The sequence below is a fragment of the Schistocerca piceifrons genome, chromosome 4, assembly GCF_021461385.2.
Source record: "Schistocerca piceifrons isolate TAMUIC-IGC-003096 chromosome 4, iqSchPice1.1, whole genome shotgun sequence".
Lineage (NCBI taxonomy): Eukaryota > Metazoa > Arthropoda > Insecta > Orthoptera > Acrididae > Schistocerca > Schistocerca piceifrons.
In genome coordinates this window covers 515933039-516005127 of record NC_060141.1, presented here as the reverse complement: position 1 = coordinate 516005127, position 72089 = coordinate 515933039, and the positions used below count along the sequence as shown (strand labels likewise).

The 72089-nt window shown below is 42.7% G+C and overlaps 1 protein-coding gene across 1 annotated transcript; it reads right to left on the bottom strand.

The window, feature by feature from the left end:
- Positions 1-25639: 25639 nt before the first annotated feature.
- Positions 25640-45417, bottom strand: LOC124795960. Its single transcript, XM_047260041.1, has 3 exons — positions 44597-45417; positions 36440-36539; positions 25640-25756 (listed from the first exon to the last, which is right to left on the bottom strand). Exons 1-3 carry the CDS (start codon positions 45415-45417, stop codon positions 25640-25642), a joined length of 1038 nt encoding a protein of 345 aa, XP_047115997.1.
- Between the last annotated feature and the right edge of the window lie 26672 nt (positions 45418-72089).

Genomic DNA, 72089 nt, shown 5'->3' with positions numbered 1-72089 from the left:
TTTTATTTCGTCTTTACAGCTGTATTTCCATTTAAGAGAGGATTCTAGAACGGTTAGGAGATTTTTTGAAGAGCATATTGGTTCCTATGGAAACATTTTAGTCTCTATATCTATGAATCTTAATCTCATTCGTGAGGGTTTTGACCTCGTTTTTTCAGCAGTTATGTTTTTTATTACCCGTTTCTTTTTCAAAGGAGACGGTGTAATGATTTGGTAACTATTTCTTGTCAGCCCGCCTGAAGGTCTGGGCTTGCGATCAGTGATGAATTCTTGCTTGGGACCTTTCTAGTGGTTAAGAAGATGGATGATTACTGCGTTAGTCCGTTGGTGCATCTGCACTTCGAGGTACAAACGTTCGTTCAACCGTCAATCTCTATGTTTACCCGTACAAATCAGTTTTCTGATACATTGATTTGTCCGTCCGCCGACTGGAGCATAGACACAAATGAGCGTGATTTCTGAGGTACATACAGCTTTTTCGCTTTGAGGCTCTACCTCAAAATGAATTGTTTCCGAAACAGTTCACGTAAGCTCCGTGAGTATTAGCGTGTTGTTCGATTAAGATGTAATGCACAGTCAGTATTTCCACGGTTTCCGTGTCCCTTGTCTGATGTACCACAGGCACCTGAAGCAGCACATAACGTTGAGTATGTTCGATCTCAACGCGTATAAAACTTGCAGTTACATGTTAGGGCGATGTGACAGGACCGTATATATATCCTATTTTTTACAGTAATTTAAGTTTATATATATATATATATATATATATATATATATATATATATATATATTCTAATTTACACTTATTATAAATCATTTAAAAATACTGTTGTACAGGACTGAGTAGACAGTAGACATTCTGGCGAAGTCGAGGTTTTCGCTATGTATACTAACAATCCCGACATCGCACTAACATCGTTGGTATGGAAAAGCGCCCACACATAATGTTGCAAATTGACAATTGGGGAGACTGGACATGGGTTATGGCGAAAGGGCATAAAGTTTCGTGTGTGAACGTCGTGGTGACAAAATATTGGGCAAGGAAATGTAAAGATAACGTGCAATAGTAAGAGCCACATTACAGAAGCTATTTGGGAAGAGTTTCAGAACTATTAATAAAAGAAGAGTGCCATGTGGTCAGACACACTCCATTCTGTTCGTAAATAGAAGGAGGAGTCTGCTGCCTGACAACTTCTGTCACCACATCGTCACCCGCTCCCGCAGCAACTCCACATCAAAGTAAGACTGTACCATTTAAGAAACGTAGAAATGTAAACGATTTGCCAACGTATTATAATTAAGAACTGAACATTACGAACATTACTGATATTTTGTTAACTTCAAAATTATTCAGTGTTAATAATTACCCCAAAATAATCACTACCAACGGTGGAATGCTGTTCCCGTACCGTCATCGTAATAACCGAATATCACATAAATGAAAATCATTGTATTTTAAATTTGTATAAGATTCGGCAAGAAAATCATAAATTTTGTTCGTTTTACAGTTTAACTGACAGTGTTGATTAACTTTAGGAAATTTAACTACTTTCATTGTCTTTTTGACATCAGTTTGTCTAGAACGTAAATTTATGTATTTATCCGTGTGTTTTGTGGTTCTTGGCTTTCGTACTTTCGCCATTGACTACTCCCATTGCTGCTAATTATGACGTATTCCATGTTCATTTATAGCATTTCTAACAATGAGGTGTGTTTACTGAAAAGGAATTGGTTAATGAAGCCGGCCGCGGTGGTCTCGCGGTTAAGGCGCTCAGTCCAGAACCGCGCGACTGCTACGGTCGCAGTTTGAATCCTGCCTCGGGCATGGATGTGTGTGATGTCCTTAGGTTAGTTAGGTTTAAGTAGTTCTAAGTTCTAGGCGACTGATGACCACAGATGTTAAGTCCCATAGTGCTCAGAGCCATTTGAACCATTTTTTTGGTTAATGAAACATACAGATTGTTGTGTCTAGACAAGACAGCCTAGACACAATGAGAGGAAGCCGAAAGGCACGCGCTAAGTTAAAGAAGGATGGCGTGAGGTCTGAAACATGATACGTAATGAATGCTATAAAGAAAAGTACGTAGCTTCTGTAATACTTAACTTTAATCCATCCTTGGTACATCTGGAGATTGTGGCGATACAAGTGAGACTCTTTAGATACATGCAATGTTACTAATGGCGCCTTGCTAGGTCGTAGCCATTGACTTAGCTGAAGGCTATTCTAACTATCGGCTCGGCAAAGGAGCGAGGCTTCGTCAGTATAGTCGCTAGCTACGTCGTCCGTACAACTGAGGCGAGTGCTATCCCGTATCTCGAGACCTGCCTTGTGGTGGCGCTCGGTCTGCGATCACACAGTGGCGACACGCGGGTCCGACACGTACTAATGGACCGCGGCCGATTTAAAACTACCACCTAGCAAGTGTGGTGTCTGGCGGTGACACCACACAGATAGCAAGCATCATAGTGAACTAACGTTTCTCTATCGTTATTGCGTTATGTGTCACAATTAACGAATAACTTTTGTTTTATTTATTTATTCAATCTGATCTGATTAGAAGTATTAGGCTCCTCTTACGTGCGATCAGTGTTTCACACATGCGTTACCTTTTTTATATCAAAGTTTCCTAAGAAATAACGATTTTAATATGACAAATAGTATTAAAATGATCAGAGTGTCTGTAGTGACAAAGCGATCAAATAGTACTGTCTATGAACTAATAAAGTTAATAGTGACAGTACTTCAGTTACTACTGCTGCTCCTGCGACTGCTGCTGCAACTAATAATGATAATAATAATAATAATAATAATAATAATAATAATGACAATAATAACGTTAAGGACAGTGGCAGATTTATATATAGAATTTATTGGTGTAAAAAACAGATGTTTCTGGTATAAAGAGTTAGGGTGAAAGGAAATTTGAGGAGACTGCGTCCAGCTAAGAATACTGGGCAACGAGGAAGATCTGATTGGAAAGAGGGATGTACAAGAGTAACGAGAGAGTACAGAGAGAATGGTAATCATTATTGTTTTTTTAGCAGATATGTGATTAACTGTCTTCTGAAACTGGTTATGTACTCAGTTCTCCAACAGAACGCTGGAGATAATTCCAAAGACGAGTTCCTGCTACTGTGGAGGACTCAGAGGCTGAACGATGGAGTGGGACAGAAAGGATTTTGCTCTGATGGAAACGGGTATTTCTGCCATGTTGTTCAAACATAAGCGTTAAGGACGAGGAGGGACATGAGGGGCAATGTAGTGTATGTTAATAAGACGTAGAGAGGACAAAGGGCATGGACATCTCTACACTCGTCTGCAAGCGACCAGGATACCTGTGCATATGATAGTGAAATACGATTAAAGAGTCGAACATAACAGATATAATGAACACAGGCTTTCATAAGAAGTTTCAGGCACCACGACCTTCTCTGAGAAAAACCTTGCACGATAACATCGCGGTAATCAACACATGAAAGTTAAGGGTTGAGTATCTTTTTAAGGTAAAGAGGCAAGAGCTTTTTATATTTCTGTAGTGTATGGAGAAGTGCTGATAGCTTCTTGTCCATTGCAGTTATATGCCCAGTCCAGTTTAGATTTTCATCTATTATTACTCCTAGACTCTTTGCTGGAGGAGATAAGTTGATATATGTCCCATTTAGGTTTAAAAATTGTTGGCGTTTCCGATATTTCAGGCTAATGAGCCTAGAATGACCAGCCAATAACACTTGGGTTTTGAGTGCGTTGAGCTTCAAGCTTGCGCCCACTTTGGTAGAGCAAACAGGTCGGTGTTGAGATTCTCTACAGATTTCTTCACGTTTAGTGGTTCTGTACTTAAATATAACTGGAGATTACCAGCACACATGTGGTATTTTCTGTACGGCAAAATTGATGACACATCTTTGAGATACAATGAACAGAATATAGGACCTAATACCGGGACCGGGGGTACTCCTGATACTACCGGTCTCGATTCTTAATTGATGGTGACAAAGATGACGCAGTGCTGGCGAGACGTCAGGTATGAGCGAAACCACTGCACTGCCCTTTGCGAGAAATTTAGGCTGCTATGTTTGGCAAGCAAAATACGGATGTCAAAGCCTTTGTTGAAGTCTAAGAAGTGCATAATAGTCGCCTCTTGTGCATCCACGGCAAGATTCAGGTCATTTTTTATTATTATTAAGGCAGATGTTGTGCTATGATGTTTACGGAAACCTGATTGATATTCGTCTAGTAGGTTGTTACTTGGTTAGCTGGTAGTGGGCTATATATAATCTGAGGCCTTGGACAGTGCAGAAGGAATGCAAATATGCGAGTAATCAGAGGGTTCTGTGGCAACGTGCTTTGCAGGTAGTGACTTAAATAGTCCTCCCTGTTTGCAGGCCTCTGGGAAAACACTTGTTATTAAGGTGTGATTGAAGATATCTGCTATAGTGGACAGTAGTGGGTCCATAACAAGCTTCATCTCTGGACTGTGATGCCTTCGTGTCCAGTAGATACTGATATGATAAGAATGGTGGCTTTTTTTGACGGTATTGCAAGTAATGTTCTTTCGGTAGAGGTTTCCATGGCTACAGTCGTTTACCACCACGAAGGAATCAATAAGTCTTTGTTTCGTCTGCGGTTCAGTTGTGGCTGTAGGTAATGTGAAGTACCGGTTCATTTCTTCAGTTGGGACAATGGGATCAGCTGCAGCTTGTACCTTGCCTATAGCAAGACCACATAGGTTTTTCCATAGGATAGATGGCGTATTTCTCTTGTCGGTTAATGTATGGGCATCCCTGAGTTTTGCATATCTCGCAGCTTGACTGACTTTGTTCATCTTCTGATTGTAAATAATATGATTTTCACGCGTGGGGAGCAGTTTGTATACCCGATGTGCAACGTTTCTGAGATACGTGAAGTGTTTTAATTCTTCATATGACCAAGGTGGCTGTTCCCTTCTTATTGTTTTGGTCTTTAGAGGGGCATATTTCTCATATAGTAAAGTAAGATTGTTAGTAAATCCATAAAGGTTCTCGTTGATGTCCGAGGAAGGAGTGGAAGACGTCGCTCAAACTATTTCTTGATCCTCAGTTGCAAATTCAGATTAATAAGTCTCGGAATGTAGTCTGTTCTGGTTACTTTGTGGAACGTTGTACCCAGTTCGTCATGATAATTATGTCATGAGCAGACAAGCCAGGTGCAAATACATGAGACGTGCGAACCACTCTGTGTGGTGATTTTGTTGTAAATATATATATTAGAGTGTGACTACTGTTCGTATGATTGGTACGGACAAGCTGAAGCAGCGTCACGTTCGGAGAAAAAAGCATCCGCTTAAATTTCACACTGGAAGGGCTATTGTGTGCAAAATTTATGTTAATGTCACCAGCTGCAATTACATGATCGAATGTCGATTTGAGACTTGAAGGGGCGGTTTCGAAGCAGGCAAACCCGACGGTTTGTAGACGACACACAACAGGCACTTTCTGTTAAGGTATTAGATCTCTATGAACGTATATTTCAGTTGTTTAAGTTCATTATTGAAGGATGTACGTACCACAGTAGGTGATATATCACAGGGATTGTATGCCCCTAGTCCACTCCCTCGTGTGTTACATGTCTTGTGTCTTAGAAAGATGTAGTCATCTAGATTTATCGAACTTGAAGAAATATTTTGGTTGAGCCAGGTCTCTCACAGAAGTATTACATGGATGTCTATGACTCGTAATATACAACGGAACTCAGGTGAGCTGGAAAAAATTGAACATTTGCAATTGCAACATGGAGGTTGGTGCGTTGAGATGCAGCGCGCGCGAGGATGTTTGGTGCTGGACAATTGTCACACCGAGTAAGCGCTGGCGAGAGAACAAAACATAACGAAAGTTGGGAGGGGGATGTAAGAAAGGTAGATATCTTGAGGCTGGAGGGATGTTTTGTGGCCAAAGCCAGCTGGATTTGTAGCAGTAGTTAAACAGCCGACTGGTGACAGACGGAATAAAAACTGAGTGCACTATTATGAGTACAGCAATATGATATTAAATGATGGTAAATAGAAACTGAAATAAGGCTAAGTTGGTACAGTAATTGACAAAGTAAGTAAGGACAGGGGTAAATAATGAAGTATGGTTAACTAAAACCTGCAATAACAGAATAAACGCACAAACTAGCAGCATCAACGGTTGACATGTTCTTACCTCCTAAATCATAAGATTTCTAGTTCATTTGCACTACAAACTGAGCTTTTTCCACTTTTCGGTCTTCGCCATTGTTCTTCCATCCTTTGTAATCAAAATCTCGAAATCGCGTTGTACAAAATGTTTAATGATTCACAGGTGAGATCTTCTCGTATCATCGGACCTGACATCGCGGGTGTCTTCTTCACTCAGAAGATTTCAGATTTTTCCCTGTACGACATGAACTACACCATTATTGGTCTCGGTTCTGTAGATCCTGGCGTCCTACGTCCACTCTATGCCTTCCACCACTGTCATTTAGTGTCACCTGCAAGCCTAGCTTCTCGCGGACAAGACTCGACACTAATTCTTCTGTACTCTCAGTGCTATTCTCTGGAATCCCGAACAGTCTGAGATTATGACGTCTCTGACACTCTTCAGGTTCGTAAGAGTTCTCTACCAGTTTCTGTTAGAGCAGCTGTGCCCTTTCCTCAGTTTCTTTTAACGATTTGTTCAGAGCACGGATCTTGCTCGCAATCCCCTCCAGAGTCTGCTGTATTTCGTGCGACATTGCTGCAGTGACTGCGTCAGTGATGGTCTAGACAAAAAACCCAAGTATATCCTGTGCTTGTAGAGCGCCACAAACCTCAGCCTTGATGGATGCGGCAACGTCAGCGATGCCGGGCCAAGTGGCCGCAGTTCTCAGGGAGGGCTCGGACCCAGCGCTCTCGGCAGCCTGGACGTTAACGGTGCTGCACGTTGTTCGTCGGTTTTCGATTTTAAGAACAGATTCACGTAATATATACTTAAAATGAGTTGATAATGTGACACTAGGCACTAGTCACGCTAATCTTGAACAACCTAACTGCTTAGTAACGCCTCCAAATCTCAGGTAAACTTCTGAGTCAAACTAGCACATGTCACTCACTCGCCGCCATCTTAGAAATTGATTTTGGATTACTGCAAAGTGTTCAGTATGATGGTAATTAACTTTCAAACATGTTATAGTACCTTTTATTTTCAAGCGAGCAACCCCCCCCCCCCCCCTTTCGCGTGCATTGACCATCAACGTTCAAAGAAATTTCAGTAATTATTACGTAAATTCATTACTTCACTCGGCATCATCAGTTTAATAATTTTTCCTCAGACACGAGATGGCGTCCGTATTATTTTATAAGACAACCTCAGTTTTGCTCAATTTCATTCAAAATTAGAAACATTCTCGACAACTACTGATGACGAGTTAATACAATTACACATTTAACTAGCTTCGATTTTAATTAGTGCAACGTATTTTCCTGGCATAATAATTTTCAATAGTACACTTATTCGCATTTTACTTGTACTGTATACTTTGGAATACGCTCTAAGACAAAAAAAATAAGGCCCACCACCAAGAATTTATACATTGAGGCGGAAATTAATAGATATGATTTACATGTACAGAGAAATAAATAATTACAATTTCAGAAAAATAAAGCGGATGATTTATTCAAGACAAGGAGGGTCACAAATTGAGCAAGTCAGTAGCGCGTTTGTCCACTTCTACTCTCATGCAGGAACTTATTCTGCTTCGCATTGATTGATAGAGTTGTTGGATGCCCTCGCGAGAGATGTCTTCCCAAATTCTGTCCAATTGGCGCGTTAGATTTTCAAAATGCTGAGTCGGTTGGAGGGCCCTGTCCATAACGCTCCAAGCATTCTCAATTGGGAAGAGATCCAACGACCTTGCTGGCCATGGTGGGGCTTCGGAAGCACGAAGACAAGCAATAGAAACCCTCGCCGTGAGCAAGCGGGCATTGTATTGCTGAAATGTAAGACCAGCACGGCTTGTCATGAAGGGCAACAAATGGTTCAAATGGCTCTGAGCACTATGGAACTTAACATCTGAGGTCATCAGTCCCCTAGACTTGAAACTACTTAAACCTAACTAACCTAAGGACATCACACACATCCATGCCCGAGGCAGGATTCGAACCTGCGACCGTAGCAGCAGCGCGGTTCCGGACTGAAGCGCCTAGAACCGCTCGGCCACAATGGCCGGCGAAAGGCAACAAAACTGGGCGTAGAATACCTTCGACGTACCGCTGTACTGTAAGGATACGACGGGTTGCTGTCCTATCACTGTCTGGGGCGTCTACAGCAGGTCTTCTCTGGTCATCGATGATCAGTTCAACGTGGGCCTCATCATTTAAGGCATCCAATGAGATGGTCGTCACCCGCTGTATCCACACAGAGCAGCGGTACGTCGACGATATTCTCGCCCCGTTTTGTTGCCCTTCGTGGCAAGTGGTGTTGGGGTTACATTTCAGCTATATAATGCCCGCTCCCACTTTGACAAGGAAATAAAATGTGTTGTGGCGAGGGTAAATAAAACTGAGTTCCCATTTTTCTACTGTTGGACACAATTTGACACCCCATCCCTCACGAGGACATCCAGCGGCTGTATCAATCAAATGGCTCTGATCCCTATGGGACTTAACATCTGAGGTCATCGATCCCCTAACTAACCTAAGGAAATCATACACATCCATGCCTGAGGCAGGATTCGAACCTGCGATCGTAGGAGTCACGCGGTTCCAGACTGAAGCGCCTAGAAACGCTCGGCCACACCGGCCGGCGGCTATATCAATCAATGAGAACCAGAATAACAGCTTTAATAAGGGACAGAGCCGGACCAATGCGTTATTGACTTGCTCAAATTATGAAACTCTTTTCTCTTGAATAAATCATCCAATTTTTCTGAAATTGTAACCATTTGTTTGTCTGTACTTGATTATCACGGCTGTCGATGATTTCCGTCCCATTCAGATAATCTCTTCTCGTTACGCCTATTTTTTGTCTTGTTAGTTATATGCCTGTCCTGAAAATTACGGTACTTAGGGTTACACGTGTCATTTAATTATGGGAGGGTGTGGATAGGTTACAAGTTGACAGATATCACATAACACAGTGAGCTCCATTCGAAAACTAGATCGCCGCGCCCTCCCCGCACTGTGTGAGTCTACAGAGCCAACCATGTGGACAGCCCTCTCTCTGTTTGCCTGTGCTTAAAGCCGACGGCACACTGACCGTGCTGTCGAACATTAACGTTGAGCGTGCCAAGTTCAACGTGCTGCTGAACGCTCAGGAACGATGCGACTCGCGCATACGGTACGAGGGCCCCAACGTGGTATACGCGATCGCAATGCACTCCAGCGGCAGTTGAGGGATGTTTATAGTTCGTAAATCACACTGTTTACTCAACGGGCGCGCGTAAAACTCCCACGTTAGTAGCTCTATTAAAACGCACATTTCCTCCATCGACCACGAAAGGGAAAGTACCATGACCAATCAAAAAGGACACAGGCTTATGAAAGTTCCATTAGAAACAGTGCGGTACAAATTTGGAATACTTCTCTGCATAAGATAAACATTATTTCCTCATTCCCACATTTTAGTAAAACCCCAAGGTGAGTCTTACTTGATCACTGTTTCTACGCGGTAGCAGAATCTTTGCAACATATGAATTACGAAGCGTAAAAGAAAAAGGAGCAAAATATCTTTATACAAGTAGCGCAAGCTGTCCTGTAGATTAAGCCAATCGAACAGTCACCCCTCAAAAAAAGGTGAACTTATATTTACATAACATCAAATATTATAGTATATACTGTACTTACATTAAACCAATAAGAAAGTAACAGAACCTAATAAAAACGCGAATGTTAGGGAAAAAAACATAGAAGTGGCAAGACGCGAGCCAGCACCCCAACATACAACTCAACTGCAGACAGTGACGCTAGTCATTACTCTACACCAACAACATGCCCCTGAAAACCTTAATCTTACACATGTTACTAATTGAAATTTAACTATAACAAATTGTACCAAGAACAATGCGTTTTGGGTGGATCTTCAGTGTGTCGCTGCCTTCAAATAGCCTACTCACATAATACGCAAGTTACAATAATTCTTTTGCCACGAATATGATGTTCCTCATATTTTATTGGAACGAATGACACAGTTAACAACGGGTTTTCCAGTGATTCTCAATTTGCTGGTGCTCAGAAACGGCATATACACATATAGGCTTGAAATGAATGCCAATATGGCGCCTCACAACTCTGTACTGAAGGCAGACGGCTTGCCTGTGACGTAAGTGGCGTTGTGCCATCTCATTGGTCAACGCTCAGACGCACGCTCAGAATATCTGACATGCCAGATATTGCTCCGCACGTTCGGAAAGACTCCTCAACGTGCTATTCCACGCTATGACGTCATAAACTCGGCACGCTCAACGCTCAACGTTCGGATGCTTGGTCCGTGTGCCGACGGCTTAAGGAAGGAAGGTTGCCTTTTGACACAGTGCTTCGGCAGAGGACTTAGGCAAGGAAATGAAATGTGTTGTGGTGGAGGTATATAAAACTCAAGTTACCATTTAGTTGTACGGCTTTTGGCTAACATTAAGGAGCAGGTAGATAGCGGCACTCACCGAGAGGAAGGTGGCCCTCTGTATGGGGTAGATGCCGCCGGCGGTCAGCGCTAGAGGGCGCTGCGCGCGCCGCATCACCAGCAGCAGCGCTCGCCGGCAGCAGCCGGGGGCGTCCGGCCAGCCGCAGCTGTACGCCGCCAGCGACACCGACTCGCCCTGAAAGCTGCACTCGTATCAGTACCTTGCAACGGCGAGTATACTCACTACACGAGGTACGTTCAAGTCCCCAGGTCTTTGACGTTGTTTCCACAGGACTGGGAGCGAATAGGAATATCCTGTTAGGCTCTTCGACCATAGATACTAGTAGACTGGCCTTGCTGTGCAGAAGCTATAGGGCTGGTGTGGCTCCAACATAAACCACGTGACTGTTGGCAAAACGTGGCGGGATTTGAAATCAGCGGTCTGCCATCCTATGTTTGTATCGTATTCTACCCACATTTCTCAATTGACTGCCAAACGCTACCAACAAAAATTCCTTTTTTATTTGCTAAAAATTATGTCAGCACTACATTTGACCTGGATTTGTTCACAGTACCGTTTATAAAATCTAACAAATACATCGACAGCCCCTCTGGTGGGCAGTGGGACGAAATTACTATAAACTATCAATTAAAGTAAAATGTCGTTAAAATTCTTTTAATCAGTAAGAGTGGGCTTGTGACAAAACTTTAAATATTGGATTCGCCGCGTATTGAGCTTTAGTCACTTATAAAAGAAAATGGAATATGGGAATTATGTCAACTATAGGTGCCAAAATTGTCGACTTTATGAGCAGGTTCATTTTAGAGTATCAATTTTGGGTGCACTTCAAAGGTTCAGTTCCTACTATTTTTACAAAAGTTTAAACTATCAGTTTAAAAAAAAAATGATATTTTCATGAAAGGTGAGACTTTGAAGTTTCAGAAAATCATTTTGGAGCCTACATTTATTTAATAGTATTAGAAGATAGAAAAAAATTCTCCTCATGTGTCGACAATAGGTGCTCTTACCTTATTATAATCTCACTTGTACATACAAAAAGGCGCGTATGTGCAGATGGCTTGAAGTTTTTCCGTTTCAGGGCCTGTAACCAAAGCTGCCTTCGGTTTTCATCCTTAGGAAACCTGTGAGTAGGAACGAGAAACAGTTATACTTACTTCTGTAACCGAATTATCACAGATAATTTCCCAAATTTAATATGAGTCTGGCTTTACAGGCATCACTTTCAACACTTTAATTTACGTGATACTCTATTTCAAGTGTAAAAAACATATAAAAGTCACTTCAGCAGATTTCAATAAACGCATCTGCACTATCATAGTAACACACGTGAAATGTAACGCCATTTCCCCCGATAAAACAGTGAGTACAGCCATAAGCGCAACACGAAACAACCATGTTTTGCCAACATTCACGTGACTTTAGCCCAGAGGTGTTGGAGCCACAAAAATGACGTCAGGGCCAGTGTATTATATTTATGGTCGAAGGTTAAGGCTTCAAATATGCAAGCACTATTTATGTATGCGTGGTACAGATGGCAGCACTGAACAGAACACACAACTCTAGCGGCAACTACGATTGTGAGGCAGTCATTTATTGTCAGATTCAATGTTATGGATAGAAACCTAGCAGCACTACACTGAGGTGACACATGTCAGGCGATAGCTCCTAATATCGTGTCGGGTCTCCTTTTGCCTTGCTTAGCCCAGCAACTCGACATTTCAATAAGTCGCTGGAAGTCTCCTGCAGAAATACTGGGTCATGCTGCATCTACAGCCATCCATAATTGCGGAATTGTTGCCGGTGCACGATTTTTTGCACCAACTCGGCTACGTCCAATAAATGTTCAATAGGATTCATGTCGGACGGTCTGGGTGACCAAATCATTCGCTAGAACTGTCCAGAATGGACCCCAAATCAATCTTGAACGATTATGGCCCTGTGACATGGCGCATTCTCATCCTTCGTTGTTTGGCTACAAAAGATACATGATTGGCTGAAAACAGTCTCCAACTAGCCGAACATAATCATTTCCAGTCAATGATCGCTTCAGTTGGACCCACACTATTATGCGGTCACCACTAACGTGCACTGTACCTTATTGACAACTTGGTTCTATGGCTTCGTGGTGTCTGCGCCACACTCAAAACGTACCATCAGCTCTTGTAATCGAGACTCAGCCGTCTAGGAGAGATGCTGCAGGAGATGTGTTGACAGTAAAGGCACTCACGTCGGCCGTCTGCTGCCACAGCCTATTAATGCTACCTTTCGCTGTACTGTCGTAACGGATGCGTCCGTCATAAGTACCACATTGATTTCTGCGATTATTTCCCGGAGTGTTGCCTGTCTGTTAGCACTGACAACTCTACGCAGACGCTGGTGCTCTCCTTCGTTGAGTGAAGGCTGCCGTCCAAAGCCTTATCCGTGGTGGGAGTTAATGCCTGAAAATTGGTATTATTGACACACTCTTGACACTGTGGACAACGGGATATTGAGTTCCCTAACAGTTTCCGAAATGTAATGTCCCATGCGTCTAGCTCGAACTACTACTGTGCGTTCAGAGCCTGTTAAATCCTATCATCCAGCCATAATCACGTCAGAAACCTTTTCACGTGAATCACCTGAATACAAATGACAGCTCCGGCAATGCACTGCCCTTTTATAACTTGTGTACGGGATACTACCGCTATCAATAAACGTGCATATCACTATCCCTTGTCTTTCCTCGCCTCACTGTATTTATTTCATGAATATACTGCTGTGGAATAATCCATTAAGCTGCTTTGTTAATGGTATTTTATTCACATGATCGACTTCGAAGGTATACAGTTCGTTTGTGCCATGAGCATAAAATAAAACAATAGGAAAAATGAACTCATTTCAATGCAACCATACATGAAGCATCATCACGAATACGTGTAGCCAAAAAAGTTTGTGTACTTATATATCTCAGTTATACAGGATTCTAAATGTATAACACTGCGCTCCCCTCTTTTGTGAACGAGTAAGAAACCGACTAAACTGAAAGAACGTTGGTTTGTCAAAGATAATTTACCAAAACACAATTACTTTGTTATAGAACATATCAACAGAGATTCTCATCATCTGTTTCATGTCTATACAAGGTGATTCTTATAACCGTTTAAAAAACCCCGAAGCGATACAAATAACTCTCAGAAAATCATTTAGAATAAGACCCTTGGGGCCGCAAACGTTGGGAAACACACCGAAAGCGGGCGACAAGTATTAGACATGTGACACCACTGGAAGACTTACCTGGCAGCACGTACAACGATTGAGCTTGCCAATCCTACCCTCATCCGTAGGGGGCAGTCCTACATTTCGCTCCGCTATGCTAACCTCTTTTCGAACACCTTTTGTAAATGTGATCTGTTGTTAAGTTAGAAACTTACCGTCCTCGCTGTAACCAAGCAAATGCTTATTTTGGGTTTCTTCAGTTTTGTCCCTTCTTTTTGGCTTCCACACTCTTTTACGAAAAACACAGATCACTTCCTGGTAGCAATGATACTTATTTACTTGTGATGTAATATGGTAGGTTTTTTTGTACTGTATTTTGCAGTTAACCAGCGGAAACAGTGACACCGGTAAATAAAGTAATGAATATTACCTCAATGTAAATACATAACTGTCTAAAGCAATGCAAAAAAATACTGCCTGCCAGTTTCAAGATACGAACCCTGATCCCCAAATGTTACAGTCTCCCACTTAGGCCGGGAGCGACACCGAATACGTTACTTCGGTTGGTATAATCAATTGTGACCCACCAATAAGTTCCACCGCTGCACGAGTGGCGATGTACGTCATCTGGTGCCGTCACATGTTCAACATTTTTCATCCACTTTTCGGGTACTTGTCGATATTTGCGGTACCATGTGTCTTACATTAAATACTTCCCTTTTCGTCATCTACGTCGCTTCGGGAGGTTTTAAACGTTGATAGAATCAACCTGTACAGCTACGGTTATGAGTACCAATAATGGCAGTAAAGCAAGAGTGAGTAGCAAACGTTCTGACGTAAAATGTACTAGGGAATATTTAAATTTGTCCACCATCGTCAGTTATCGATATGGCATTACGCCATGTGTTAAAAGAAGAAGAAGCACAAGCAGCTGATATACTATCAAGTACAGATACCCAAAGATAAGAAATAACAACACCTCTTGGCTCTTCATTGCAGGCATCGCATATCATCATCAAAATAGTTCTTCAACGTCTAAAGTACTGCCCACAATGAACAGCCCATACGCATGGTTATTTCTGGACGTTCGGTACTTCTGGGATTTTCTGTTTCAATTCTCTGATTGGCTCTATCTGGCTCATCACTTCTTCCTCTCTTGCGCCAACTTTTTCATCTCAGAGTAGCATTTACGTCCAAATTCGTCAATTACTTGTCGAACGTATACCAATGCCTGTCTTTCCTAACAGATTTCGGCCTGTCCAGATCCTCTAGTAGTATGGAAGGTATTGCCTGATGTCTTATCACATGTCCTGTCATCCTGTCCCTTCTTCTAATGTTTTCCACATATTCATTTCCTCGCAGATTCTAGACGGAATCATTTCATTCTTTGTCTTATCAATCGATCTACTTTTCAGCACCTTTCTCTGGCACCACATATCGAACTCTTTCATTCTCTTCTTTTTCAAGTTTTCCCTCAGTCTGTGTTTCACTTCCATACAATGCTGTTCTCCATACTTACTTTGTTAGAAAATTCTTCCCCGGATTAAAGCCGACGTTTGACACTATAAGACTTCTATTGACCAGAAATTTCCTCTCTACCTGTTCTAGTCTTCTTTTTATAAACTCGTTCCATCCCCATCATGGTGGTTTTTTTTCTTTTACTTTTCTATGTGGTAATATTTGTAGTCCTTGGACTTATTATCTTTCTTCACCATATGACGTTGTGATATATAAATAGATGATTGAAAAACCAGGATGATTCCGTAATTTGATGGTACGTTTTACGCCGCTACTTTAGCTTCACATTCTTGACTTACTGCCATAACTGAAGCACATGTCTGTTACTATATAGACGCCAATCAGATGATGAAAACCTCTTTCCTTCATTTTATGGGAGACACTAATGTTTTGATTACATTATCGTTGACAGGCAATTTAGTTTTAGTTTGATCGATTTCTTGGTAGTCGACATAACGAGCAGACCATAATGTCATACGGCTACACTCCAGTGTTTCATCTACAAATACTCTTGCCTTTGTTGCCCTTGAACTTCGCGTCTCACTTTATCCTTACGTTCGTTCACTTTCCAGAAATTCAAATAATATTTATGTTGTAAATGTTGTAACTACACATATTTGTGATGACACTTCGTGTGTTGGTGCATTGTCCCGAGTTCATTATCGCCATTCTTATATGTTTTCCTGAACATCAAATTGTATAATTTCATAATCGATCGTGTGAATAAAATACTATCAATGAAGGAGCTGACTGGATTGTACAGTGAAAGTATATTAAGAAATGTTTTCAACACTAGAGATGGCTAAGTTTTCATTAAAAGAACAGTGGGCAGTCATTCTTTTGCCCCACTTGGTTTATGTAATACCCGTTAAAATTTACCGCTTGTTGTATGAGAAGTGTGATGATTCTGTCTTGAATCTGAAGAATGTTCGCCGGTGCGACAGTTCAATGAAAGCTGCCCGTCCTGTGAAAACGGACCCGAAGCCTCGCCTCAGCACCATCCGGGCAGACAACATGGCCACTCGAGTGGGAGAGTTGTTTTGGTGGTTTACCAAAGGGCATTAAGTGATGGGTGTGAGCTAACAAGATGTTTTAAAAAAGAAAGTCCTTGTAACGCTGAGAGAAAGCTGTCTGAAAAAAGTACGACTTAGGCTCTTTCACCAAGAGATTACACCATCGAAACGGGCGAACGATATGCAGGAGGTTTTCTTTTTTTATGAAAAGAATTTTGAAATGGTATTTTCGGCTATTTCTAACAATGAAAGACACACCACGTCATCGCACATCCTCCAATCGTGCCGCTTTTACATCAGGTGTTTTCAGTGGTTGAATCAGCTCCTAAATTAATACTGGCAGCGACCATGGAATGACAGTGTGTTTACAGATAGATTACATTGAGAAATGAAACAGTTTTCAATTTTTTCTGGCTGAATATTCTGTAAAAAATAAATTCAGCGATCTCAGAACTCGAATGCGTCTTGCACCAAACGTCCACTGTACTTGCAGTACAAATGACACTACATTAACCTCACAGTCATTCCTGAGTCCCTGCTTGCTTAGTTGCCTGCATCATACCTCTCATACCTCCCCCTTCTAAACCTCCTCCTACCCGTCTTCCTCCCCCTCTCCCCGTCTTTTTTTTCTCTCTGTCTGTCTCTCTCTCTCTCTCTCTCTCTCTCTCTCTCTTTGTGTGTGTGTGTGTGTGTGTGTTACTGTATAAAGAGTGTTCGAAAACGTTTAAACTGGACCCCTTCAAAGATAAAAGTGGTTAAAAACCGCAAAAGTGAAAATTTATAGAATGCAGACTCCGAAAATGAGAGTGACTGCGTATTTAGCTCTAGAATTAGTCTTGTGACCAGAAACTGCAGTCATCGTTCTTGTCCTAAAAGACAGGCCTTTCATCATCATCGTCATCATTTCCACTCAAGTATTATGCCTTAGCCCTCTACCGACTGGCCGACTGCTGCCTATGAGGTAGTGCGAGGAGCGATCTGTGATTGTGGGTCATGGGATCAGTACGTCGCCAGTCCCTACAGCATGCATCAGCTATAGCCGTTAAATGGCTTCTGGTGATGCCGCTGGTGAACTGTGACGAGATGGTATACTGTCTTGCATAATCTTTATTACGTTGTTCATATAATCACTCAAAAATAAAGTTGTATCACGTCTGTTAGAGATTAAACTTGGAAACACAATTGTGTTAGATCTTACGGCCATTGCTAGGGGCTCCGCACATCGTTAAGGGGGATTTGCAGAGCCTATGCAGTCAATGTTACATGAGATAAATTTATATATCTTCATCTTTGGAACTAATGAAGATAACAATCTAAAATTCTTACAGGTAACTTATCCATGTTATTTGCATCTACTAAAGCAGAAGCAGGAGAATGCAAAAGAGCTAGAGGTATATTTTTATTGTGAATATTTGTACACGCAAGCCTACAGATTCATACCTACTCCAATCACTACCATGATTGTGCTTCGGTAGGAACAATATGTCAGAATAATAGCAACGTGTAGCTATCATGATACAGAGGATGTTCGGAAATTCCCGTAACAAACTTTAGGACTTGTAAAGAGGAGTGAATACATAATAATTTGCATTAGAACCCAAGTCCAGAAGCATACCGTTTCCGCGTACAACCATTTGAAAACATGTTCGATGAGATTTCGGGATAGCAGCCGGATCATGTTGACTTCTTGTCACGATATTTCGGCTGGCAGTTGTCCAGCCATCTCCAAGTGAGCGTCCGTCACTGGAGGCTGCGTGTTTTTTTTTTTTTCTTTATTACGATTTTGATACCCGTACAACAACAGGTAGGCTGGAGCAGCACATTACGCCACTCTTCAGCCCAAGAGTTAACAATGATAAAACATAGAAGATACATGAGTGTGAACAATCAGCGAGTAAAAAAAAAACAGTAGACACAGTAACATAAAAAACATGAAGCCGTTCACACTCGATGATAATCCACACGACAAACTGTTGACACGACGCACAAACACTGATGATAGCGATGCCACGTGTGAACGATGGAGCGTGACGGTGAACACTAAACACAAAACACGACGGCACACACGAGAAACGGATGGCGATGACCTCCGGCGCGCGAATGTCCACGTAACGTGTGCGAGTCCGGGGACCTGCCAAGAGGGGAAGAAGGGTGAGGGGGAGGGAGAGGGGAGAGCAAAGATGTCAATGGCAGAGGAGATGGGAGGAGGAGTAGAGGGATGGGGGTAGGGGAAGCCTGGGGGTGGAGAGGGGAGAAAGGGAGGAGGGAGGGAAGGGGGAGAGGAGGGAGGGAGGGTGCCCAAAGGAACAAACACAGGAAGATGGAGGGAGGATCAAAGTTGGTAGGAGGGGTAGATGGAGGGGAGGAGGGCATCATCAGGGAGGGGGAGCTGGCGGAAGCCACCTTGGGAGAGGGTAAGGAGGGTGGAGAGATGGAGAGCAGGTGGGATGTGGGAATACAGGCACGGCAGTGGGTGGGGGTGGGAGAGGATGGGTGAGACAAGTCGGTGAGGAGGATCGAGTATACAGGAGGTGTAGAGGATCCGTATCCATTTGAGGAAACGGAGGAGGTGGGGGAACGGAATTAGGTCGTACAGGATCTGCATGGGGGAGGGGAGACAGATGCGATAGGCGAGGCGGAGAGCATGGGATTTGTAAAAGCTAGGGGGGGCGGATATCCAGGCAGGATGGGCGTAACAGAGGATAGGGCGGATGAGGGATTAATAGGTGTGGAGTATGGTGGAGGGGTCCAGACCCCACGTACAGCCAGAAAGGAGCTTGAGGAGACGGAGTTGGGAGTGTGCCTTGCCTTGGATTGTCCAGAGATGCGGGGCCCAGGAGAGGCGACAGTCGAGGGTGACGCCAAGGTACTTAAGGGTGGGGGTGAGGGCGATAGGACGGCCATAAATGGTTAGGTAGAAATCGAGGAGGTGGAAGGAAGGGGTGGTTTTGCCTGCAATGATCGCCTGGGTTCTGGAGGGATGGACCTTAAGCAACCACTGGTTGCACCAACCGGTGAACCGGTCAAGATGGGATTGGAGAAGGTGTTGGGAATGCTGCAGGGTGGGGCAAGGGCAAGGAAAGCGGTGTCATCGGCAAACTGGAGAAGGTGGACGAGGGGTGATGGCGGCGGCATGTCCGCCGTATACAAAAGGTACAGAAGGGGGGAGAGGATGGAGCCTTGGGGCACACTGGCAGAGGGAAAAAAGGTGTAGGAATCCGTGTTATGGATGGTGACGTAGGAAGGACGTTAGGAGAGAAAGGAGCCGATCAGACAGACGTAATTAATAGGAAGGGCGAAGGTTTGGAGCTTGAAGAGGAGACCAGAATGCCATATGTGGTCATAGGCACGTTCAAGGCCCTGGGAGAGGAAGACAGCGGAGTGACAGGAATTAAGCTGTTCGGAAAGGAGATGAGTGAGGTGAAGGAGAAGGTCATCGGAAGAGAAGGACGGCCGAAAGCCACACTGGGTAACGGGAAGGAGGTGGTGCTGGTGGAGATGCTGGTGGATGCAGAGGGTGAGGATGGATCCCAGGACCTTGCTGAAGACTGAGGTAAGGCTGATGGGACGGTGGGAGGAGATGGAGGATGGCAGTTTACCGGGTTTAAGGAACATCAGGATATGGGAGGTTTTTCACAGGTCAGGGTAGTAGCCGGCGGACAGGACTACATTGTAGAGCCAGGCCAGTGTGGAGAGGAAAGAAACAGGAGCTTCACAAAGGTGGCGGTAGGTGACACGATCGTGACCAGGAGCGGTGTTGCGTTTTGTGTGGAGTGTAGCAATGAGATCCTGTGTAGTGATAGGGGCATTGAGGCATTGAGTTCTGTGCGTGCCATGTTGTCCAAGAACTGGAAACCAGGTGCGAGGGGGGGGGGGGGGGGAACAGAGGTGTCAGTTCAATTGCAGACATCCGGGAAGAGGGAGTAATCGAACTGGGGATCGTCGGGGATGGAAAAGACATCGGAGAGGTAGGAGGCAAAGTGATCGGCCTTACTAAGGGTGTCAGGGAAGGGGTGATCATCATGGAGAAGAGGATAGTAGGGGGAGGGTTTAGTTCCGGTAAGACAACGGAAGGCTGACTAGAACTTGGACGAGTTTATAGGAAGAGTAGCATTTAAATGGGTGCATGCCTGTCGCCAGTCCCGGCGTTTCTTAGCCGCAAGCAAGTTTTGGATGTGTCGCTGGAGTTGCTGGTGGCGTCATAGTGTGTCCGGGTCACGCATGTGGAGGAAGGCACGGTAGAGACGGCGGGATTCGTGGAGGAGGAGGATGGCCTGTGGGAGTAAGGTAGGATGGTGGGGTGAATGGCGACAGTAGGGATGTGGGCCTTCACGGCCTCAGACAAGGTCTGCTGGAGAAAGGAGGCAGCATGGGTAATATCATCAGTGTGGTGGTAGGTGAAGGGGTGGCCATCGACCCGGTTGGAGAGCGTATCCCAGTAGGCATTCCAGTCGGCACGGGAATAATCATGGACATACTTCGGGGGAGGGTCATGATGGGGGTCGGGGTGGGGGTGACGACTGTCTGAAACAGTGAGGAGGGCAGGGAGATGGTTACTACCAATGGGGTCCAGGACATCCACCATTATGCGGCCAAGGAGGTTAGGGGAGGAGAGGATGACATCAGGAGTGGTTGGATTCAGGGGGGGTGTGCTGGGGAATGGGGACAAGGTCACCTTGGAGGGAGGAGAGGAACCAATGCCACTGGCATAACTGGGCTGTGGAACGACTATGGATGTTGAGGTTGGCGGCGATCACGTAGGATGAGAAGGTACAGTCAATGTGGGAGAGGAAGTCAAAAGGAATAGGAGTGTTATGGCGGACATAGATGGTGGCGCAGGTGATGGTAAGGCCAGGGAAGAAGAGACTAAGGATCAGGTGTTCAGTGGGTCGGGAAGGAGAGGTTGGAGCCGAACTGGGATCTGGCGATGGTGACTAATGGCAACTTCGCCATGTGCTATCGGGAAGGTATGGTCGGAGCAGTGAAGGAGGTAGGGCGAGGTGTGAACGGTGTGGTGGGGCTGAAGAAAGGTTTCATTAAGAAGGAAGGCATCCACGCGGTGGTTGGCGAGGGTATGCATGAAGAGGTTCTTGTTGGCAGGAAGGAAACGGATGTTGTTGAACAGGATACGGTGCTGTCGCACCATGACAGGGATTTAGACAAGGGCGTCGAGACGGGAGAAGGTGAAATGGGCCTGATTGTGGGAATAGGTGGCATACATTTTTAGGTGGAAGACGGAACAGGCAGCGAGGAGGATCTGTTGGAGGGTGTGAGCGCACTGGAAAGGGTGGACGTTTTGCAGAACAATGGTGAGGAACCTGATGATGTCCTCAGCGGTGGTGTGGGGGGGGGGGGGTACGAAGGGAACTGCCAGGAGGGATAGGGGCGTCCAGAGGGCGGACAGGGGCGGTGAGTTCAGGAGTAGTCGGAGAGGGTCGGGCTTTACATTTTTGGGAGTAGCTGGGATGCAGGAGATTGCAGGTATTACAGGAGGGAGGGGACTGAAGGTTAGGGCACTGCTGGAGGAAGTGCGCTTGCATGCAATGTGGACAGGTGGGGGACTCGCGGCACTCAGCTGTTGTGTGTGCGTTGTAGGGCAGATACCTCTGGCAGTGGAGGGATTGAGGAGGGGAATGGGAGAGGTCGACCTTGTAGCGCTGGTTGAAGAGGAGGGCACCCTCCTTCAGCAGGTGGTCAATGGAGGGAGCGTCCTCTGAGAAAACCCGATAAGGCGGGTGGGGCCGGTGGAGTTAAAAATGTGGTGGACCTCCCGCACCTCCAGCAAGGGATGCGCCTTGAGCTCAGCCAACACCTCCTCCTCCATGATCGTCGGACTAAGCCGAGTAATCACGGCAGTTAGGGTCGGCAGACGATGCGGGGGTTGGGGTTGGTGAGAGGGAGGTGGGGAAGGGGCAGGAGTGAGGGAGGCATTGGGGCCAAATCGGGTGATGGGTATGCGGGAGAGGAGGTCAGTATGGAGGGTGGGGCTGGGGGAGGAGATGAGAACTGAGTCTCTTCTGGGAGTGAGGAGGGAGATGTGGGCTCCAGGAAAGTGTTGGCGGAGAAGGAGGGAGAGGTTCCGGGCCTCGAGGAGGGAAGGATCAGGACGAGAGAGGACGTATTTGTAGGAAGAGGGAGGGGAGGAAGAGGAGGAGGAGGAGGCAGAGGGAGCAGGGCCAGGCGGGGAGACATCCATGGCATCCCGGGGAGGGGGGAAAGGAGGACAAGGTGGGGCCTTTTTGGGAGCGGAGGAGTTGGCGGTGCCGCTAGGGCGTTTAAGGGCGTAGGAAGGGTGATATGAGGGATGGGAGCTACAGGGAGGTGGTGGGAAGTCGCAGCTCCCGACGTGCATGCAGTAGTCAGCGCAGGAGATAGTGATGGTGAAGGCGATGGCGTCGGCGATGGCGGTGGCGGTGATGGCGAAGGCTAAGGCGATGGGGAGAGCTGGGCATGGGCAGTGGCCCATTGGGCCACCACCCGAGCTGGTGCTGCAGTGACAGGCTGGGGGAGTGGGGGGAAGGGATCAGAGGTAGAGGTGCGGGAGGAAGAAGCTGGGGAGGGGGCGACGAAGAGTGTGGGAGAAGGGAGAGTTAGAAGAGGAGGGATGGAAAGAGGGGGGTGGGGGCGACTCGGCACACCATTTAATGGTGGTAGTGGCGGCGGAGGGCGAAGTATAAACTATGGCAGTGGTGGTAGTAGTGGCAGTGGTGGTGGGAGCTGACATGACGACAGGTAGAAACCAAGACACTATTGGACGGAAAACGAGAGAGGAAAAACAGGGACGGACGAAGACGGACGAAGACGGACACCGAAGTCCCACGCTGCTGGCGCTGGCGACTGCTGGCTGGAACGCCGCAGCTGCCGCTGCCGCTGGCTGGACCGCTGCTGGCCGGCCGGGACCGCTGCTGGTGCTGCTGCAGCTGGCTGGACCGCTGCTGGCTGGCTGGCTGGCTGGCTGGTTGGCACCTGCAACCCTAACGCTTCGATTAGTGCACGAAATCACAGATCGAAGGGCGGTACTCGTAGCGAGGTACCGCCGGAGATGACTGGAAGTTCCCGGGGTCACCTTTACCGCAAAAAATTGGTGCGATAACGCATGCGCATTGGGCTCCGTCACAGGAGCGTCCTCTGTCGAAATCCACGCCCTCTGGAGCTACTGTTCTATCTGTGGAACGGAGGCGCATGCGTAAAGGTGAAAACTACATGTCCGCCCTCTGTCGGAATGCGCGCCCGCGTCGCTAAAAACAGACGTCAGATGTCGCCAGACGTGTCATTATTAATGAACTGCCTTGTCTCAGAGGAAATTACAGAGATCACCGGGTCCCAAGCATTGTCCAGCTGAAAACCGCCATCACGATTTATAAGATTTTGCGCTAGGCGTAACTCCACAGATCCTTTAATTACTGAATCCCAGAAAGTTTTCGCTGGGGCCAAGAATTTCGTGCCAGAAAAATCCATAGAATGTCATCTGGTAATATAGTGCTCAGCTACGGCCGACTTACTGGGCTGCGAAAGGTGAGTGTGGAGCTCGTGTTCAGCGCCCCACACATTAATAGCTAAAGAAATTGCTCGTGTACTCACTGACGGTTCTCTCCAACGTGCTGAAGTACGGCCTCTTCCAAACCAGGTGTGCGGCATCTCCTTGGAGCACCACAGTCACGCCCACTTTCTCGAGGCCGTTGCCTAATTATAGTGAGAAGAGTATTCGATTGAGTCCGATGTTCTGGAGGACGATCAGAATAAAGGCGACGAGCAACTCTTCCACTATCGCCATTCAGAAGGACCATGTCGATGTAATCTGCAGACTGGTACTCAACGATGTTGCTCAAACACTCACAAACACATGAACGAGGCTCGAAGGTCAGAGAGGTAAGAGAGACATCAAGTGACATCAGTCGATCCGACGTAACCCTCCCTCAGCATTTCTACCCTGTTGCATATTTACCTAGCAAACGCGTTTTCAAACGGCTGTAGAACGGAAACGGTACGTTTCCGGACATGCGCTACTTTTAAAAATGTTGTGTACTCACTCCCCTCTACAAGTCCTAGAAGTTTGTAGTGGGAATTTCCGAACACACTGAATATATATATAAAGTATGAAACAGTCGTCTTCATAAAATCGTGTTTAAAGCTTAACATGACAAAAAATTCAGTCATATTTTCAAACTGAGGCTGAAAACCACCCAGCAACATAATCAGCATCGTCGTCATTGATACCCACCTTCTGTAAATGTTTCTTCCTTCTGTTTGACCTCACTTCCTTAGTGGTGAACTCTGCTGCACGCTGAGCCTCGGAATGTCTCTCTAAAGCATGACAGCCTGGCGTGATGTTAAGATGGGCTAGAACTCTTATTCTTGCCATGTATCTTATCGAGATAATATTGTTGAAAGACTCATTGGGATTTTGAGTTCGCCCATGTAAACACACTCCGAAGAGATCTGCGTGAGCTAGGCTCCTACAAATTCTCTTCATGGGTTCCATAAAAGCTTCAGAAATAGAATTCTTGTGTTGAAAACACACTCCTGGAACTTCACCTTTCCATAATTTAAACCAGGATTCAGGTCCAAGTGTGAAAAGTGAATGCATTGCTTTTTTGTCAGTTGAGAGTTTGTGGACTTATGAGGCCAAGACTGCTTTCTTCATACTTTCTAAATAATTCCCGTTATTCCTGATGGCCATTCCGTAATAATGTCGAAGCTGATCTATTGTTTTATCGGCCAGTCAACAGCTTCCCATTTCACAGTCTTGTGCTGCGAGGAATTTATTTTAATTTTCGGAAGCGTGTAACCATACATTTCTATGTGTGTGTGTGTGTGTGTGTGTGTGTGTGTGTGTGTGTGTACATTGCGTTCCAGTTTCTTTATCTCCACCACTTAACACTGATCTGATTCAACAACACACTTATAAGCAGTAGAATCGCATATAAAGAAACTCATGTCCGAAATTAGGTAATTTCGGAATACAGAAGTAGTACTTGCAAATGGCACACAAAGGTAAGCTATACACCATTTTATGCAGGGAAAATTTGAAGAACATTGTAGGATTTATTTTATAAAATAGCAAAAATTTTAATTTTTTGCCTGCGAATTCCCCTTAAACCAGACCTGGCATAGGGTGTAGTGTATCCAGCTCCAGTGTGGGGACCATGTAAGAACTAAGGACACATGTAACATGGTTCGCTTTGCATCGTACGGGTGTGTATGTACGTTACGCCACAGTGTGTTTGAAGGTACTAGAACCAGACTTGCTTAATTCTTCACGTAGCTCTACAAGTGATAGTAAACACGTGCACCAGAAGGATTAGGAGCTGCTGACCTGCTCCCGCACGCTGTGAGCCCCCAGGCAGTAGAGCAGCAGCTGCGTGCTGATGGTGGGCACGGCTGCCAGGCACTTCACCAGGGCGTCGCTCTCTGCGCTCTGCCGACACACACAGCAACCAACCAGCTGACAGCCAGAACGTCACAGAACACAGTAAAACACTCAACGAAAACACCAAAATATCTGTTGGATGATTCAGATAGGTTCAGAAATAAACAATATTACTCATTTAAGTTCAAAAAATGGTTCAAATGGCTCTGAGCACTATGGGACTCAACTGCTGAGGTCATTAGTCCCCTAGAGCTTAGAACTAGTTAAACCTAACTAACCTAAGGACATCACAAACATCCATGCCCGAGGCAGGATTCGAACCTGCGACCGCAGCGGTCTTGCGGTTCCAGACTTCAGCGCCATTAACCGCACGGCCACTTCGGCCGGCACTCATTTAAGTGTTAAATACTCTGTTCACTGCATGCTTTATTCTAAGCTTTGTGGATTAACATGCGTTTCGAACCTCGCCTCATCGTCAGGCTATTATTCAAGATAAACGATGCGTATTTTAACAAAACAAGAGAACCACTTGCATGCATATCAACAGCTCAGATATAAACCCAGTTCTAAGCAAAGAAGGGAAAGCAGAAAGGTGGAAGGAGTAGATAGAGGGTCTATATAAGGGCAATGTACTCGAGGACAATGTTATGGAAATGGAAGAGGATGTAGATGAAGATGAAATGGAAGATATGATACTGCGTGAAGAGTTTGACAGAGCACTGAAAGACCTAACTCGAAACAAGGCCCCGGGAGTAGACAACATTCCATTACAACTACTGACAGCCTTGGGAGAGCTAGCCCTGACGAAACCCTACCATCAGGTGACCAAGATGTATGAAACAGGCGAAATACCCTCAGACTTCAAGAAGAATATAATAATTCCAATCCCAAAGAAAGCAGGTGTTGACAGATGTGAAAATTGCCGAACTATCAGTTTAATAAGTCACGGCTGCAAAATACCAACGCGAATTCTTTACAGACGAATAGAAAAACTGTTAGAAGCCGACCTCGAGGATGATAAATTTGGATTCCGTAGAAATGTTAAAACAAGAAGACAATACTGACCCTACGACTTATGTCAGAAGATAAAGATAGATTAAGGAAAGGGAAACCTACGTTTCTAGCATTGTTAGACTTACAGAAAGCTTTTTTCACAATGCTGTCCGGAATAGTCTCTTTCAAATCCTGAAGGTGGTCGGGGTAAAATACAGGGAGCGAAAGTCTATTTACAATTGGTACAGAAACCAGATGGCAGTTATAAGAGTCGAGGGGCATGAAAGGGAAGCAGTGGTTGAGAAGGCTGTGAGACAGGGATATAGCCTATCCCCGACGTTATTCAATCTGTGTATTGAGCAAGCAGTGAAAGAAACAAAAGAAATATTTGGAATAGAAATTAAAATCAACGGAGAAGAAATAAAGCCTTGACGTTCGCCGACGGCATTATAATTCTGTCGTAAGACAGCAAAGGACCTTCAAGAGCAGTTGAACGGAATGGACAGTGTCTTGAAGGGAGGATATAAGATGAACATCAACAAAATCAAAACGAGGATAATGGAATGTAGTCCAATCAAGTAGGGTGATGCTGAGGGAATTAGATCAAGAAGTGAGTCACTTAAAGTACTAGATGAGTTTTGCTATTTGGGGAGCAAAATAACTGATCATGTTCGAAGTAGAGGGGATATAGAACGTACACTGGCAATGGCAAGGAAAGCGTTTCTGAAGAAGAGAAATTTGTTAACTCGAGTATAGATTTACAAGGTCAGGAAGTCGTTTCTGAAAGTATTTGTATGGAGTGTAGCCGTGTATGGAAGTGAAACATGGACGATAAATAGTTTAGACAAGAAGACAAAAGAAGCTTTCGAAATGTGGTACTACAGAAGAATATTGAAGATTAGATTGGTAGATCACATAACTAATGAGGAGGTTGAGTATAATTGGGGAGAAGAGAAATTTGTGGCACAACGTGGGAGATTGGACAGGTTTGCGCTACCTTGTTGCGATGATGACAGTCACCTCCCCCACGATTCACCGTGATCTTGTTCACCGCCAGTTTTCCATAGACATTTTGCAAGCGCCTATGAATATACACATAGCTCAGGTTTTCCGGCAAAAGAAACTCAATTACAGGTCTTTATTTGGAACGCACCTCCGTTACAGACAAAGTTTTGAAGGCTGCGTACATCGCCACCACCTATTGAAACTTCCTGAAGCAACAGTGGCTGAAGGGGGAATTTCCACCATGTCCCGTAACAAATTACGCATTTACTGAAATTAGCCGAGAAAAAATAGTGTTGTGGTACTTACTGAACGCTCCTCTTGAGTCTCAGATTCTTCGGTAACATCCATTCTTTCCTTTGTCTGTTACCCAGTTTTTATTTTCCTTTATTTTGAATGGTTCAGATGTTTCGTCTATACGTGTCCCTATCGTTGATTTCTCTAGATCATTAAATCTGAAGCGATCTATGCAGCCGGCCGGAGTGGCCGAGTGGTTCTAGGCGCTTCAGTCCGGAACCGCGCTGCTGCTACGGTCGCAGTTTCGAATCCTGCCTCGGGCATGGATGTGTGTGATGTCGTTAGTTTAGTTAGGTATAAGTAGTTCTAAGTTCTAGGGGACTGATGACCTCAGAAGTTAAGTCCCTTAGTGCTCAGAGCCATTTGAACCATTTGATCCATGCAGTCTTTGTTTCAAAAGGCCAGTCTGTTTGGCTACATATAATTTTTGGCGACACTTACATTATATCTTTTATATTCCAGTTACATGGTATGTCTTCACGGATATTTAGTTGGTGAACTATCTTGCTACTTAGAATAGTTCCCAATGAAATTTTGATGTTACTTTTCTTGAGAAGATTAGCAATTTTCTTGGATGCATTTTTTAAGTGTAGAAAGTAACCAAATGAGAGACATTTTTGGCTAACATCAGATGTATGTATTGTTGTGAATTTCTTGGTCTTTGTTTTTGTTTAACCAGTGTTGAAGCCAATGTCCTCGATAATGCTCAGTTCATTTATTGTACTGTTATCTTGCAGAGCCACTTCTGTCATTCTGTGAAGTATAGCTCTCAACGTAGCATCTTTCAAATGGCATAGGTGGATTGTTATGGGACGCTTGTCACATACATACTGCTCATTCATGACCTCTTACCGCCTGGCATTGCTGCCTACTCTTCAAATAGCCTTGTACCACCTGTATAATTTCAAAACATAAATTTTGGGACACGCAACATAAAATTCTTGAATTTTTAGTGGGTTGATGTAGTAGAGAGGTGCTACATATGACATTCACTCCCATCATCTTCGTCAATAGATCACTTCAAATTGGTCTTTCTTCTGAATTTTTCTGTTGGAACGAAGGTTCAGTTAATGTTCACTGTATCCACGTACGCCCACTTGATTGGCGCATTGTGTAAAGTGGGCATTATTCCGTATGATGCTCTTATCTCGGTATAGAGTACACAAATAATATTTTGTTTCGTGATTATTAGCAAAAGAAGATCTACATATTAACATGTATGTTTTTCTCGCCTATCGTTGTTGTTGTTATTATGGTCTTCAGTCCAAAGAACGAAGTTACGCAGCCCTCCACGCCAGTCTACCCTGTACACCTCTTTTCATCTGTGGTTAACTATTGCAAAGTACACCCACTTGAACCTGTCTAGTGTAATCAAGCGTTGGTCTACACTTATTAGTGTTACCTCCCACACTACTCTTCATTTCCTAATTAACCACCCTATTACTAGGATTTTTTGTCACAAAGACACAGGGGTTATAAAGACCCCAAGTAACTTACGCGAGATTTATTGGCATTATTTTAATAAACTAAAATAAAAATTATATATGACAGCTATTCAACGTAGTCATAATTCTGGTTTTATTAATGGTACGTGCAAGGGGGTCATACTAACCACGGCGAAAAGAAAACCATCAATAATTTTAACGTGTCGTAAATATAAAACTGAATGCAACCTCATTGGACACATTTGACTCAGAGGGAGAAAGTTGTATATTTTGAAAATAAGAGGTCTGAAAACAAGAGAGATTAATATTTCCAACGTGTTTGTGGGGTTTCATTGACAGCAGTCGTACTAGCGAGGGTACAACAGCCGAGACAAGAAACACTAACAGTAGGACAAAAATAAGTGGGTAAAATAATTCCATTGCTAAAGGATTCCCGAACAACAACTGCTCGAAGTAACAGTCATTATGCTATTTTCATAAATGTTACATTAAAAAAAACAATCAAACAATTTCATTTATGGTCTTTGACGGGAACGTACTCAGTGAAAAAAGTGTAAGTAAATGTCAGTGTATTGTAAACATAAAAATGAAAAAAAATTGTGCAGAGCTGGATACAATTGACTTAGACGGAAAAGGTCATATATTGCAAACGTAATAGTTTTGAAAACATGAGTGATATCTATTTTTAATGTGCTTATGGAGTCATATTGACAACAATGGTGCTCGGAGGATTAATTATGCCTCCATGCCTCAGGATACGTCCTGTCAACCGTATCACATGTTGTCAAGTTGTGCGTAGAGATGCATTCTCCAAATTCGATTCAGTACCTTTTCTTTAATGATCTGTTCTGCCTCTCTTCAGCATTCTTCAGTAATTTTCTTGTCTAAGCAGTTTATCGTTTCCGTTTCTCTTCTGTACAAAGGTAACCTCCTGATAAGTATTTTCTGAAGAGAAGTCTTAGAACCTAAAATTTTACTAGATTTTAACATACTTTTCTGTAATAACTTTTCTTTCTATTTTAAATCTGTATTTTATATCCTTTTTACATTTACCATCGTTAGTATTTTTGCCCTCTAAATATCAATACTCGTCTATTACTTCTCAGAATCATTTCATTTATTTATTTTACATTACATTACTCTTATTTCACTCCAATAGGTGTTCATCTTATAACTACCTATTCCGCTCAGCTGATCCTTCAAGTCCTTTGTTGTCGCTGTCTTTGGTAAACCTCAAAATATTTCTCTCTTCTCTCTGAACTATAGTTACCTTTCCGCAATTTTCCTTGGTTTACTCAAGCTGCAGACAGAATAACATCGGCGATAGGCGACAATTACCTCACTCCCTTCTCACCCGCTGTTTCTTGTCCATATTCTTCGACTTTTATAAATGTAGTGTGCAGTGTGGATAACGTTTCGTTCCCTGTTTTTTACTCATAACCTCGAAAGTTCGTAATATATGTTCCAGTAAAAATTGTCGAAATCACTACCTAAATGCACAAATGCTGTAGATGTAGATTTGAGTTTCTCATTCTGTCTCACAATTCGTATTGTCAATGTTGCTTCGCCGGTTCTTATATTTCTCTGAAACTCAAACTGATCATTCCTCAGGTCGGCTTCCATTCTTCTGTTGATAATACCGTAAGGATTTTGTAAATTGATGGTTCGGTAATATTCACTTCTATCAGCACCTGACTTTATTATTCCGATTATTGCGTTCTTCTTGATTTCTGAGGGCATTTCGCCTGTCTCGTATATCCTACATGCTAGGCGAAATACTTTTATCATAATTAGCGTTGTGTACTAAAGTCGTCTTAAATGTCTTTATTTATTCTCCTCTTGCTTTTCGAATGACTTCTCTGTTAGTCCATCAACACGAATATTGAAAGTGGTTGATGACCAACAACATACTTGTCTAACACCTCTTTCGGTATTTGTCCCATCTGTTTCTTCATCTTGAACCCTATCTGTTTTTGTCTTGTGTACAGATTATTTAGTCTTTTGTCCTTCGAATCAACACGAATATCTTTCAATGCCTTTGGTAAGATACTCGAGTTAACTTTGTCAAACGCCTTTTACCAATCGTCAAATAATATGTCCATGTCGCTGTTAGAAACTATCATTACTTTTACTTTCATACTCAAACATGCAGTAGCATCGAATATTCACTTTCCTTCCTTGAATACAAACTGATCCTTAACGATGTTTTCCTGATTTTTTTTCTTTTTATTCTCCTGAGTACTGAGTTACCCACAGCCCCTGTAATTTGCCATATAAAATTACTTTTTATAATCATTACATTTTTGTATTTTTTGATAAAAACTCTACAACAGTTTTAACTAAATCTTCAGTTCAGTCCAAATGCTCTCGTGATATATCCTATAGATGAGGTTGGTTAGTCTAAATATTTTTCCATTTCCAAAGGTCTCTAATGCTTTGGCTAGCTTTTTTATCACAGCCTATTGCTTTCGTCTTTATCAGACCCCGAATGGTCTACAGCTCACAATATCTTTGGCCCACGCTCCATTTCGTCACTTTCAAGTTCTACTCCAGTCTTAGTTGTGTGTGATATCATTACGCTTCAAGTAATTATTCAATATACTCCTCCCATACCTATTTGTTTTCTTCTGAACACGTTATCGTCTTTCGATTTTGATTGAGTGTGCCATGTTCGATGACTTTTCTTGGGTCTTTGTTCGTTAAGGACTGCACTGTTACATTTCTTGTAGCCTGGTCAGCTAATCATCTTAGTTCATATTCATCTGACTATACTGGTTTTATCCTTTTATACAATGTTCATTCTTTCATTTCTTATGTTGACCCGTTTTACCTAATGCTCTTCGTGTAATAAATTCTTTCCTACACTTTTGCCACTATAGTTTTTCAAGCCCATCTTGTAAGTCTTTCAGAATTTTACTTCTAATGATTTTTTGATACATTCGTACCTTCTGTTATATTTCAAGTTTTTACTGAATTATTTGAGTGGAGACCAAAATCCTTCAGTGGGAAGTTTGTCCACAACCATATTCCTTACCAGTTTTCTTATTTTAACATTCTTAAGTATTTTCATGTTTGCCGCCATCGAGCTATGACCTATATCAACATCTATCCCCAGATTGTTGACGTCTTTTTGATAGTTATAGAATCTTCGGTCAGTTATAGTAAAATCTGTCTGGTATCCTGCACTATCACATAGAGTTTTCTATACACAGAGTCGTCAATTTTGTTTCATAAACCAAGTATTAAGAATGGAAAGTTAAAAGCGGTTAAGGAAAGCTATCGTTTCTTTTCAGAAGTTTATATTCTCCAACTACAATTTCTGTTTACTTTTCCCTAGTGTGTGTGCTACCTAAGACTCTCACCATTATACTTTATGCCTGCCCCTTTCCATTTTATTTATAGATTTCCTCTACTTCTCATATTCCTCATCCACCTTATATCGTCTTCACCTGTACCATATTTAGAAATGTAAACTTGAACGATCACTATTCAGAGGAATGTTCAGTCTCGGTCAGTTATAGTAAAATCTGTCTGGTATCCTGCACTATCACATAGAGTTTTCTATACACAGAGTCGTCAATTTTGTTTCATAAACCAAGTATTAAGAATGGAAAGTTAAAAGCGGTTAAGGAAAGCTATCGTTTCTTTTCAGAAGTTTATATTCTCCAACTACAATTTCTGTTTACTTTTCCCTAGTGTGTGTGCTACCTAAGACTCTCACCATTATACTTTATGCCTGCCCCTTTCCATTTTATTTATAGATTTCCTCTACTTCTCATATTCCTCATCCACCTTATATCGTCTTCACCTGTACCATATTTAGAAATGTAAACTTGAACGATCACTATTCAGAGGAATGTTCAGTCTCCATATTCTATTTCTCCCTCTTCGTCCCACCTGACTTCATTTAGTTATGAAATATCGTTGTTGAATCTATTCAACTCTCTTCTCATAACTTCCACTTTATATCCTGCATGATTTTTCTGAGATATTTTCTGTCGATTCAATGCACTATATGTCACCTTACCCCACCATTCAATTATCTGCAACGCACCTCTGGCACAAGCAAATTTTAATAACATTAGTTTCAACGCAATAGCTATTATTATTTCTGTAGCAGCATCAACATGAATTTTATGTCAATTTTTTAATTTTTTCCAAGGTATTGTTGGTTTTGTAACTGAACCTAATTTATGAAAACTAATGTATTTGTTTTAGAGATCCATTCAGGTTCGTATGAATGGCACGTGAGAATGGACAACCGCTCTCTGGTACTATAGGAAATAAGATGCTGTAAATACCACTAACGCCACTAGCGTGCAAAGGTTTTTCTTAATGAGTCAAAATTATGTCTGATAGAAAAAACTACATTAATGTTCAATTACAAAGAAAAGATTCTCGGATGGTAGTGAAGGCAATTATCTTTCAGGTGAAATCCTTTACGTGAAACATATAGGTGTCAAAGATGTGATTTTGTTACACTTTGCCGGCCGGGATGGCCGAGTGGTTCTAGGCGCTACAGTCTGGAACCGCGCGATCGCTACGGTCGCAGGTTCGAATCCTGCCTCGGGCATGGATGTGTGTGATGTCCTTAAGTTAGTTAGGTTTAAGTAGTTCTAAGTTCTAGAGGACTGATGAGCTCAGAAGTTAAGTCCTGTAGTGCTCAGAGCCATTTGAACCATTTGTTACACTTTGTAAGAAACTCGACATTAGGCTGATATTCCAGGATTATACTGTCTGTTAAGAAACACGAGAAACGAAGAACCTACAAAATAAAGCATAGGCTGAAAACTATGTCGTTGACCATTGAGTCAGGTGAGAGGTTGTGCTTTTATTTTTTACTTAACATTCATCAGTTCTTTTTATCATTTATATGTCAGTTAACTGATGGTCTGGAGACGTCTCTGCACCAACGATCAGTTTCAGCCTCCCTCTATCTTCCTTCCTGCCCTCTTCCACCTGTCACAAGGAAATTGGGGCCGTAATACTTCAATTTGTCAGTTATAAGTACATAAATACGGAGTGAATTTTGAACGTCTTAGGAATTTAGCATTTTCAGCTGTGGAATCTAACACTATCAGCTGGAATAACTTGGGCGTTACACGTTTTTCGTTCTAACCATAGAGTAAATATCTCTGGAGTGAGCATTCACATGCCCAGAACAGATTTTGTGTTGTCAACATACATTGCCGGCCTGGTCACGTGTTCTCGGGACGTCGTGTGTTTGTCCGTATAGCGCCCTGTCTATTTCACTACATCCCTAGTACAGACGGACTCTTTTCGTACGTGTCGTTGATTATTCATATATGTTGTGCAGACATTTTAACAGTATTCATTTGATACCGGAAATAAACCACCTACGTAAGTTTTAAGGGCAAGTGATATTACATTCTGCTTCTTTGCGATACGTGTCACAGTTCAGATGCACTCGATTTTTGGTATTTTTCGGTATGATACGGCACTTTACAGTATTACAGAGCCTGACGTACATTTTTTTCAGTGATAGTCTTGCAAATCGACTTGACAGTATGCAAGTACTTTTGCAAGTGTCCGAAAAACAGCGAATTTGCCACACATTAGCTATTATATCCCTGCTAATTCGTCCTTTTTTTCTGCTATTTCTGCGTATTTATTTTCTAGTTTTTGCGACCTAAAGCTCAATTTTTCTTACTGATGACACTTTGAAGTATTAATTTATTGCATTTTACGTACTTACTCCCAGTTTATTAAATAAATAGTAGATTGAATAATCCATATATATAATCGACAAGTCACTTATAAATGCATGGAGAACAGTATTTGCTGAAACAACTAACCATTATCTTTCCTGTTTCACTACCAAATTTACGAGAGGAAGCGATTGTTTGTAAGCTTTTGTACGAGCCGTAATACCTATTATATAGTCATAAAATCGTAGAAAAATAGGTCTACAGAATCAAGCCTTAATTATAATGCGTCTCGAAATTTTTAAACATATACAGTGTGTCTTACTAATATGATAACTATAATTAGAGCTACATGATATGTACCCATGAAAAGTTACTATCCCTCCTTTCACATATTTTTCTTTGCATCCGTAGCAACAACAGTAATTCACCATCGCTATTACACTATTAACAAACGGTGAAACACAACAAAAACTCTTGATATTATAAACTTCAAACGCTGCAGAAAGCACACACGCACAGCGAAGTCCCGAGAACACGTGACAATTCTGGTTTAATGTTGACAACATGCGCAGAACGCAATGCTCACTCCAGAGATATTTACTGTATGGTTCTAACCATACAAAAAGTGAAATATCCTTCTAGGATAGGATTTCAGTTCCACATTTGGTCATTATCATAGTAATCAAATATACATGACCGCCCTGCATTATCTCTGGAGACTATGAACACATTTTAATGGCGTTTTATCAGAACTATATTGTAGCTTTAATCAGTGGAAACACGAAATATCTAGTCGTCTTCCAGAGAACGTACATTAATCTGTGACACCACCGATATACGTTTATAGTCAAATACGATTAAGGCAAAGAAGTCTTACGTTAAAAAAAAAACAAAAGACAGATGTAGTGCATCCAACTTAAAAACAGATAACTATGAATTTTGTAACCTGAAACGAGTAAGGAACAAAGTAAATTAGGTTGGAGCATGAAGCAGTCAACTCACGATGTCTGCTTTCAAGGCCGTACTGCAATGTCGCGGTGATCCGTTTGCGCGGAAGATTTTTTAACAAACCCTATCTTATATCCTCCAGTACACTCTTGCACCAAAATCACGTCACATACAGTAATTCTGTGGTCTCTGGAAGCGTTTTTATATCAACATGTGATTAGTAGAGTTTAAGCTGGACAGATAAAAGTATACATCAAAATCGCCAACCACGCTTTACAAGTGAAATACGTATTTTAGGCAAGGTAGCGATTCCAATAGATGGACTGTGTTAACATTTAGACATTCGTAATACGTAAATACTGTAGAGCGAGTCTTACATATGCCGCCGGAAATATTAGCATGCACCCGTTGAAAACTCCAAGACCCAGCTGCATCATTGCGATGGGACTCATTATGCGGTCCAGGTGACGGACGAACCTGTAACAGAAAATCTCATTGAATTACTGAGCAAGTATACGAAGGATCGTTGTAAAAGTTTTTGTTGTGTGAAAGAAAATAAACACTGCCGATGAGGCTTCCTTTACACCAGTTGCACCGGTGTACTAAAGCTTTAAAAATCGTGAGTTTAATTGTTAATCTGTAACGTATTACAACAATATTTGTTACCGTTTTAAGAAATAAATGAAAATGAATGCTCTGATGTTTTCAAGAAAGCATTATCTCTACAGTGTCTTCACTGCGTCGAGACGTAGATACAGACAAAGATTACCAAAAAAAATTTCTATACGACGAAAGGCATGACTGTGTCTCACACATCTGTTCTACCAGCACATTCATTATTTGGACATTTAACAGATGTCTCGTATGAACTAAGTCTTACATGGCACATTACAGGAGAAACAGCAGAGTTGGGTGTGGTGAACGTGCTGACAGAACATAAATATAGACAGATCGAAGCCATGTGCTGATTTCGAGACGGTTCAAATCTCCGTCCAGCCATCCAGATTAAGATTTTTCCATGATTGTCCTAAATCTCTAAGGGTGAAAACCGGGATGGTTCCTTTCAAGGGATATGGCCGATGTCATTATCTTCCCGTCCCAGTCCTAGCGTATGCTCTCTATCTAATGATCTTATCCTCAGCGGAGCATTAAACCCAAATCCTCCTTCTTTCTTCAAAATACAGGATACTACCCATTAGTTGGAAGTGTGGAAGACTATATTGGCCACTTAAATCACCTTTCACGACGTATGACGCATTTCACCTTCCAAGCGATTTATTATTTGGTTGCTGGGAGCCCTTTCTGCAGACACAGTCGTCAGTTAAACTTACGGAGGGAATTCCGTGCATAACCTCTCTGTGACTCAAATAAATTGTGTTCTATGTGCTATCATATTTTAAGTGCTTGTGCATCATGATTTATGAAGCGGATATTGGTGAGGGGCCCATCATGCAGAACAACCTGAAAACGTTATGTTGTTGACCGGTGTACCGCATGATTAGTCGTCTCGAAAACTAAAGTGTTGCGCATATATGCACTCATGCTCATAAATTAAGGATAATTGCGCAGAATGTTGTGCCACACAACGTGGCACTACACAAAATTGACGCTGATAGCATAGGCACATAGGGAACACACGACACAAATCTGTACGTCCACGGTATCGGAGATAAGTTAAAAAACCGTTCCGAAACACATGTGCTACAAAACGCCACTGTTTCCTGCGCATGTACCCCGACATCAGTGTGGGATATGATCATCATGCACACGTACACAGGCCTCACAACGGGTTGGCATACTCTGGATCAGGTGGTCGAGCACCTTCTGGGGTATAGCCTCCCATTCTTGCACCAGTGGCAGTCGGAGCTCCTGAAGTGTCGTAGGGGTTCGAAGACGTGCTGCGATACGTCGACCGAGAGCATCCCAGACGTGCTCGATGGGGTTTAGGTCTGGTGAATAGGCAGGCCACTCCATTCGTCTAATATCTTTTGTTTCAAGGTACTCCTCCGCGATGGCAGCTCGGTGGGGCTATCAGGAGGAAGGTCGGACCCACTGCACCCCCTAAAAGGCTGACATACTGGTGCAAAATGACATCCCGATACACCTGACCTGTTACAGTTCCACTGTTCAAAGACCTGCAGAGGTATGCGTGCAGCCGGCCGCGGTGGCCGTGCGGTTCTGGCGCTGCAGTCCGGAACCGCGAGGCTGCTACGGTCGCAGGTTCGAATCCTGCCTCGGGCATGGGTGTGTGTGATGTCCTTAGGTTAGTTAGGTTTAAGTAGTTCTAAGTTCTAGGGGACTGATGACCTGAGAAGTTAAGTCCCATAGTGCTCAGAGCCATTTTTTTTTTTTTTTTGTATGCGTGCGCCAATCACAATCCCACCCCACACCATCAAAACACGACCTCCATACAGGTCCCTTTCAAGATCATTAAGGGGTTGGTATCTGCTTCCTCGTTCATGCCAGATGAAAACCCGGCGAGAATCACTGTTCAGACTACACCTGGACTCGTTCGTGAACATAACCTGGGACCACTGTTCCAATGACCATGTACTGTGTTCTTGACAGCGGGCTTCACGGGCTCTCCTGTGACCAGGGGTCATTGGAATGCACCTTGCAGGTCTCCAGGCGAATAAACCATGTCTGTTCAGTCGTCTGTAGACTGTGTGTCTGCAAACAACTGTTCCAGTGGCTGCAGTAAGGTCCCGAGCAAGGCTAATCTGCAGTACGCTGTGACCGTCTGCGGGCACTGATGGTGAGATATCGGTCTTCTTATGGTGTTGTACACTGTGGACGTCCCGTACTGTAGCGCCTGGACACGTTCCCTGTCTGCTGAAATCGTTACCATAATCTTGAGATCACACTTTGTAACACACAGGGAGCCCGTGCTACGCCTTGCTGTAATTGATGAGCCTCCAGTCGCCCTAGTATTCATAACGTCATCGATATGTGTTCTTTGAGCCATTTTCAACACGTCTGAAAACGTCTGCACACTTACTCGCTGCACCGTACTCTGACATGCGCCAACACACCTCTGCGTATGTGGACTGCTGCCAGTGCCACCGTGCGACGACCACAGGTCAAATGCACAGCATGGTCATACCCCGAGGTGATTTAAACGCGCAAACCGCCCACCAGAGCGTTGTTTCACCATGTATCAGCATTATCCTTAATTTATTAGCATGAGTGTACTATCTGGTCAACGGTATCAAATGGTTGAAATGGCTCTGAGCACTAAGGAACTTCTGAGATCATCAGTCCTCTAGAACTCAGAACTACTTAAACCTAACTAACCTAGGAACAACACCCGAGGTAGGATTCGAACCTGCCAACGTACCGGTCGCGCGGTTCCAGACTGTAGCGATTAGAACCGCTCGGCCACTCCGGCCGTCGCAACTGTATCCACACAACTATTAGTGCATGTTAATACGGGGTGCTTTATAACGGCTTGACCTCTGCTAGTGACCCTTTCAATGAGATGTCTGTGTGTGTGTGTGTGTGTGTGCGTGTGTGTGTGTGTGTGTGGAGAGGTGGCTCATTCTTACTAAACTGCTGAAACGAGAGAAGGTGGGGATACTGGATGCTGGGACTATTAGGTCTTCGGCGCGACTCAGGCAGGACATCTCATGTAAAATATGTTAATGCCCACAAACCATTGGGTCACAGGTGTTGCTTTACGACAAGATATATTCTCATGCTGATACAGTCATCGTCTCGGGGTTATTACCCTACCACACACAGTAAAAGATGGTGTAAATTATGTTCGTGTCTTTCCGTATTCGGTGTTTTCTTAAACACAATACGGGGACCGCACACTAATCAAGAAAATTACTTCACCGTTAGCACTAAACATGGTAGCAGGTAACGTTCTCTAGGCTACCGAGAAGCTGCTCGATCGCTGTATCCCATTCTTTTTATCTCCCTACTCACAATTATTGTGCCATATGGACTGCTGGTAGCGCATTGGAGTTCACGAGTCTTTCTTGACGCTGATTTCATGCGATTTTGTACAACCAGTGCTCGACAATCCGTGCCTGTCAATACATGCATGACGTCTGCTGGTCTTGATTTAGTCGTGGTTGCTCCTGCGAGATCCCACTTGACAATGAGTCACCAACAGTCAACTTAGGTAGCTTTAGAACGGTTGAAATTTCCTTGGTGAATTTCTTACTCAGTTCATGTTCAAAGTTACTGAGCTCTCCTGACAAACCCATTCTGCTGTAAATGCTTCTCCACTTACTCGTCAATACTCCTCATCTCTTTTTACGCTTACGGGTACATCTCTCTTTGCATCTAGTAGTCAGTTCCGTATTGTATCAGAATGTCCAGATACTTTTGATGTGATGGTGTGAGTAAGTGAGCGGCAACTGGAAATGAGAACGTAGTGGATAACGTACACTGTCTGATCAAAAATATCTGTAAATCCCCTATACAATGCGTAATTTACTACTAGAAATCATGAGAAGCGAACCCACTGGAATAAAAGGAGGTGGGTAGTTTGGTGTTGTACTGCATACGGTAGAGGAACAGTTCGAAAACGATGATTCATTGTGTCAGCATGACAACGCACTCTGTCTAGGAGCAGTGTCTGTGACATAATTACTTATGTACAATAACTTCCTGAAGTGGACTGGTCTGCCACGAGGCCTGACTTGAACTAGATGGATGAGTTAGAATGTCGACTTTAGACGCCAGAGTCCAACATCACGTCCTCCTCAGGTTTCAGCTCCTGAAGAAGATTGGGCTGAGATTCCCCACAGACATTCAGACACCTCACTGAAAGTCTCCCCATCAGAGCTCAAACCGTCATAACGGCAAAGTGTGGACACAACTCTTACCAGTCTTCACTAATAAGTGTCTGGATACTTTTCATCAGTTTATGTTCGAAAAGTTCACGAAAAAGGATTTCCTGGGGGGGAAGGGTTAGCGAAATTTAAGTTATTATTATGTGTACAAAATAACCATAAATCACATGTTCATCATTTCCAAACGTGAACTCTGCCATATCTGTAAGACGAGAAACTTTGAGTTAAATAAGACGTATAATCCTCGACGCATTCGCGCCGAGATATAAGCTGTTGCCCGTTTGGATTCATTATGAGGAACAGATAGCTAGGTTTATAATTAACCCATTATCACGCTTTTAGAAATAACCACCTAGTTCTAATTTCTCTCTCCAACAGCTTATGATCAGGGAAATGTTGACAGTAAGTGCCTAGGCTCCGCAAAAATTCAGGACGATATGCGACTGTTTTGAAAACGACCTGACGAATAATTTTCTAATTGATGAATGTTCCTCTTCCAATACAAGCATAAAAATGATGATGTAACGCACCTTCAGCAAATGAATCTATGTTGGTAATCCGCTTATTCATACTATTGTTTGCCGATGATGCAAACATTGCAAATCAAATGTAGTCTTAGAATGATCGGCTAATAATATATTTGTGGACATTAATCACTGGTTCCTAGAAAATTCTTTGTCACTAAACTTTGAAGAATCCCACTACACGCAGTTCAGAACTTGTAAGGGGTGTCCCACGAGTATACGCCTAACATTCGATGACAAGCAGATAGAAGAAGCGGATAGTGTTCAATTCTTGGGATTAGAACTTGATTATAAATTCAACTGGGAGGAGCACACCACAGAACTGCTGAAGCGTCTTAACAAATCTCTATTTGCAATGTGAATTGTGTCAGACACAGGGGATATAAAAATGAAAAAGCTGGCATACTATGCTTACTTTCGTCACATAATGTCATATGGGACTATTTTTTGGGGTAATTCATCAAGCCAAGCTAAAGTTTTACGGGCACAAAAACGTGCAATAAGAGTTATATGTGGTGTGAACTCAAGAACATCCTGCAGAAGCCTGTTTAGGGAACTAGGGATACTAACTACTGCTTCCCAGTATATTTAATCCTTAATGAAATTTGTCATTAAAAATATATCACTTTTTCAAACCAACAGCTCAATTCATGGAACCAATACTAGAAACAAGAATAATCTTCACAAGTATTTAAAGTCACTTACTCTTGTACAAAAAGGTGTGCATTTTTCAGGAATACACATTTTCAATAACTTACCAGCAGCCATAGAAAGCTTCACAACCAATGAAATTCAGTTTCAGAGGAGCCAAAAGGATTTATTGGTGGCCAACTACTTCTACCCTATTGATGAATTTCTCAGTAGAACCAACAGATTTGTGTGTGTTTGTGTGTGTGTGTGTGTGTGTGTGTGTGTGTGTGTGTGTGTGTGTGTGCATGTGTGTAAGCACACTATAACTTCTCCACCATTTCAGTGCAGTAATGTTTTCCTCGTAAATAATTCTTGTAGTAGTTCTATTACATGTTTATTATCTTATAAATAAAAAAACCTTTTTTTTTAATTTTACATTCAGTGCATTAATTTGATTTTAGTAAATGAGTGTTTGTGATATGATTCTTTCATATAGTGTTCATTAAAAAACTGAACGCAAATTCCACTTGGGACCTGTGGAACGCATATTAACTTTTTTTTCAGTTGTAAATATTTGTCATGTGTTATTGTTTTTCTGGCATGTTCTACATCATGGAGGACCTCCTCACTAAGGATCAATTGGAAAGAAAGTAAATCTAATATAATCTAAAGAAATATATCCCCCTCCAACCCCGACCCCAACCACAACCCCATTCTGCTTTTCAGCTTCGGACTTCTTACCTGTATATTCCCTTGACAGTCTTTACGATAGTGTTTTCGAGTGAATTTAGAGATGCTCTTTCGATCACCTAGTTGAAGGAGATGCTTCCATCTTATCTTTCTTCCTTGAAGCAGACCCATGACACACATATCCTTTCCTCGGGTGACTCGTACGGCAATCGCCGGAGTAAAAAGAAGGGCGTCGCAAGTTTCTGCTCCTTACATTTCACAAATTTTCTTCTGAAATTGTTAGACATCACACAACAAATAAAATAATGACTCCCAAAATCATAAGAAATGAAATCAATCAAAATCGCAGAGGGCAGCAAACAGCTTGAACATGAAGCACAGTGCAGGCGAGCTGTTTGTAATGCTGAGAGTAAGGTTTTGGCAAGAGCGGGTGACTACTGTGTCTCCCACCCGACAATTTCCTACGCAGCACTGAATCTTCAAGTAATTTCGGAGAAATTATAGCTTCGCTGGATACGGCAACGTTTCCAAACGATGGTGCTTATCGTCAACTTGTTCCTCAAGAAATGCTACATATCCTTCGATGTTTTGGAGTATCGTTTTTCCATATTCTTTATATGTGAACAACCAGGGCCGGTTTAGGACCCAAGAGATACAAGCTGCAGCATGTAGCGCCAAGCTTAGAGAGCTGCCAGATTGGTCACAGCAGTAGGCTAAGATTTATGTACAGGACGTGTCGCAGCTAGTATTGTCGCTTTGGCCGCCAAGCTGAGAGGGATATCGTAGCCCAAGATTGCATGGAGTGAGTATCACAATTAGTTGTGTGTAATGTTACTTTAATTACGTAACCATTACGGCACCTCAACTCAACCTCTCGATACCAGCAATATCTTATTGTGTTTCTGTTAACTACTTAACATATTTCTGAGACAACATTCAGATTTGATTTCATTTGTGATACATTGATATGTTTATATTGCAATCATATTATTCTTATGTGTATTCTTTCTTTTGTCACTATGATCTTTGACGTACTTGTAACTCTGATTTTTGGGCGCGGAAGCGATTATTAGTTACTTGTTAGAGAGTTAGAATCGGACCTTGAGAGGATCAAGTCTTGGACGTCATGTTGGAAAGACGCATATTGCAGCCAGTTTATAAAATGTGAACAGTGAGGAAGATGTTTTCAAGTATGTTTTGTATTGTGAAGTGATGTTTTGTGTGTTACGTGATATTGCAATAAAAGCAACTAAAAAGAAGTGTAACTTAAATTCGGAGTGCTGATTTTTTTCTTTTTACATCACTATTGTGCTAACTTTGAAAGGTTTATTCTTCAAGAATGGTTTGTGAAGCGCATCTACAAAACTTTTGAATATAGCAGAATAAAACCTAGGCCTCTTTGCAGCCGAGCTTGGAATCATCACCACCTAGATTTTCGACGATTGAGCCATGATTTTACAACGAGACCAGCGAGGTAAACACGAAAAGATGAGTGCCTAGTTTATTCATTATTACATGATATGACTTTATTAACTGTGCTCTAATGACACCTGCCACATAATATGACTGTTGTTGCCAGAAAATGCAGTATTTAGCGGCGTGAGCAACACCACATTAAATTTTGACCTTTGTTGTGGTAGGGTAGTTAGTAGTGAAAGCTGACACGAGTAAAAATGTGTGAGTGAAATGGGGGCGATCGCGGCGTCAAATGATATGTCGCTTGTGTGGAAAAATATTCTCCAACAGGCCTTGTGAACAAATGATTCCACGTCGCTCCCTGTTCTCCCGATTTTCGGTCCATCTGGCAGAAATGCTTCCATTTCCTCCTGTTATCTCACATTGCCACCTTTAGGCGTACAATGAAATGAAACTAAGTTCTACGTACCTTACGAGTTGCTGATGTGTCTTGATGCAGAGACACAGGTTGTTGTATGTACTGTCGCGCTCAGCAGACACCTGAACTTCCGCTTCTTCATCTGATCTAAATACCGTCCGCATATCTTCGTTGTGCAGCTTCAGGTTTTTAATCCGGGCTGCCAAAATTCGGAGCTGGGCAGCGGTGTGCAGCATAGTCGCCATGAAGAAGCAGTCCATTTGACAATTGATTAATGCTATGAATATAATGGAAATGACTTGCATGGCGTAAGACAGTTCGTAAATGAGAAAGGCGGTCGCGTCCGTCAGAGGTAACTGCTGGAAGGGTAGTCTCCTGGTGCCCGGGGCAGCGATCAGAGGAGCGAAGGACCAGGCCACCAGCTGCGTGATGGCGTACACCAGGAAGCCGATGGTGACCCGCACGGTCCGCTTCTGCGTGGCCTTGAAGAGAGCCGCCAGTGGTGGCTCAGCATGCACGTACTCCCTCTGGCTGTCCACCAGAGCGTCCAGCACTCTCACAAGTCGACAATAGCTCCGCTCGTGGCGCAGGAAGAAGGTAAGCTTGAGCACGCCTACGCAAACTACTGACACGTTGGACAGCGCCAGTGTAAAATCCTGCAGGCCGCCGTGTAGGGTGCACAGGTTGACAGCTGCTTCTGCAATATGGGCCACGCAGAGCACGACGATGGTGGCTGTGGATGAGCGAAACAGCAACGAGCCCGTCAGTGGCCACAGGCCCACCATATGGAGTATCCGTATATTGCATTTCAGCACAGATTTTGTAGCGTACTCCCATGTCAGCTGCTTCGCCTCTTCCGATTCCCAACTCATGGTCGGACGGTAAACAGCCGAGCAAATTTCACAACTGCAGCAAATCAGACTTCAGGACTTAGAAAGCAACTTCAAGCTCTGTCTTTAACAACAACGTCGCATATGGAACAGAGGCACAAGCGTGGCTGTTCCATTCTTCGCACGACCCTTTTTTCTCCCACTGGATAAGGCTACATCAGTAACATTTTAGAAATTTATCTACCGTTAGAAGACGAGAATTATACATTGATAGCAACTAAAGACAATTCTTAGCTAACGTAACGGAATTGCTAAATTTTTTATGCCCTCCACGCATCTGCTCTATCTATTGTACTACAGTCCCGCTAACATTCCGCATTATAGTTAAATAAGCCAAGAAATAAATAATGGATCCCGATGCGGAGTTCTGCACTGATAAAATGAATTATAAATAACAGTCAAAGGGAATATTCCTCTCAGCACAAACTTCTCTTGATGTTGGTACTAGATATGCAGATCAATAACTTATCATTTGTTTCCAGAACGGCGTGGTAACGACACATATTCTCTCCGTATACGAATAAATCTTCCAGCGCAGTTAATGAATCATATTCAGATCCTGCTTTCTAATTTATGCGATACAATCGCTCTTTCTCAGCGTGGTAAACAGAACTCCAGCTATAATGCAAAGCTCTCTCTATAACTCGTTAATGGAATTCTAATTATGAGATCAAGCGAAATATTTTAATGTCATATTTCCACAAAGATACCTTAGTTGATGAAAATCAAAGAAATCTACCTCTTGGAATAATCATCCCCGTACAGCTCGTAATGTATCACCCATCGCGTCCTTGTCTCCAAAAGATCATAAAGAAAATTCATGACATCCTTCAATTTTTATATAACAGGTTTCCTTGACTATTCTGGGTATTACCACACACTTTTTCCTTTCCTAGTTATAACGTCGTGGACGTGTGGGCGTAGGTTTCCGCAGCTCTTGTCATCTTCCATCAATTATTCCAAGTGAAGGCATTGGCAAGTTGGGGTCTAGTGAAGCAAGGGATAAAATCCGTCGGCTTTGATCAATGACGTCAGAATTTGCCAGAGATCATTTATTACACAGATGTAACAGCTGACAAGAGTGTTCAGAAACAAAGGAATACGAAAGACAAGAAATATGGTTGACATATATCAAGGCAACTAATATTTTCACGTCAAGGATACCGCGTGTTTGTATCGTATTATTTCTGTGGAAATTGAAGGGGTAAAGAGTCTAGTTTAGCAGGGGATACAACCAGTCAGCTTTGACCAATGACGTCAGAATTGGCCAGAGACCATGGATTACAAAGATGAAAGAGCTGAGAAGAATGTTCAGAAACAAAGGAATGCAAGAGAGAAAAACTATATTTCACATATGTAAGGGCCAGAAGTACTTTCACGTTAACGATATTGCGTGTTTGTATCTTAGTATTTCTCCGCAAAATACAATGGAAAGAAATGAATGAAATATATTAGTCGCAAAGAATACATCACGTTACATGTATGTCAGTTGTATCTCGAAACTCTTTAGAACTGTATTGCATAAGTGCAGTACGGGATAGCCGGCCAGAGTGGCCGAGCGGTTAAAGGCGCTACAGTCTGGAACCGCACGACCGCTACGGTCGCAGGTTCGAATCCTGCCTCGGGCATGGAGGTGTGTGATGTCCTTAGGTTAGTTAGGTTTAAGTAGTTCTAAGTTCTAGGGGACTTATGACCACAGCAGTTGAGTCCCATAGTGCTCAGAGCCATTTGAACCCTTTTTTTGCAGTACGGGATACACGTTCAGCGTACGTCGATTTCTTAGTTTCAACTAGCATTGCTGTCCTGTTGTTCACCTGAACTATGTATCCCCTGCTTCACTAAACCGTAAATGAAACACCGGATACAAATTAAAAGCTTAAGTACAGTAAGGAATACGAGTTTGTCGTAAGTCTATTTCTTCGTTTTCACTAGCATTACTGTCCTGTTCTTCACTTGGACGATGTATCCTCCGCTTCAGTAAACCGTAAGTGGAACACGGGATACAAATTGTAGATATGTTGTTTATTTCGTTTCCGCTATTACTAACAGTCCTTCCTTACGTACATATCAGTACTACTGATGACAGAAGGACCTACGTATTGTAATATATGTATACCAGACTTCCGTTGACCTCTATATATGTACACTGGTAACGAAATGGTGGAAATAGACGTAAGTTACATTTGCAACCTGTACCACAGCTGAACTACCCGAAGACGACACATGTAGAATTTGTATCCCGTACTTCACTATGGGGTACAGTTTTCTTGTTGCCTCAGACGCTGATAGTATCCCATTCGTTACTTGAGCTATATAGCTATACGCAACATTTGTATCCTGCTCGCCAATTGACATATATAGTGTCGGTGAAAAGGCGAAGTGAAGGACGGGATACAAATTTTAGTTGCGTCAGGGGTTTCGCCTGTGATATAGCAAGTACACATTCGAAAATGTCGTACTGATACTAGTGCTGGGAAACGAAAGAAGATCGACAGCTGAGAAATTTCTATTACATACTTCACAACACTAAAATATACATATTGGTGGACTAAGACAATGAAATGCGTCAAAATAGTGAAATACAGTGAAAGAAGCAAATGGAAAAGTGAACTTACCACACGGAAATATCGAGGAATAACCGAAGCTGGCCTAGACAGACAGTAACGAAAATTACATACCCATAGACAGACAAATCCATTCCTATAAACGAAAATAAGACAGTATAAATTATGCTACAATCTAATACTCCAAATTACCTCAATATCATTGCAAATAATTTTAATGTACAATGATAGCCCTTATCCGTAACACACAACTGTTTTATTATCTATGCCTCGAAGTGAAGACATTACTGTCTATGACTAATGTATGACGTCATTGGTCAAAGCCGACGGGTTGTATCCCCTGTTCACTAGACCCGGGGTAAAAGTGGATGGAAATATTGGTAGCATCGAATACCTCACGTCATATATACCTCATTCGAACTGTATTGGTTAACTGCAGTACGGGATACAAGTTTAGCGTACGTCGATTTCTTCGTTTTCGTTAGTATTAATATCCTGTTGTTTAGTTGAACTATGTAGGTACACTGAACCACGGGATACAAATTTTACATATGTTAACAGTCTGTTCTTACGTAGATAGTAGTACTACCGATGGCAGAAGGAGCTACGTACATAATATTTGTATCTCATACTTCCGTTGACCTATATATATGTACACTGCTAACGAAAACGTGGAGATGGACGTACGTTACATTTGCAACCTGTACCTCAGTTGCATACGCGAAGAGGTAATAAGACGACACGTATATAACTTGTATCCCGTACTTCACTATGGGGTACAGTTTTTTTTCGCCTTCGATGCTAATAGTATCGTCTGAAAGTTATAGTTTTGATCTTTAGTTGAGCTATATAGCTACACACAACGTTTGTATCCTGCTCTCCAGTTGACATATATAAGCAAATGTCTTCAAAGTTACAATGTCGTTCTTTTCGAATAGGTAGTGTCAGTGTAAAGCTCAGCTGAAGGACGGGATACAAATTTTAGTTGTGTCGGGCGTTTCACCTTTAATATTGCTGGTGAAGATTAGAAAAAATCGTACGGATAGCGGGAAGCGAAAGAAGAACGACAGCTCCTAAATTTCTATTATGTAATGAAGTGCACGAAAACATACGTAATGGTGTAATCCAACAATGAAATACGTCAAAATAGTCAAATGCAGTAGAAGAAAAAAATGGAAAACTGAACTTACCACACGGGAACTTCTTAAAAGAACCGAAGCTCGCCTAGAAAGATATCAACAAAAATCACACACCCACATACACAACAAACATAACATTACGAAAACACACACAGACACACAAACACGCACAGACACAGACATTCAGCCCCCCCCCCCCCCAACCTAATGTGAAATTAGCTAACATATTTCGGACGGTACATCTGCCCAACACGTTTAACAAAATATTTAAACGGGCAACATGTTTGGGAAATACTACGCCTCCGTGAATATTCGTCTAAGTGACTTTGAAGTGTGGAAATCCGGTGTTTCCCCTTCCCTACAAGAGATTTCACGGCTGGCCAATAACCCTCTATGCTATTCTCGCAAGCCTCTGTGGCTAATGATCTGAACTCAATATTGTGATTAACTACGAGATGCTGATAACCCCTTTCCCCTAAATCCCTATAAGAAGAAAAACCATCTGAAATTACAATGGAACCCTCTCCAACGTGATCTTCAATTAAGCTGACCAAAACTTCCTTCCTTCGATTGGGTACTACTTTAAACACTACATCGTCACACTCTTGACCTGCCCCCCCCCCCCCCCAACGGCCCCCTATATTTGATGTATTCCCCACAAACTTCCCTACAAAAAGAGTACCAATCCACAACTGTACACTTACTCACACGACATTCATGGACATACAGCCACAGAAGATATCTCAAACATCAACAGTACGTGATTTTCATAATGTCTCTCAAGGCGAGCTTAGATTTTTCGAACCAAGTCCCTCGTCTAATGGACCGCCACAACCGATCTTTGCTGCAGCGCCATACGAATAAATCGTGAGTACGGCGACGAGATACACTTGTGCGCACTCACTCACGACATCAAACATACTCGGCAACGAGACCACACATTTGTAAAAAAAAAAAAAAAAAAAATCGTGGCCAACATATCTACGCCCATAGTCTCTCTCAAACCATCCAGATTCATCGGAACAGATAAATCCATATCTACAAACGAAAATGAGATACTAAAAACTGTCCTAGAATAAGAAACTAATAGTCCAAATTACCTCAATATCGCTAAGAATGAAATTAAGTACCGAATGAATTTCAAACAACCAGTTCTTTAAATAAATGCACACGAAGAATATTTTGAGCAATATGTAACGATCTCTTTTAAAATCACATTCAATTATTTTATGTACAATATTAGCGCTTATCCGGAACACAGAACTGTTTTTTTTTTATTTATGGCTGAAAGTGAAGACATTATTATCTATGAGTAATGTATGACGTCATTGGTCAAAGCCGACGGATTGTATCTCGTGCTTCACTAGACCCCCAAGTTGCTACATAGACCAACGTTTCGACTGGCTTAAGGCGACGCACGACGTTGGAATCATGGACTTACTTAAAACTTTGTGCACCTTTAGTGGGCCATGAAAACTATATAATGTGCAAGTAATAAGGTGCACTACTCTGACAGTTCCGAGAAAATCGCAAGAGAAGTTTTACACGTCTATCATGTAACGGATGTATTTGTGCGAAGATGCTTATCGCGATAAGTCATTGTGGCCAGTCGCACTGGAGAAGCCGTGCGGCGAGGACGTATTGTTTACGTCCTATCCGCGGCAAATAGCGTAGAGGAGGCGGCGAGTGTTGTGTTAGCAGCGAAGGGTCCAGCATACACAGACGACGTTCACATGGCTAACTCCTTACGAAAATCGACAGTGAAGTTCACATTCGAGAACCGCTTTGCCCGACCAAAATCGGTTGAAGTTGAACATTTTTTGAGAGACGTGGTGAAACTAAATCCTCACGAACTGATTGGCATTCGTCTTTCGATAGTGACAAGTGTTGTATATGTAAAACTTATCAATGAGGATTGTTGTGACCGACATCTTCGAACGTCAGGCGGGTCTTGTAAGTTCCTTCACTCCGGTGGCAATTTAGGGACTGTTGTTGTGGAGCCAGCGGGCATTGGAGTAAAAATGGTGTGTGTCTTTGAATTACCATTTGAGGTGACAGCACAACAAGTGACGTCGGCACTGCAACACTACGGGACGGTCCTCGCCCATACGGGGAAAAGTGGCTGAGCTTTGAGATGTAATCTGTTCTCATTGGTGTAGGTCGAGTCAGAATCGATCTTCAGAAACACGTCCCCTCTCATATATACATTTTTGGCTCCCGTGTGATGGTTATGTATGACTGGCAACCTCGCACATGTTCCGCATGTGGCAAAGAAGGTCACATGCGATCAGAGTGCCTACAACGACGAATTGCGCAATTGCCAATGGGAGAGAACCTTGATCCGCAACTACCACAAGCATGGCCCCTCACACACGTCGAGGCTGGGCGAGGAACTACGGCACCACGACCCGTTGCAGAAGGACCTCCAGATGAACCACAGGAGACAGCCACGCTGCAGGATGGACCGGTAGTGGACCAAACAGTGGGACCGGTGGAAGAAGTCACTCTGTCTCTCCACACGACCGGTAGAGATGGATGTGGTTACTGACGTGATGCACAATACAGAAGGGGATTCAGAAACGCCAAGTGTGGGACAGTCTCATGCACGAGACACGAATGGATTCACACCAAGTGTGGGACAAACATGAGACACGGAGGAAGGACACATGTCTCGGCATCACCAAAAGAAGTTCAAGAAATAACGTATCGCACTCCCTGATGCCGACGAGGCAGCTCGCCCATATCGAGAAAAAGCCGAACAGATAGCACAAACGCAGCGCAGCACTCCGACGACGCGTCCTGCAAAAGACCAGGAACCCATACAGCAAGAGACAACCCTAGATCACTCTTGCGGTGAAAGCAGTGGTGCAACTTCCATGGATGAGGGTACAGTGCGACAACCCGAACCACACGATGGTCCAGATCGACAAATTCCACCCCTGCACCGACCCGCCCCCAATGCAAAATCCTGTGAATTGGGCGGATGATGTTTCACAATCAGGATGGGGGAACGACGGACAAACCGACAGCATCACATGACGTGGCCGACAACCAGGTACCATGAGCAGCGCAATACGGGGAGGTGCAAGTGAGAAAGCTGACGTCTCGGAGAGAGAACGGCGAGTCGAGCCGCATAATGTGTAGCGGAGTTGTGCAAATGAACCCTCAACAGGCATATCGAATAGCGACGATAAAAATTAACAAAATCAGCAAAGATCGTAAATGAAAGCTTCTAAGTGACCTGCTATGGGCGGCAGAAGTCGATGTCGCCTTGTTGTAGGAGGTAAGGCAGTCGGATCTCCACTCCTTGGGTGCTTATAACGCTCATATCCATCCTCGTACCGCGCACGAACCGGGCATTGCAAACCTAACCAAAGAGAGCACCGAAGTTACGGATGTCGAGTTTCTACCTTCGCCGGGAGGGACAGCGCTTATGATCGTCGACGTCCGACTTATCAATGTATATGCCTCGTCTGGCTCTAGCAACAGTCGCGTCCGCTGCGAATTCTATCGGACTAAGATGATGCCCCTGTCCGCGGGCAGGTACAATCATGTCGTTCTCGGACGTGACTTCAACTGCGTTCTGTGATCCCGCTATCAGACACCGAATTACAGCACGCGCCCAGAGCTCTCCTCCATCGTAGGTGACATGGCCTTGCTGGACACATGGACCTGCCTACATGGGGCCGCGCCATGGTTCACGTACTTTGCGGCTACGTCAGCGAGCCGCCTGGACTGCATACATACGTCAACAGTCGGAACTCTTGCCGACGATCTTTTCAGACCACTTGGCTTCTGTCTGCACCATCATCCTGGCGTGCCAGGCCACCTATCGCGGCGGAGGGCTGTGGAAATTAAATGTAGTTGTTCTAAAGAATCGAGGTTGTTGCATATCAGTCGGTGCTACTGTGGTGGATACGGTGCCCCAAACCGGCTTTAGGTGGACGCTGATGACTATTCCCGATATAGAATACGATGGTCCAACGACACAGTGGAATTTTACTTTAGTGTCCTCTTTGATCACTACAACAGTCCGGAAAATCAACCGGTTCTTGTAGAAATCAACCATGTCAAAGTCAAACTGTTGCACCTCATGCGCCAAAAGATGGATGGCACAGTCATTAGAGCACGACAGGGACATGTCGTCGCACATGAACCACCCTCCATGCACCACATAGTAGGAGAAAAGAGGCAGTCCAAAAGGACGCTCGTCACGACACTTTGGACAGAGGACGACCAGCAGTTAGCAACTCAGGTAGAGATGAAGAAGGGTTTGCGGATTACTACGTCCGTTTTTACTCGCAGAAGACTCTCGATGGAGCAGCACTCGATGACAGACTCACGGCACTGCCGCGCCGACTGGACCACGAGACTGCTGATGAGACGCAAGTAGATGTGACGGAGGAGAAGGTGGCGACGGCTTTGGCAAAGGGTTGCAAGAATAAATCCCCAGGACCCGCTGGACTGCCCGTACTCTACAGGGAATTTAAAGATATACTAACGACGACGTTGCGACTGTTGTTCCAGGAGTTACTCATCCCCGAAGTGACCGTTCCTCGCGACGTTACGCAAGGTCTGCACCAGTTCCGGCTGATAACACTTCTTAACAGCGACTACAAACTGTTCGCAAAACTTCTCGCGCTTCGTTTAAAACCAGCCCTTACATGTGTTGTTGCCGGCCGAAGTGGCCGTGCGGTTAAAGGCGCTGCAGTCTGGAACCGCAAGACCGCTACGGTCGCAGGTTCGAATCCTGCCTCGGGCATGGATGTTTGTGATGTCCTTAGGTTAGTTAGGTTTAACTAGTTCTAAGTTCTAGGGGACTAATGACCTCAGCAGTTGAGTCCCATAGTGCTCAGAGCCATTTGAACCTCACATGTGTTGACGGGAAAAGACCCGACAGGAGTAGGTGACAACCGAGCTATTATTCAAATAGCATTATGTGACTACCGTGATCTGATAGCCATTTCAGATGTGTGCAGAATTCAAGGCGTCATTATTGCGGTAGACTTAGAGGAAGCGTTTGATGCCGCCGACCATGACTTTCTGCACATAGCAATGGCAGCTATGAATATTCCACAGCGGTTCATCACGACTGTAATGCTGCTTCTTCGCGGATCAGAGTCAATGGTCTCAATCAACGGACTTTTAGTAGGACCAATACAGACACGGTGCTGTGTCAGACCGGAGTGTCCCCTCTGCATAGGCGATTGAGTCGTTGTTGATTCAACTCCACAAATCGCTAAGGGGTGTCACTGTGCAAGGAGATAAATTCGTGTACCGTGCTTACGTGAATGATATAGTCATTTTAGTACGTTCGCACGAAGAGATTAACATGGTTCTAGCCCTGATATGGCAAAGCGGCTGGTGCACAAATGAACAGGCGAAAATCTGGAATTATGCACATTGCAGGTTACCCGCGCAACCGAAAGGCCGCATTAAAGTGTTTACTGAGACGAAATGTTTGGGTTTGCAATACACTAAGATAACTCACCGCACGATCGCTCTCAATTACAAACGCTTCTTCAGCAATATCCGCGCCTGTATCCGCCTAGACTCCTTATGGACACTAGATGCGCTGAAAATGTCGAATTCGTAACGCCTACTTCTTGTCGAAGATTACATATTTGGCAAGAATATTTCCCATTCCGCGAGCAACAGCGGACAGACTCCGCGCAGCCATCTGAGATACGTGAATCAATGACATCTCTTCAAAGTGAGTTACACGACGCTCACTCTCCAGGTAACTGGTGGCGGCCTCGAACTCGCCAATGTGTACGTCAAGGCTTTAGCGTTATTGGTGCGGATGACACCATGGCAATGGAAACGCGACCATAGCCGTCTGATCTCATTCCTCCTTACTGAAATTGTGCTTCCCTACCTGGACCCGTCGATAGATATTCACCACATCCCTACAGCATTATCCCACTGCCGTACTTTTCTGCTAGATTACAGTTATATCAGGCGGATGCTGCGAATTGACGATCTGCCAGCAGTCCGCAGTGTGTACGGCACCCGGCACCCTCATGATGCAACAGCGACGGAACATGGATCTCCTATTGTTGACTAGAATACGGTCTGGTGTAACATACACCCCCCCCCCCACCTTACCGACACAGCAGCGCGGACTACTTGCTACTACACTACTGGCCTTTAAAATTGCTACACCTCGAAGATGACGTGCTACAGACGCGAAATTTAACCGACAGGAAAAAGATGCTGTGATATGTAAATGATCAGCTTTTCAGAGCATTCACACAAGGTTGGCGTCGGTGGCGACACCTACAACGTGCTGACATGAGGAAAGTTTACAACCGATTTCTCATACATAAACAGCGGTTGACCGGCGTTGCCTGGTGAAACGTTGTTGTGATGCCTCGTGTAAGGAGGAGAAATGCGTACCATCACGTTTACGACTTTGATAAAGGTCGGATTGTAGCCTATCGCGATTGCGGTTTATCGTATCGCGACATTGCTGCTCGCGTTGGTCGAGATCCAATTACTGTTAGCAGAATATGGAATCGGTGGGTTCAGGAGGGTAATACGGAACGCCGTGCTGGATCCCATCGGCCTCGTACAGGCATCTTATCCGCATGGCTGTAACGGATCGTGCAACCACGTCTCGATCCCTGAGTCAACAGATGGGGACGTTTGCAGGACAACAACCATTTGCACGAACAGTTCAACGACGTTTGCAGCAGCATGGACTATCAGCTCGGAGACCATGGCTGCAGATACCCTTGACGCTGCATCACAGACAGGAGCGCCTGCGATGGTGTACTCAACAACGAACTTGGGTGCACGAATGGCAAAACGTCAATTTTTAGGATGAATCCAGGTTCTGTTTACAGCATCATGATGGTTTCATCCGTGTTTGGCGACATCGTGGTGAATGAACATTGGAAGCGTGTATTGGTCATCGCCATACTGGCGTATCACCCGGCGTGACGGTATGGGGTGCCATTGGTTACACGTCTCGGTCACCTCTTGTTCACATTGACGGCACTTCGAACAGTGGACGTTACATTTCAGATGTGTTACGACCGGTGACTCTACCCTTCATTCTATCCCTGCGAAACCCTACATTTCAGTATGATAATGCACGAGCGCATGTTGCAGGTCCTGTACGGGCCTTTCTAGATACAAAAAATGTTCGACTGCTGCCCTGGCCAGCACATTCTCCAGATCTCTCACCAATTGAAAACGTCTGGTCAATGGTGGCCGAGCAACTAGCTCGTCACAATACACCAGTCACTACTCTTGATGAAATGTGGTATCGCGTTGAAGCTGCATGGCTAGCTGTGCCTGTACACGCACATGCCGTCCAAGCTTTGTTTGACTCAATGCCCAGGTGTATCCAGGCCGTTATTACGGCCGTAGGTGGTTGTTCTGGGTACTGATTTCTCAGGATCTATGCACCCAAGTTGCGTGAAAATGTAATCTCGTGTCAGTTCTAGTATAATATAATTGTTCAATGAATACCCGTTTATCATCTGCATTTCTTCTTGGTGTAGCAATTTTAATGACCAGTAGTGTATAATGTAAATGGTAAATACCCGACACAGTCAAGTCTGCTCAAGATTCATCTTACGGTAACGCCGTTGTGTAAGACATGTCATATTCAAGATATAGACATCCATCAGCTAGTCTGCGGGGCCGCAAAAGAAGTATGGCAACTGCTCTGCCGCATATTGGTCTTCATCCAACGCATCGCGCCACAAGCGATTTCTCTGATGTCCTTACTTTACCCTGACGACATTCCATACCCGAGAACGAAGAGAAATTCAGTTCACTGGCTAATGGTAGTCACTGTGTACTACACATTAAGCACATCGCAACATTCCATTGGTGATTATAAAAGGTGTAGAACTTTGCTTCCGCCGTTTGCTGATAGATGGCGACAACGGTAAGTAGCGGCCGAAAGAAATAGATCGCAGACGTCAGGCAGTTAGCTTTGACCTCGGTCAACATAACCTGATTCAAACATTAGTCGATTCGAGACTGCATCATAAAGTTGTTCTTGATTGAAAATGTCATTTTACGAGCCTGGTTGTCGTCATTTGCAGGAGGTGTTGCTGTTTTGTTTCAATATGAAGAAAACAACGGCTGAGTCTCATCGAATGTTCTCAAGAACGTATGGTAAGGACGCTATTAGTGAAAGAACGTGTTGTGAGTGGTTTCAACGCATCTAGAACGGTGATTTTAACGTCGTAGATCGGCATAGTGGTGGAAGAGAGAATGTTTTCGAAGATGCAGAATTGGACTCAAGAAGAATTGGCATGATTAGTGGGAGTGACACAGCAAGTCATTGCAAAATGTCTCAAGGCTATGGACATGATTCAGAAAGAAGGAACTTGGGTCCAGTGTGAGCTGAAACCAAGAGACGTTGAACGGCGTTCGTGAGTTGGTAAACAGTTGCTTCAGAGGCAAAAACGGAAGGGATTTCTGCATCTTATTGTGAGCGGGGACGAAAAATGGGTTCATTATAATAACTCTAAACGCAAAAAATGGTGGGGATATCCCGGCCATGCTACCACGTTGACGGCCAAACCGAATATTCACGGCTCCAAGATCATGCTCTGCATTTGGTGGGACTAGCTCGGCGTCGTGTACTATGAGGTGTTAAAACCAAGTGAAACAATCACAGGTGCTCATTATCAGACGTAATTAATGCGTTTGAGCACAGCATTAAAAGACAAACGGCCGCAATACAGCGAGAGGCACGATAAAGTGATTTTGCAGGATGACAACGCTCGACCCCATGTTGCAAAAGAGGTCAAAACGTACTTGGAAACGTTAAAATGGGGAGACCTGCCCCACCCGCCCTATTCTTCAGACATTGCTCCTTCTGACTATCACCTATTTAGATCAATGGAGCATGGCCTGGCTGACCAGCACTTCCCATCTCATGAAGAAGTCACAAATAGGATCGATTCGTGAATCGCTTCAAAGATAAATAATTTTTTCTGCGCGGGATTTGTACGCTGCCCAAAAGGTGTGAGAAAATAGTGGCCAGCGATGGAAACTACTTTTAATGATACATGTGTAACCAATTTGTTTCATTAAAGCCTCAACTGTTGGGGAAAAACGGTGGAAGCAAAGTTGTACACCTTATATATTTTCCGGAAGTGGGTACTCACTGGTCTCAAATACACATCGATAAGAAGGTCGAGAGTCCGGAAGTCTCCATATCTTCCGTCTCCGCAGTCAGAAATGTGTTACAGAAGGGAACCATATGACTTATGGCCTGGTAGGGGCATTTTCTTTTGTTGTTTGTTTTTTGTAAGGATTTCTATACTGTAAGTGAAAACATATTTAGACTGTATAAAAAAAGGTGATGGGGGCAAAAAAAGAAAGTTGATATAGCACTAGCCCGCGAAAAAAAGAAAGAAAAGTGGTAAGAGCATAAAAAAGAGGTTAGTGTTCGTGCGTTACACGCGGGTCATGGACGAGGCAGTGGTCCAAATCCTACTACCACTTACCTTTAATGCATTTTTTATCACTGGTCACATTATTTAATTTATGACATTTGGGAGGAAATATAATGAAAAAAATGTGTATTTTCATGAAGTTGTAGTGAATTTCGTATGTTATTTACTATTTGTAATTAAAATTTCAAGGACGAGGGGCAGGCTTGGAAAGTCAAAGTCAAACCTTAATAAATAAAGATGAGAAAGACGTTATTCAAAATCAGTAAAGTAGTAATTCACAATGTGCCACACCACAAGAGAATGTACAATTACTCGTCGGATGTGCTTTCGACATCACACGTTCCAGGATGGCATCTGTCATGTAGACATGGTAAACATAAATTGCAACTTCATCCCAGTACATGCTGGTTTTCTTCATTATATTATCTCTCAAATACCATAAAATTAAGTAATATGACGAGTGATGAAAAATATAGATTAATAATTAAGCTTGAGCTGCAGTCGAACCTTCGCCTCATGCACGTTCGTCCTACGCCACTTGAACATTAATCACTTAACCACAATGAACTCTAACGAACAGCTCCTACGCACAGATACATCAGTTACATAATAGACGCGTAAAACTTCTCTTGCGATTTTCTTGGAATTGCCAGAGTAGTGCACCTTACTACTTGCACATTGTTGTTTTAATGGCCGATTGAAGGCGCACGTAAGCTTGAAGTAAATCTATGATCCCAGTTATGAGGTTACTGTGGAGCATTTGCAGGTCGCTTGATACAGTGTCTCAAACGTTAATCGGAAAAGTTTCATTGAAGGTCTATTACTCTTCGAAATCACTTAACATCAGTCATCGCTGGTGCAGGTAACGTAAGTGAAAATGAAGCCCGTTCCCATAAATATATTTTTGTTTCTGTTTTCACTTTCATCGAATCATCAGCTAAGACATACGATTAAACCACGCTGCCCTCCTCGCAGCAACTGCTGAGAACACACATTTTTGATTAAAAAGTATCCTCGAATTTTATTTTTATCATAACATATTTTTCGAGGTTAACTTGTTCTCCTTCGATGTTCTCTCCATAAAAAAAGTCACACGTAGCTAAGTTTGACGAATAAGGTAAGCCATATAACGGCTTCAGTTTCTTCCCAAACAATCCAAACAAACTTGAAGTGGGAGTCAATGCATAATTCTAATAACAATGTAATTATCATGAGTTATTTCGGCATAAGTCGGTGCATTTTCTTCAGATCGCTATGTCGTAGAATTTCCATGTAGTATTACTTATTTAGTATAGGATCTGGTGGTAAGAATTTATGATACACTACGAACAACACAGTTAGGAGAATCTTCGCCGTTATTTCTAACCTTACGAACTTTTTGGTGTTTCTTGATTTTTTTTATTTCGTTTACCAGACGATGTTCATCCTAAGTTATTATTATTCTGAGAAGTTCTCGTTGGCTGTGGATTCCATTTAAAATTTGAAGACCAGGTTTATTCGCCACTCCTATTGGCCGAAATCCGCCTGAAAAATTCTGCTGTTATAACTTACGTGCAAAAAAATTGAAAAAATTGCTTGCGATGAGCAAACTGAAACGTCAGGTATCCACTGTTGGTGAAACATTGTTTTCTTCACTTTTATCATCTGTTAATTTGCATATGTTTACAGGACACTAAAGTGCGCGTCATTTATGACGGCGGCGGAGTTTAGGTTCGTTCTGCGCATCTGACGTCACAAAACACAGTCAGCCAATGAACAGAGAACAACGTTGCCAGAGCTCGACTGCAGCGCAGAGTACAGACGAGTGTCTTCAGTTTTAGAAAGGTTCAGTCATAAATAAAGTAACTGAACAAAAGCAATGTCTTGATAGCAGACTTTCTTTTATAGAAAGTTCGGAAAAAGCATTCTTTATACCAACTGCTTCATATTCTATTAATTAATTAAACCAAACAAGCAATAAGCCTCCTAATTAAGGCGATAGCAAGGAAAGGTGTTAATATTATTCTCACTAATCGCTTTTTCGCAATAAAGAACAGCGGTAATTGTTTATTTCCTATTGTACTTCGACGAAACGTAGGTAATTCATAATCATACCAACAGTGTTTGTCGGTATTTTGTGTGATCTTTTACAGTCCTCCGGGACATATATTGAATGACGAGCTGTGTTAGCGTAATGGTTAAAGTGTAAGGCTACTTAGCAAAAGGTTCTGAGTTCAAACCTTGTTTGGTGTTTAATATTTTCTATATTTAAAAACAATATCGAAGTGTCTTACTTGATGAATTTTATCCGTTTGAATGTAATTTTTTGAAATATCTAGTGGCAACTAAGATCGGTCATATGGAAAGTATACGCTATGTACTTTTACCTCTGCAAACCCTTCAAAGTTTCGTGCAATGGCTTACTACATCTAATGCAGCACAATAACTGCGTTGAACATCGAAACAAAATTAAGTCATTTATGGGGGGAAGGTATCAGTCAAAAAGATGTGTAAAAATCAAATTTTTGGGCCAAATAGTTTTTGTGAAATCTAATGATAAAGTGAGTCAAAGCAGTCGGAACACCATGTGTCTGCACTGGCGAGCAGCGTAGTGATGACAAAATCGCGCACATCGCGGAATGAGGGGAGCACGTCTCTGTAGCAGCGAAGGGTTAATGCGGCCGTGGTGACTTTACTTCATAAACTGCGCGCTGCCCCTAAACGTAACTTTGCGAACTATGCTATGGCGCTGCTTCTCTCGGAGCATACAAGTGGCAACGCAGCAATCTCCCGCGTCTGGGCGGGCATGCGCGAACCGCCGAGATAAAAGAATTGAACTATCGTCATTTTCAACGTCGTCACGGACCTCTTGGGAACATATATATCACTTTTTTTATTCGCAGGTAAGTCACAAAGGCGATATTCAACATTTCAACACACGTGATGCATTTTACTTCATTCTGAAGGCGAAATTTATTGTTAAGTCTTTAATCCAGTTTTTCTGCGAGACCACAGGACAAGAAGCCAAGAGTGCAGTATTTATTCAACACAGTTACTAACGTCAAACTACGTGAGAAACAAGTACACTAACAAAATAAATAAAAATTGTGACGTTTGTATTACACAATTAAACAATGCCACGTATTTTTGATCATACTCCTTGGACAGTTTTAGTAATATGTGATTGTTATCGTGGATGGAATTTGACGTTTGTGGCTTGGGTTAACTGAGTTTTCTTTTTAAATGTATTACAGTTTTATTATTCAGACTGCTTTTAACATTTCTAAATGTTCGGATAGTAAGTTGCCGTCTCTTTATCTAAGAATAGATGATGAATGCAGCTAGCCGCTAACTCTGTGTAATGTCTTGTCTGTACAGACGTGTATCTGTTGCCTTTAAGATCCCTTCACCTTCACACATAAATCTATACAGTAGAGTAAGGGCCTCCCATTTCTTGGCTGATCCGTGATAAGACAGGCGAAAAGTTAGACTAATGGAGAATTATTAGTATTATCTCTATTTTCATTCGCTCTCTCCCTTTCTCTCCTTTATCTATGTACAGTTTTTAATATAATATTTCATTACGTTAAATCAGCCAAATAGAATCTTTGGTGGAGTTCTTCGTCTTGGTAATCAGCGGCTGGCTTGCTGTAAGAGATCTTTAAATTTATTATTACTCTTAAACACTGCAGTCAGTCGGGAGAATCAATCGTGTGGACAATTTGTTTCTTTTACGAAAGATTGCGAATTCCAGATGTGTACGAAGCCTTTTTGGACGATTTAACACAGACTCAGTGATTGCAGGCTCTCTTCGACACAGCTGAAACTTCCCCACTAATTACAGGGCCAACGTGATCATCAAATGATTCAGAAAAAAAACTCGTTTGTTCATTCACTACAGAACAAAAAAGTCACAAACCTTATTTATGAAGGAAATTGTGTATTAAATCCATCTCCATTACATATCCAGATCTCTGGTGGTTCCACGCCTTAATTATTTTCCTTTTACAGTCTCTTTCTCTTCAAACAAACCGCTAGCGGCACAATTGTTAATTGGCTCGCTTTAGCGAGAAGAAAAGCAGAATAATGTATCTCTCAGAAACACGTCAATCCCTCAACAGATATTCCAGAAGCTGTTCTAGTTGCCACTCTAACAACCATGGAGAATGTATACATGCATCTCTGTTATTTCAAAGAATAAACGCACTAGAAAATACTTTGGCGTCGTCGAGCTATCGCCGCATATGTTACGAGAAAATCAGATCAGATAACTTTTCCAAAGTGAATGAATGTGGATGGTTTGATTGAAAATGATTAATTGGTGCGTGGTAGAGGGTATTTTCTGTGGGGACATTACAAGGCCCCTCGCAGCGAGCGAAGTTTGTGAGCCTAATTTTGATTTACCGAACACACTTCGCGAGCTATCTATTAGTGTGGGTAACCCGGAAGTGATGAGTGTCAGTCCTCCGACTGAAAAAAAAATAATTATGTTTAAGACAGACGAAGAAAAGATACACTGAAAACAAGAAATGAAGAGACAGGTACCGCGGCTGATTGCTTTTACGTGCATCAAGGTGTTATGTCTGCTGTGCACAACCAAGGAAGGTGATCTTTCATGAAACTGTTATCAGGGTCTACCCATTCGGGAACTTTCTTAAGCAGGGAAACCTTGGAAAACCTCTTAAGCCTAGACCCCCAGCCTACGGTACATAGACGATAGGAAAGCCTACAGAAGAGAAAAAATAATTTTGAAATTGATCTCTAAAGGAAAGATAGGGATCGATTTATATAACGATTTGGAGAAGAGTGATTTGTACCTCTAGCAAAAAAAATTTACAATAATTAACTCGAGTTTTTTTACAATCTTGTTCCCAGGACAATATCTTGCGGTGCTGAAACTCCCCCGGATTTTACGTGTCCCCGACGTCCACATTTGTAGTCGGTCTTCTACGCGGCCCTCAATGGGAAGAGTAGAAGAGACAGGGATACCAGATTTCACATGCAATATTCATTCCAAAAGAATTAGCAATGACCGAAAGGGAAACTCTTCCTGTAAAAGAACTGGTTAGGTTGCACCGTCCAAGATTCTCCTTTTTGAAAACAAAATCCCTATGGCTTCATGCATCCTTTTTCTTACGATGTACTGCAAGGAATTTAGCCATTGACTTAAGGTTTCCATTTATCCATTGACTAATGCTGTTGCCGAAAACATCATAATATTTACTCTAGTTTGAATTTTCTTTTGGACTTCGCATCACCACTCATGCTTGTAAGCCCAAAAATTCTGACACATTTTCTGTCAATGATTTATTCTTCGTAATTTAAAGGATTCATGCAACTTACAGTAGATTTTGGATTCAAATATTCGAATAATGGAAAGTGTGGTTCATTTTATACAAAGACATAATCCATCATTTTCTTGAAAAGTCACATCATTTATCTATACTCATAAAAATTTTATCCTAAATACATATATTTCTCCGCTTGATTGCTGTAATGTAAAAGTTATTAGTAGCGAGGAATGTGGATTCACTTCTTTCATTTATTCTCTGATTCATCCGGCATTCATACATGCACATATATGGAAATGGATTTTCAAACAAAATTCCAAAGTGAACAAGACCCATTAAAGAACTACTAATTCTATGAATATTACTTTCTTTTGACGTTCAACAATAAATCAAGAACTCTCAACGTCTAATTATGACACTTTTTTGAAGTTCAACATCAATCAGTTTCCCCTCGCGTTTGATGCGAGTCTCTTACAAAGCATATCTGTGTCGTCTATACCGATTCTAACTCTCGCGCCGACGTCAATTGTTTTGCGTTAACCGTCACTCATGCCTAAACGCATCACTTCACACGTTTACACATCTAAGCGTGCACTTGAAATTATATATGAACATTCACTGGGAACCTCTTTTGATTATGCAGCGTCATTTTCGGGAAATATTTCTTTCTTTTTGAAGGTCATTCAGATCCTTTATAATTCTTGATGACATTAGCAATGCTAAAGTTCCATGTTTACCCAAACACAAGTGAAGCCTATCTCCACTATCTTCTTTGCAACACTCGATAGTAATAGTTAGTCACTATTTCTACAATCTGTGTCACTGATTAATTATTTCAGTTTCAAGTTTTCTAACACTAAACACACACAGTTTATTGTTATGTTTTTTAAGAGCGTTCATCTCTGTCACTCGCAACACCATTCCTCCCTATCTTCTAATCTTCATTAAATTTTTTCAAGTCGTTATGGGAAAATGACCCTTTAATTTTGTTAGATCCCGGGTATGCTAACAGATAAGCCCCAGGGTTCGGAATTTGTAGAATGATGTATGGGCCAGTATATAATAACTCCCATTTCTTTATACTCTTCTTTATTAAGGATGATTTGGTATGTGTTTTGACTAGTACCTTCTCTCCGACGTGGTATGCCTCTTGATTAATTTGTCATATTGTTGTTTTCTCTGATCGGCCTTTTGCGTCATATTTATGATGCCTTGTCTTATTTTTTCTTCCCAAGGCATCTCAGTTTCCTGAGTTTTGGGCATATGTTCAGTCCAGAAGTTTTCTTCTTTTGCCTCGAACATCAATTCATGAGGTGTATATCCAGTGGAGGAGTGGGGCATGTTGTTGTATATCCGCTCAAATTCTTCCACATAATTTGCCCACGCAGTCTGCTTATTATGGCAATAGGTCCTCATAAATCGATTGAACTCTCTAAAAATTCTCTCAACCAAATTGCCTTGTGGGTGGTAAAATAGTGTTAGTATGTGTTTCACACCGACTTGAGACAAAGCCTGTTTCCATCGGAGTCCCGTGAATATCTTAGCATTGTCTGTTATTATAGCCTTAGGTATACCAACATGTGGAAGATAATCTCTTGTCAATCTTAAACAATTACTTTGGCTGTAGCCGCCTTTATCGGGTATAGCTTTACGTACTTCGTACACACATCGAGAAATGCCAACACATATCTAACACCTCCTCTTGAAGTAGGTAACGGTCCACACAGATCGCACGAAATTAATTCTTTTGGTTCTCGGACTAATATAGAGCATAATGGGTGCTTACTCCCTTTTGAATCCGGCTTTGCTTTTTGACAGATTATGCATTTCTTCAGGACCTCATGCACTCTGCGCTTTATGTTGGGAAAATAGCAGTACACACTTATCTTGCCTGCACATTTTATCGTACCGAAATGTCCCCAGGTTAAATGGGTGAACCATACGAGTTTCTCTATTTGCGCCTCAGGTATACAAACACGCCAACGGACTTTGTTTGGCCTTCCACAGCGGAAAAGTAATACGCCATTTACGAGCTTGTAATAATTTGCCATCTGATCCGAAGGTTGCTGTTGTAACCTTTGAATGACACTTCCCCATTGAACATCTCTTTTCTGTATCTGTGCCATATGCGCACACAAATTGACGTAGTACATCTTATATGGATTTTCCTGCAGCAGTAATACACTGAATTCTGAGTTATTATTTACTTCAATCTCTTTGGTCAAACCCTGTGGTGACCTTGATAGAGCGTCAGCAATAATGTTTTGCTGTCCTGAGACATGCACGATCTTAAATTGGTATTGTTGCAGAGCGAGAGTCCATCTAGCCAGTCTGGGGTGTAACAGTTTACACGTTTGTAAAAACGTTAATGATTGATGATCGCAATATATGATAGTCTTTGACCCATATAGATAATAATGAAATTTTTTAAATTACCAGATGACCGCAAGAGCCTCTAATTCTGTCGTCGTGTAAGTTCGTTCACAGTTGGACAAAACACGACTAGCAAACGCAATAGGACAGAAGGTGAGTTGTCCATTTATCTTGCGTACTTGGAAAAGGCACGCTCCAATACCCACATTCGAAGAATCTGTTGACAAGTAAAATTCTTCTTGCATGTCCGGCTGGTACAAAAGCGGTGCATTTACTAATTGCTTCTTTATCTCTTCGAATGCTTCTTGAGACTCTAATGTCCAGAGCCAGGGCACATCCTTCTTCAACAGATTATTTAGAGCTGCTGCGTTCATCGCCTGATTTGTTATGAATCTTCTAAAAAATGAGGAAAGGCCCATAAACCCTTTTAATTGCCTCCTATTCCTGGGTGTTGGAAACTTACTAATCGCAATTAGCTTCTCCTTGGTTGGTAAAATACCATTTGCGTCAATTATATGCCCCAGGAACTTGATTCTGTTTACTGCAAAATGGAATTTCTGTAGGTTAGCAGTTATTCCCATGGTTTTGAACACATCCAACACTCAATTCAGTAAGGCAATATGCTTCTCCCAAGTTTTCGATGCAATAAGCAAATCATCAACAAACACTGTTATCCTGCTTCTGAGTTCTGGGCCTAGTGCATAATCTAGAGCTACTATAAAGATTCCAGCACTAATGTTGAGTCCGAAAGGAACTACGGTAAATTGGTAACTTCTTCGGGAATAAATGAAAGCCATATACTTCCTTGATGACTCATCCAGCTTGACTTGCCAATAAGAGCTCCGCAAACCAATGCTCGTCAAATATTGGACATCCTGGAACCGTTGCATAATTCGTCAATGTTTTCCGGATGTGTTCTCACTGGAATTATGATTTTATTTATTTTTCTGGCGTCGAGTACCAGTCTGAAAGTCCCATTTGCTTTTGGCACGACTTACAATGGGGAGCAGTATGGGCTTGAAGAGGGTTCGATCAAACCCCATTTCAACATGCGATCTATTTCCTTTTGAACTTGAGCCTTTAACCTCCAGGGAACAGGATAGAAAGTTCTAAAATACGTTTCGTGCGGCTTAACGTAGAGATGGCATATGTATCCCTTAATAACTTCTGGCCTTTCATCAAAAACGTTTTCATACATTAATAATAATTCATTGAGCTGCTTCTTCTGATCTTCGATAATGCAGTCGGATTCATTTAACTTTTCAAACACTAATTGACCGAAATCTTCTTTGACTTGGAACTCATTAATTACGTGCTCTTTAGAATTTTGGGCCGTCCTAATTACTTGCACCCTGATCCCACAATTATATTTTCTCGTAAGGCTTTTTTTTCAACAACTCCAACTCAATTTCTTGTTTATTAACATTCAACCAAATTTTTCCTGTTTTAAAATCTACTCTGCATCCGTATTGACGTAGGCTGTCGACTCCGATAATGCAATCTACCACCAAATTTTTCACAACAATGAATGTGCTTAATATTGCTACATTTCCGAATTCCACACCAAGTAGTGACTGCACCTTTACATTAGCCGATCGAGCCCCAACGGCGCCTATTATTCTGCAATTTTGAACTGGAAATACTGGTACTCGTCTTACATTTCTGATCCTGTTGAATAGTGCCTCCGAAATAACATTTGTGGTTGCAGCTGTGTCTAAAACCGCCACTATAGGTACGGTCTCCATAATGACTTGCACTTCGGCTACTGCCACCTGTTCCTTATCCTCATCTTGTGGTTCTAAGTCCTCGGTCAGTTCATCTGCCAGTAATCGTCCATCATTACACGTTAGCATGGGTACAAATATCCTGTTGCCCCTCAACCAATTGTTGACTGCTCCTCCGGGGCACGAGTGGATCCTTACAAGTTTGTTGGATTTTGATTTGTCTGCTGGTTGACATCATCCGTCACTTTGGTAATTACCGGTTGATTCGTAGATGTCCGTCCCCACTGATGTTGGCTATTTGAATTCATTCCTCCCGGTTGATTCCACTTTCTATTATTGTTATTATTCCAGGCTTGGGGTCTGAAGTTTCTTTCGTTCCCCCACACGGGGTTGTATCTTTTTCCGTTCCTGTTGTTCTTTGAATAGCCCCTCGCAAGACCATTGCCGGGATTACTATTGACATTTTGAGGGGTTTCTCCATTATTTAACGATCTCTGTTCATTCCTTCTAAATGTCGATTGATCGCCATTGGTATAACCCATACTTCCACCTTGCCTACCGTTTGGTGGAGGTTCTATCGCCCTATATTGGAATCTGTTATAACGGGCTTTCTGGTTGTTCTCTTCGATAATATCTATATGGTCTAACGTCGTGAGGAACGACTCCAAGTCTTTGTCGTTGCTGTAAATCAATTGATTCCGGATGCTAGTTGGTAGTCTTGCCTTAAGTATGTTTATTATGTCTGGCAAGGGCATAGGTCTGTCCCAGTATCTTGTTTTATTTATATATTTTTCGAAATACCTTCTAAGGCTTCCTTTCGAAAAGGAGAAAGGCTCTGGGTAGAGCACCTCCTGCCTTAGGCGTTCCTGTACCCCTTCTGACCAGAACTTTGCTAAAAACGCCTTCTCAAAATCGTCATATGTCGGGCAAACAGAAGTCATGTCCGATGCCCAGATCGCCCCCGAACCTTGTATATATCCTGTAACAAAACTGTTCTTCTGCCACTCCGACCAATTTCTGGGTAGCACTCCTCTGAAACTTCGAATAAAAACAATTGGATGGACCCCCCTTTTGTCAGGGTTAAAAATCTGGAATTGCCAATGGTTGGTTCAAATGGCTCTGAGCACTATGGGACTTAACAGCTGTGGTCATCAGTCCCCTAGAACTTAGAACTACTTAAACCTAACTAACCTAAGGACATCACACACATCCATGCCCGAGGCAGGATTCGAACCTGCGACCGTAGCAGTCGCACGGTTCCGGACTGCGCGCCTAGAAATTGCCAATGCTTTATCATTTTTTCTTCGGCATGGCAAAGGCTTTCGTAATCTCCGTTAGATAAGAATTCACACGAACAACCAGCTTGTGGCAATTTAATGTTTGAATTACTTGCACCAGTCGGTATTGTGTGCGAATGGGCTGTAACTGGCTCTATAGTCGCTGCCAACTTCTGCTGCTGACCTGTATTCATTTGTTCTGAGCTTTGTTGTGAAGCGCGCATCGACTCTTCTATCGTTTGTTTCCAATGCTCCAAATCAGCACCTAACTGCTGTCGCACCTCCTCAAGTCCTTTCGCAAACAAATTCTCTTCCTGTTTGCCAGATAAACTCTGGAATGCTGCCTTAACATTTTGCTCAACGTTTTCACACATTAGCCTTTTGTTTTCTAATGTGATTTCGGATAATTTACCCGTTAATACGTTAATTTGGTGGTCTATAACGTCTTGACGCTCTGTCAGATGTTCAACGCTTTCCTTTAGGTTAGTCTGTGTACGTGCCAATTCAGGAAGTTGCGCAATTGCACATGACATGGCGTCTTGCTTTTGTACTAATTGCGGAACCATTTCCACTTGTTCCCGTACAGTATCTATCTTAATAGCCACATACTCCTTCATTTCGACATGTTCGCGGTGAGTAGATTCCTCACATTGTGCTTTCACCAATTCTGTTTGTGCAGTTAATTTTCGTTCCGTCTCTTCGGCCTGATCTTTGAGTTACTTTGTCTTCGCCTCTATCCACTGCTCTAACTCGGAAAAAACTGTCTTGTAACTGCTGCTTAACCTCAGTCTGGACTAATTTCATCTCTTCTTGAGTTTGAGTGACTGTCACTAATTGTACTTTAATATCGGTTTTCAGATTTTCCTGCCCTTCAGTAACTGAGGCTAATTTCGCGTTAATGTCGGTTTTCAGATTTTCCTGCCCTTCAGTAACTGAGGCTAATTTCGCGTTAATGTCGGTTTTCAGATTTTCCTGCCCTTCAGTAACTGAGGCTAATTTCGTATTCAAATCATTTTGCCCTTCAGTAACTGAGGCTAATTTCGTATTCAAATCATTTTGCCCTTCAGTAACTGAGGCAAATTTCGCATTAGTCGGTTTTCAAAGTATTCATGCTCTCGGTTATCATCTGAATCTGTCTCATGATAATTACCAATGGATCTAATCCCTGCTGCGTACTTGCTGTTACACCTCCAGCCGTGTCTACAGGGCGTTCTATTCCGCTATCTGTAGCCATCGGTCCTACAACACTTCTTACTGCATCATTATTATCAGTGCCAACAGCTGAAGGCTGTTGCGTGCTGCTTTGCTCTGCTTGACTCATGCTAAACATTGCCCTAGTTAAAGCCATATAAATTCCCTTCTACTGTCACTATATGTAACTCCCTTCACACAAGAGTACTTCTGTGTCTACTTTCTTAATGCACATATACAGATATATGCAACTGGGACAAGTCAATCAAAACACTTCCTATATCTAACATGCACACTATTAATCAATTTTCAATTATCAAGTAACATTAAACAGATAAGCGTATACTTCAATTGTACTAACAAGCTTTAATAAATAATATAATTCGGCCTTTTCTCTGCGTCCAGCGTGCTGTCTTTCGGCTTTATTTATAGATCCAATTATATCACCTGCGAGTATTTCCTCTCTTTTTCCAAGCGTCGGTTAGGTTAGCTCGTCGTAGTTGACATGAAACAGAGAACAAAATTATTTTAGCAACGTCCAAAAACGTGTCCTGTAACGGGTTAGCCATTTTAACATTTTTAAATGTTCGGATAGTAAGTTGCCGTCTCTTTATCTAAGAAAAGATGATGAATGCAGCTAGCCGCTAACTCTGTGTAATGTCTTGTCTGTATGGACGTGTATCTGTTGCCTTTAAGATCCCTTCACCTTCACACATAAATCTATACAGTAGAGTAAGGGCCTCCCATTTCTTGGCTGATCCGTGATAAGACAGACGAAAAGTTAGACTAATGGAGGATTATTAGTATTATCTCTATTTTCATTCGCTCTCTCTCTCTTTCTCTCCTTTATCTATGTACAGTTTTTAATATAATATTTCATTACGTTAAATCAGCCAAATAGGATCTTTGGTGGAGTCCTTCGTCTTGGTAATCAGCGGCTGGCTTGCTGTAAGATATCTTTAAATTTATTATTACTGTTAAACACTGTAGTCAGTCGGGAGAGTCAATCGTGTGGACAATTTGTTTCTTTTACGAAAGATTGCGAATTCCAGATGTGTACGAAGCCTTTTTGGACGATTTAACACAGACCCAGTGATTGCAGGCTCTCTTCGACACAGCTGAAACTTCCCCACTTGATCACCAAATGATTCAGAAAAAAAAAACTCATTCGTTCATTCACTACAGAACAAAAAAGTCACAAACCTTATTTATGAAGGAAATTGTGTATTAAATCCATCTCCATTACATATCCAGATCTCCGGTGATTCCACGCCTTAATTATTTTCCTTTTACAGTCTCTTTCTCTTCAAACAAATCGCTAGCGGCACTAATGTTAATTGGCTCGCTTTCGCGAGAAGAAAAGCAGAATATGTATCTCTCAGAAACACGTCAATCCCTCAACAGATACTCCAGAAGCTGTCCTAGTTACCACTCTAACAACCATGGAGAATGCATATATGCATCTCTGTTATTTCAAAGGATAAACGGACTAGAAAATACTTTGGTGTCGTCGAGCTGTCGCCGCATATGTTACGAGAAAATCAGATCAGATAACTTTTCCAAAGTGAATGAATGTGGATGGTTTTTTTATTGAAAATGATTAATTGGTGCGTGGTAGAGGGTATTTTCTGTGGGGACATTACATGCTGACTCTTATTTTATTTTTGTTTCTGTTTCGTTCTGATAGA

Coding starts and splice junctions, on each gene's coding strand:
- LOC124795960 (XM_047260041.1), bottom strand. CDS start 45,417: ATGAGTTGGGAATCGGAAGAGGCGAAGCAGCTGACATGGGAGTACGCT. Junction 36,540..44,596: donor ACACATCAGCAACTCGTAAG/GTACGTAGAACT, acceptor TTTCTGTTACAG/GTTCGTCCGTCACCTGGACC. Junction 25,757..36,439: donor TAATATTTCCGGCGGCATAT/GTAAGACTCGCT, acceptor GTGTGTCGGCAG/AGCGCAGAGAGCGACGCCCT.